Consider the following 72,089-nt stretch of genomic DNA (forward strand, 5'->3'; position numbering starts at 1 on the left):
AGCACTATATCTAGGGCATACCTAGCAATAAATTGCATCAGTGATTGATTTGAAATAGACAATCAAATCTTTGTCTACAGATGTATCTGGTATATGGTGTAATATATTAAGATGTGTTTTCAGTTTGGTTCGAATGTTATTGGGCTGTTACTGCTCTTTGACAGCTGTTCCTTTATACTTTGCCCTGCTTGAAAGCACCAATAATAAGACATTAAAAAGTAGGTCACTAATGTGGAGCAGTGATTTCTTCAACTCTTTCGTCCTTTGTCTGCAGACACATCTTGTGCTTGTTCTAAACTGTGACAAGTTGTTTTCGTTTTGTTTTGCAGAAAACAAATTGCTTTCATCCACACGCTTCCCTCCACAGATAGAACATACCGTAACTTTTGAAAACACAATAAAAGGAAGTGTAGAATGAAGACTGAAGTTTTATATCAAAACAAGACACCGTAAACATCTGCATTTATTTGAACATAACACGATCATTTTAAGAGTCAATGTTTGTGGGAAATTTAAGAACTTTCCATCAATGCATGGTTTTTGTTTTTTTAAAAAAAAACAAACACATTGGTATTAGTACTGTCATATTGCAAAATATATTCCTATAAAGCCACAAACATACTTGATACAAATCCTAGAACAATTTGAACTCGGTTCTAACATGAATTAATTGACCTGTAATAAGGGCACTGTTATTCAAATTTACTTCCAGCTATAAAATTATAGATGTCTTTTTCAAAATATACTATTGCACCGGACTCCTTTTAAAACCTATTTAGCATCCATATTGCAGAATACTGCATAAAACTGAAGAAGCCGATTCCCCCCACCCCAAAGCTTGCTTAAACTAATGCAGAAGCCAGATGGAGTTCATTAAATCTAGGCATACAGGGATTAAAAATAAATCCCCCAACGCATCCAGAAAAAAAGTTATTTTAGTACTTGGAAATGAAGAGTTTGAGCATCTTACTTTGAACTATCTACAAGTGAATTAACGTCACTCACTTCAGTGGCATCTGTCACTCACATACTCCCATTTACAAGCTGACAGAATTGCTCTTTATTTTAAAGTGAACATCAACCCGCACTTTTTTTTTCCAGTTAGAAAGGACTTTGTAACACCATTTAGTAATAAAGTCGTGGATAATCAAGAATCAGATTTGCTAAGTTACCTTCTAAAGTACTACATCTATACTGCCTGTTCCCTTAGCTTGTTCTTCTGACTATAAAGCACCATTCCCGCCCACCCAAAGAATATATATATCCATATCTCATTTTATTTAAAATATGATTCTATTTGTAGAATGGCAAAACGTTATGTATCACATTTATCTATGCCATTGTATTATTAGTACAAAAAATAAAACAATTCCAAAGTACATTTGCACAATCGAGGTTTCACAAAAATATGCACTTTTCTGAACTGTGTTACAATCAGTGGGTACAGTAGAGACAAACAGGCACCTCTGTTTTAAAAGTTTGTTTGACAACAAAAACGATCCTATGGTACCCAGAGCCTTGGGACGACTGTGACTAACAGAATACACTCGCACCTGAACAGCGTAACCAAACAAATTCTGCTAAGGCAAGCACAATTACATCAATTTGCAGGTGATGTGTATGTGTGTGTCTGTGTGTGTGTGTGCACGCGAGTGAGAAAGTTTACATCTTTGACTCTCCGTTACCAATGGTCTTTCAAGAACGTCGTCTTTTACACTTTGGAGAGGAGCCCTGACTCTGGAGCACTTGCCTTAATGAGGTTCTGGATTTCTTTGAATTTGGGGTGGTCTTTGTCAGCTATTAGCTGCAGCAATATAGCTTCACTAGTGGTAACGATAATCCCGGTGCGAGCTAGACGCTGAAAAAAAAAGCAAAAGAAGACAGCTGGGGTGAGTACAGTATACGCTGCGTACCTAGTGAGTAACTTTTCAACCACAATACCACTGCCTCTGCAATTTATTGTCACGGGTAAGGGGACTGGCAACTTAAGATGATAGAATATACGGAACTAGCTGGCCTAACGCGCAGAAGAAGAGAGCAAGAAGAACATTTATTTAAAGAGGAGTGGGGAATTTTTTGCCGAGTTTATGGAAAACGCTGGCAGCGTTAAATTCAAAAGTGTAACAAATACTTGAGCAATGTAAGATGGGAGAATAAAATGGTTATGGCAAAATATGCAGGAATGGTGGATAAAAGTGAATGAACCATGGAAGGGAAAGGAGGGAAGTCATCAAATGTACGGTACTATGCAAGATGCTTTTTCTGAGATGTAAAACTGAAAACTTAATAATAATAATAATAATAATAATAATAATAATAATAATAATAATACAATTTCTCGGCACAATATATTATGGTTTGTTATTTTAAAACAAGAGAAACATCCATTACCATTTGCAGGGGGAAATTTCTGTTCTCTTTCACTGCTATGTAGGTAGGCTGGATTAAAAATCCAAATGGCTAGGACTTTAAATCACTTATATGGAATAGTAATACACAGGGCTTTTTTTCCTGCTGGAATTCAGTTCCAGCATTTCTCAGGTGGGTGCCATTGCCATTATAAGATAACAAGGGAGGCATTCCTGGTGAGTTCTGGCACCTCTTTTTCTAGCAAAAGTGCACTGGTAATACAAAATTACCTATGTCCTTGGTGAAATTAAACAGGATTTAACAGCAGGAGGTCATATTCCATGTAACATATTAAATTTGACAGATCCTTATTAGAGGAATACCTATTTCCCTAATATCAATTTATTTTTGTCCTGTCACTCTTCTGAGACAATCAAGATATTTTAGCTGTTGGTGAGATAAAAATATGCATAATATATTAAAGAATTCTCGATGGAAACACTGAGATCAGACGCACACCTTTGCCAATGAAAAATAAGATTTGATTTAGCATGACAGGTTTGTCAAATGGCTGAAGTCGTGGTAAAGAAGTGGGTGAGAAATTATACAAAAAATGCTTAGATTCTAGAGAGATGCTATGCTACTCTGGAACAGCAAAAAAAAAGCCTTGTGGTTTCTTAAAAACTAACGTTTTTTATTATTACAGCATAATCTTTCATGGCTCAATCAGATGTGGTACCTGCATACTCCTAACTCTTAAACATTCCAAATATCAACACAAAAACACACACAAAAATGAGGAAGCACTAAATAATGCTTCCATTCAGAAAATGAGGCAGTAATTAAAAGAACAAAGAAACTTGCAAATGCAAACTTCAAAAACGTTTGGTCCAGGTGACATTTAAAACAAATAACGACACAAAGTCAAAGTTGGGAATTATCTTCTTTGAATATGCCCGGTTTACAAGACCATAAGAAATCATCCTAAATCCCCTATAAGAACATGACTGTTGTCCAGTATGTATTAGAAAAGTTGAGGGCAAATGGCTTTGCACTGAGAATTAGGCAGAAACATTTGTCATCACATATAAAAATTGCTCTCTGCAAGCGGGAGGATAAGAAATAAGTATTACTTAGTGCAGACTTATTTAAAATTAATGGACATAACTTAGTCATGTGGTCAGGGGAGCAATGCTTATGATGGAGAAACAACAATTTCCTCATTGAAAGAAAAGTTGGGGGGGGAGTTTGGCCTTTTGTTTTTGGTATAGCTGGACAGTTCAGTTCTAATAGTAAGATGGTTAAACAACATGTCTTAATAACATTTAGTTCCAATGATCTTTATTACAGCAGTTGAATGTTTTGTACCCAAACAGAAAATCATAAAAGTATTTATTAATACTTTTTGACAGCAGTCCGATAAATACTTATGTCTGAGTAACCCATTGAAAACAGCAGAATTACTTCTCGTTAACTGTGCATAGGATTGTACTCTAGGGATGATACAATGAAGAATCAGAGAGGGTTGATTATTTTAATGCTAGATAAAATCAGAGGATGAGTCAGTTGTGGTACGGAAAGGAATTTTTATAGTAACACTAATAGATCGGCAGTCGAGACAGAAAGTCTGGAAAAACACATCTATTGTAACCCAACCATCCTGCTATGGTAGAATTCCCTAAATCAAAAACCATTCTTGATGGGATACTAATGGACTTCCCCTCACAAACCTCCAAAAACAATTTCTTATTGAGCTTTTTCCATTGTTGGTCCGGTCTTAATATTAAAGCTTAGTAGTTAAAAACAGTAGTGTACAAAACGATCAGCCAAAAGCTTAGATAAATAAAAGAGGCTTTACAAGTTTCCTGAATGCAGGTAAAGAGGGAAACTCCTAGATATCCCCAAACTGCATGACTTGGACAAAATAAGCAAGACATATGGATCTTATCGGATTTTCTACCATTTTTGGTTACAATATGGTTCCCACTTCTCTTCCATGTAGGATGAATCCTAAAGTCTATCAGAAAGTTAGTGGTTATGCCCGTCTTGTAACAATTAAAGAGATCCATCTCATATACATTCGCATCTCAAAGTAGTTACCTCTAGGGCAAACATTCTGTCCATCATACTTCTTGAAGATGTTGCATCGGCCACAATGTGAACTTCGAGACCTCTGCCTACCAATTCCAGAGCTGTCTGTTGGATGCAGACATGAGTCTTGGAGAAAAACAAAAATTAACTTCATCAACCATCACATAGACAGAATATCAACGACTTCAGGACAAGCTAGCTGCTTGTGTATTTGTTTTCCACACAGTTAGACAAAATGTTCCGAATATAAGTGTATATAAGTGATTAGAGCAAGTTCAGCAAGCTGTATTTACAGATAGCATGTAACCTATTTGTTCTATTATGGAATAACTTACTGGTTTTCATACAGCTGTTCGTCTCTATGTATATAAATATTTTATAGGATTATTGCCTTGACACTAATAAATACGAAAACGTCACTTTTATCTAAATAAAAATACTTCTGCAAAAAGTCTATAGGCAAGTTATGAATGCAGTACTTACTTCTACCCCAAATAAAACAACACTGCGAACTCCAGGGATCTCTGCTATTGCAGACTCAACTTCAGGCAATACCATAGAAAACTTTGTTTTTGGTAAGACAAGTTTAGCTGCAGTCAAATCTATTTCTTGCACTGTGCTTCCAAGACCTTTAGGATACTGTTCCGTTACAATAACTGGGATTCCTAAAATTCGTGCACCTTGAAGCTGCAAATGGAAAAAGCCCACACAAGAATTAAACTTTTGTTTAAGCAATAAAGTAGTCCATAACAATAAAAACTATACAGCAGCAGCAGCTGAAAACATTAGAAACCAGGTATGTTATACTAAGAAACCAAGTAAACTTACTAATCGTTGGCCTACGCTGATGATATCTCCAAAATACTTGATAGCAGGTCTAAATCTCTCTTGCATATCACAACAGAAAAACACAGTGCTTGAAGGTGTGAGGTTGCCCAATGTAGTTAACTGAAATAAAGGAAAAATCAGAAATCACAGGTCAAGCAAGTCCTATTTGAGGGGAAATATTTTACATTGGCTAGGAGCCAAATACCCACTTTAGGTGAGCCCAAAGGGCTAGGTGTGTCCAGCAGGATATTGGACTTTTTTTTCTTTGAACAGCATGCCCCCATGTCATATAGTCAACTCACAAATCCTCCGTTTCAAAACCAAGATGTAACAGCAGTAGGAAAAAGAAAAATCAAAAGCTCCTTCAAGTGTGTTGAACTGGTTACACAATTCTTTGGATCCCAGTCATTATCTGCTGTAATAGCTCTGGCATGCAGTCTCCCAGTACCTGAAGACATGTGCAATCTAAACACATTTCAAGATAAAGGTAACAGGCATCGACACAGATTTGTAAATACAGCAACACCGAACATGACGTATTGCAAATATTATACTTGATAAATTAAAAGCTTAATTTAAAAAAAACAACTAAGTAAAAAACAGCATTCTAAAGTGAATCGCACTAGGTTCTTCCCCTATTATGTGATCCCAACTTCACTATTTACAATCAGACTACTAGGGCTGGAAAATTGTTCCCCATTCTAAGCTGTGTCAACCCACCACTTTTGCCCCAGGCAGACTGAACCCTTTCTTAAAGTTGCTCTTTTGAAGAGACACAGACACACACACCCTTCACCATAATGAAAGTCCCCCCTCCAAAAAAAATCACAAAAAGTTTAAATGCAAAAAACTGGCACTCGATGCAGAAGGCTTCTCTCCGAAAATCTACAGAACAAGTTTTTCATTTCCCCGAAGCTAGCACAGGACACAGAACTGAAGGAGGGCGGAGATAGAACTCTAAAACCATCTTCACCATCCTATAAAGCACTGTGAGTCTTTATCCTTACTAATGTCACTCTGAATACAGGAAGAACCTCTGATGACCTTTACTAATACAACCATGTTAACCCCTATGCATAATTCTGCAACTCACACTTTCTAACGTATGTCTATTTAAGGAGAAGGGTTGCAGCTCAGTAGTAGAACTCACATTTTGTGTGCGGAAGGTCAACCTTCAGCAGTTTCTGGAAAGACTCCAGTCTCGAACCCTGGAGATCTACAGTTAGTCAATACCCAACTAGGTAAACCAATTGTCCGAGTCGGTGTAAAGACAGCTTCTTTTGTTTCTAAAACATAGGATGAAATCCAGGGAACTGTGAGCAATATTCTGCTCATGCAATGGGGCTTTCCCAGCTCTTCCATCTCACTGCAGTCCCTTGCACCTTCCCAGGGGCTGCAGTTAGAAGAAATCAAAACTCACCTCCCTTATGTTAGTGGAAGTGGCTCTCCGGACTGCACTCGTAATTTTTCAACAGTGTGAGTAACTACTTGAGAATTATTTTATGTCCGTGATAAGCATACGTAAAGTTACTTAAAAGATGAAAGTTTAAGCTGGAGCTGACTCACCATCATTAAATGCAGTGTGGCTTAACTTTGTAGCATCCTTCCAAGTACCCTTTTTGTGCGCACTGGCACAGTTCGTACATCACATTTAGCTAAACTTTAGAAGAAACTATGGTTTGACATAGACATAAGACAGCATCTTAAAAAGTAGAGACATCACCTTGCCAACAAAGGTGCGTATAGTAAAAGCTATGATTTTCCCAGTAGTGATGTATGGAAGTGAGAGCTGGACCATAAAGAAGGCTGATCACTGAAGAATTGATGCTTTTGCATTGTGGTGCTGGAGGAGACTCATGAAAGTCCCATGGACTGCAAGAAGATCACACCTATCCATTCTTAAGAAAATCAGCCCTGAGTGCTCACCGGAAGGACAGATCCTGAAGCTGAGGCTCCAATACCTTGGCCACCTCATGAGGAAAGAAGACTCCCTGGAAAAGACCCTGATGTTGGGAAACATCTAGGGCACAAGGAGAAGGGGACGAAGGAGGACAAGATGGTTGGACAGTGTTCTCAAAGCTACCAGCATGAGTTTGACCAAACTGCAGGAGGCAGTGGAAGATAGAAGTGCCTGGCGTGCTCTGGTCCATGGGGTCATGAAGAGTCGGACACAACTAAACAACAACAACATGGTTTGACATAAATGAGAAGCAAGCTAGTGCTTGCAGCTCAAAGGTTCTCTGGCACTGCTTCCCCCTGTTCCTATTGCACTGCAGACAAAGCAAGCCAGCATGACTTCTTGCGATGTCAAAACACAGGTTTGTGGCTTATTTCCCTCAAACAAACCATAAGCAACAGGCCCAGAACAAACCTTGTGGTTTGTCTGAAGAGAAAAACTACAAGCCTCAGTTCAAAGGACAAGTCAGACAGAGTAGCAGCAGTAGCACTCTGAGAACTTGCTTCAAACTACGGTTTTAATCTGAACAGGGCTAATGTGTGCTATCAAGGTAAGGACAGCAAACCACAACAAATGTTTAGCATGGTCTCCTGCACTCAGTCTGTTCGGCATCTTTCAATTCAGCCTCCCTTTCATGAGCAGCAGCACACTATTGATTGTTACTGGGACTTAAAGCTTGCAGCCGTGACAGGATGAGAATGCCTAAATACTGATAAAAATTGGCTAGGGACAAGTAGAGAAAATGAGCGCTTGCACCTCTATTTTGACCAACTTTGTGGGATAGTTAAGTGCAAGTGATCAGAAGCAATATGTTTAAACTAGTCTGTTTTTTAAATAATACAGTGCCTGACTCTGCACAAGATCAGGCTGTTATTGTTCCTCAAAACACGTTCCCTAACTGACAAAGAGGCATTACTGAATGTACAGTTTGTACTTGTGTGCTGTGGCGGTGGATGAAAGTTCCCTGCATTCTCCTGAGGTTACATGCCCTTACACACTTGCTTTCTGGAGACGTATTCTGCACTCAGCTATGTTTCCAAGTGGATGCTTTGCGTACATTTTTTATATAACTAGTCTCACATACCTAGTTCAAATTGAATGCATTACCAAATGCCCTTTTCTAAATCTGCAAACTCTTACTTTAATCTTGGACTGAGAATACTTTCCTTGCCAGCTTCAGGATAACATCAGTCCAAAAGAAGGCTCTCCTTCGTATTGAGTCCATTTCTGGCTTTCTGGGGCAGGAGGGCACTTCATCCCTGGATTATCAGATGGGTGAGGTGAAAGGCACTCCCAATTCTCAGTTGGGGTTAGATGAGAAGCCCTTACCCTCATCAAAATTGAGTAAGCTGAAGTTGAGACGTGTCAGGAAAGTCATGCTCCACCTGCCAACATTATTCTCCTGCCTTCTGGAGGTGGGAAGAATCCAATTTTTCCTCCCATCTTCAGGGGATTTCTTGCTACTCTGGCCAGTATTTTAAATGAGGAGATGGAAGCAAGCCCCACTGAAATCACTGGGTGGCACGGTCTTAAAATTAAAAATGCTTTGAACCAGATTACCTGCTGGGCTGTGCAATAGAGCCCCCCCCTTCACATCTCACCTGAGCCACAAACACCTTACATGGCTCTAGGAGGAAAGCCCTCCTCTCTTTTTTGCCTGTGCTACCCAAGCACATACCAACATTTCTCTGATGAAAATAGGGAAGTCCTATTCCATGATGATGATAATAATAGTAATTAATATATTTATAGCCCGCCCATCTGACTGGGTTGCCCCAGCCACTCTGGGAAGCTTCCAACTTATGTATAAACAAACATTAAACATTTTAAAAACTTCCCTATACAAGGCTGCCTTCAGATGTCTTCTAAAGGTTGTCTAGTTACTTATCTCCTTGGCGTGGAGGGGTCACATAACTTCATACCCTCCAACATTTCTCTAATGAAAATAGGGATATCCTACCATACCCGCCAATGAAAATAGGGACGTCCTAAGGAAAAGCGAGACCTTCCGGGATAAAACCAGAAACCAGGACGGCTTCTGTAAATCCGGGACCGTCCCTGGAAAATGGGGACACTTTTAGGGTCTGCAAGCAACTGGCATTGGCCTACCCTCCAAGGTTGGTTGTAAGGATCACTACAAATGGGCATTGCCAGGATTTCTGTTCTGTGGGGGGGACCTATGTGACGGGTCAGTTAGTTATTTCCAGTGCTTTTTTCTGGGGGGGGGGGTAAGCATACCCCTAAACATTTTGTGAATTTAAGATCGGCCTCAACGAGGGGCAGTATTTCAATATCAATAGGCAGTGGCATAGCATGGGGGTGCAGGGGGGGCCGGCCGCACCGGGTGCAACATCTGGGGGTTAGGGTTAGAGGGCACAAATCCACGGGTTAGGGGGCGCAAATCCACGGGTTAAGGTAAAGGTAAAGGTACCCCTGCCCGTACGGGCCAGTCTTGACAGACTCTGGGGTTGTGCGCCCATCTCACTTAAGAGGCCAGGGGCCAGCGCTGTCCGGAGACACTTCCGGGTCACATGGCCAGTGTGACATCGCTGCTCTGGCGAGCCAGAGCCGCACACGGAAACGCCGTTTACCTTCCCGCTGGTAAGCGGTCCCTATTTATCTATTTGCACCCGGAGGTGCTTTCGAACTGCTAGGTTGGCAGGCGCTGGGACCGAGCAGCGGGAGCGCACCCCACTGCAGGGATTCGAACCACCGACCTTTCAATCGGCAAGTCCTAGGCGCTGAGGCTTTAACCCACAGCGCCACCTGCGTCCCAATCCACGGGTTAGGGGGTGCAAATTACTTGCCTTGCCCCGGGTACTGACAACCCACGCTACGCCACTGTCAATAGGAAATGAGAGTACTCCTAAACATTTTTTAAGGGAAAAAGCACTGAGTATTTCTATTGTTTTGATGGGGGGGCAGCTGCCCCCCTCTGCTACGCCCATGTCGCTACCTTCTTCAGACCTGCACCTGGCAGCTGTTTTTATAAGAGAAAAGGAATGAGAGAGAGAGAGATTTATGCTTTTCTCTCTGGGCAGGAGGCAGACCTGGAGTTTGTCCCGCGTGTTTGGGCGGCAGGGAACCAGCAAGCTGCCAGCCGGGAGAGTTCACCTCCTCCTCCTTCTGCAAACAAGAGAGGATAGTGGGGGCGCAGGGATCTCCCCCTTTCCGGGACGGGGAAAGTGAGCAGGGGAGACCCACAAGGCGCCCAACCCCGCGCCCCCCACCCACCGCGCAAAGAAACGGGTCTGGGTGCGCCAGGCTCGCCCACCTGTATCTGCAGCGGCACCAGGCGCACTTTGCAGCGCTCGCCCACCAGGAAGCCCTTGGGCAGGTCGATGTACTGGCTCCACTCGTCGGAGAAGAGCTGCACCACGAACTTGCGGTGCATGTCCAGCTGGTCGCCGTAGAGGCTCAGGAACTTCTGGATCAGCACCTCGTAGCCCGAGCCGTGCGGCACCGTCGAAGGCCTGGCGAACACCGAGAAGCAGAACAGCACCGGCACCGAGCCGGGAGACGAGCCGCCGCCGCCGGAGCCTTGCACCAAGGGCGGCTGCTGCTGCTCCGCCGCCGCCATGTTCGCGGGCAGCCGCTCCAGTTCCGCGCCTCCGCTGCTCCTCCTCCTGCTGCTGCTGCTGCTGCTGATACCGGTGCCGCCTCCCGGCCAGACGGGGCGCGCCGGCGGCTCCCAATCGCGGCTCCTGCTCCTCCTCCTCCTCACCATGGGAGCCAGCCCTGCCTTGGCTCGCCCGGCCGGGGCGGAGCGCGCAGGTGGCCGCCGCGCTTCGCTTCCCCTCGAGCCTGCCGCGCCCGCCCTCAGGCCGCGTCCCCGTTATCGCCTCGCCCGGGAGCCGCTCCGTCGTCTCCTTCGCCCCCCACGCAATCCACGCGCGTTGTGCTGGCTGGCGCGGAAGGATACGGGCTTGCGCTGTGGAGAGTGGCGGGGGGCATCTGAGGTGGCCAGTGACGGCGCTTAGAGGCGGTGGCCGCGGGGAAGCAGGGCTATGGCGGCTGCTGCTACTGCTGCCTCAGCCGCCTGGCAGTCTGAGGGGGAATTCGGGATGGGGTGGAAATGCCCCTTCCCTCGTTTCCTCTGCTCTTGTGGTTTCCATCTGCCGGCGAATTGTACCACGACAAGCAAATGCCAGCACCACCCGCGCCAAAGAGAGAGAGAGAGAGGCTGTGCCACTTTGGGGTTTTGGCCAGTCAAGTGTTTTCAACATTTCCCTGATGAAAATAGGAACGCCTTATTCCAGATGTTTTGGGGGTCCATGGCTCCCCTGCCAGTGCTGGGTTTATGTATAAGCTAAACAAGCTATAGCTTAGGAGGGCCCCCCAAAAAAAAATTAAAGGGGAAAAAACTGGATGTACATTTCAAAAATCTAAGATAAAAAACAAATAGAATAAAACCTACATACAGCAACAGTGTTTTGTGTTGTGTGGGCTCCAATGATGTAAGTCATGGGCCCTGCCTGCTAGCCTGCTCCCTAAAATATCACAGGTTTGCTCATTTCTGTATATAAGGGTGCCTACATTCTGCATGTGCGAATGGCTTTAGATACCTAATAGGTCCATAAATTACCATATAGCATATTGTTATGTACTGAAGTTCTCACCCTGGGCCAGCCGGGGGATACCGTAGATAATTTTCATTCAGGTCCACATATGCAAATAAGGGGTTGAAAGTGACGTTCAGTGATAGGATAGTTACAGAAAGTGGTTACAGTTGCATTGTACTGGAGCTCTATATAAGCAGGCTGGCTGAACCCTTCAGTTCAGGTCTGGGCTGTGAATAAACAAAAGCTGTTTGACGAATCCGTGTGTCGTCTGATATGTTCACCCACAACTTAACACATATTCAACACAAAAAAAACAGTGGCAATTTGTTATTGACAAGGGACAGTTGGATATACAGGGTGAGTTTTTTAAAAGAGGCCCCGTGGAACATGTGTACTCTGTATCCAAGGGGCCTCTTTTAAAGGGCCCCATTACCTTCAGTAGCTTAGGGCCTCATCAAACCTAAATCCGGCCCTGCCCTTGACCAACTGCATTCTTTCTGTGGCACCCCTGTGGGGCAGTTATGCTACCCCTTGCCTACAGAGCGGGCAGCCTCTCGCCCTTTTCCAAACACCCTCCCTTGGGAAGGGTTCCCTCAGCCTCCTCTCCTTGGGAGTCCTCTGGGCAGCCGCTGCCAGCGCTCCTGGTCTCTGAGCTGCCCTTCCTGCCCCAAAGAGAGGTGCTGTCTTGCACTGCCCCACAGGGGCATGGGAAGCACCCCCTGGACAGCCCCAGAGGCACCATTCGCCTGGGGAGCTTGTAGCCAGGGCTGCTGTGGAAGCCTATGGGAGGCAGAGATGCAAGAGGGCATTAAAGGAGGGAGGGAAGGAAAGAAGGGCAGAGGCCTGACCAAAATTCAAGGCACCCCAGGGGCCACAGCACACTGGTTGAAAACCACTGTCCAGATTCCATTATTATTATTATTATTATTATTATTATTATTATTATTATTACCCTGCCCATCTGACTGGGTTGCCCCAGCTACTCTGGATCGCTTCCAATATACATAAAACATAACAAAACATCAAACATTGAAATTTCCATATACAGTTCAGATGTCTTCTAATGGTTGTCTAGTCACTTATCTCCCTGGCTTGTGAGCCAAATAATTCCATGTCCTTCGTTTCTCTGAGGAAAATAGGGACGTCCTAAGGAAAAGAGGTCAAATCAGAAACTGGGGTGGCTTCTGTAAATTGGACTGTCCCTGAAAAATAGGGACACGGAGAGTCTGAAATACACCATTTTTTTTCAGTGGCCAGCTTAATTACTCAACAAGGCTTATCCTAATGCTGATTGAGTTCATGACTGCAGCCAATAATTTAATGCTGTTATGACAGAAGCTCCTGAAGTGGTCAGCTGTATGAGCTAGTCATTAACCAACTTGAATCAATTCCAGTTCCTTAATTAAAATATGATAGTGTCAATCCTATTTAGCTCATTTGATTTAATCAGTCTTAATTTGCCATGTGTTACTTTTAAAGACTACTGTAGTAATTTAGCATTCAGGATGGCATAGTAATGACCAGCATGTTACAGCTTTATTGTACATCTATTGCAATTCCTAATTGCAAATATAGTGTAATGTATTTTGTTGCTCCCCCCCCCCAACTTTTCTAGCTATGATGCTAAAATTTTGGATTCGATGCAATGTATTGTGTCAGTGCAACAAGAAGTCTGGAATGACTCAAGAAGGGCTTGGTTAAACATAATGTACTGCAGAGGCAGTCTAGGGCTGTGGCAATATGATGTATGATCCAATCCATGCTAACCAGCCCAGGACACTCTTTGCACTTGTGCTGTGCTATTTTCACAAGGGATGTTTAACTCAGGATCAACTTACCTGGAGTTAATAACCAATGACTCATACATCACACAAGATTGGCACTTCCCATGTTCGCTGGGGACAGCTTTCCACAAAACAGAAATAAATGTGGGATACAGGATGGTGAACGAGATGAATCTTTTGTCTGTTCCATCGGGATTCATGTTTTTGATTTTGACAGCAGTTGAACTGGGAGCAAATGAGCCTCTACAATATTTAGGACAGATAGTCAACCAGCCCAGAAAAGGCCAAGAAAGAGCAGTTCTAGAAGTGTTTAATATGGGAATACCTATCTCTTATTGAGCACCCTATTTCCAGGTCAAGGTGGGTGGTAGAAGCGATTGCAGACATTGCCCAGCATTAATTCAATAACATGAGTACCTATTTGACCAAACAGACTTGCTCCTCTGCAAATGCTGATATAGCAGCACAAACATGGATATGTATGTTCTTGAGAAAAGGCTTGCTTGCATCATTCATCTCAATTGATCTCTATTTTTCCATTGAATACATGTACTAAATATTTTTTGCAGCAGAATATTTTTATCCAGCCTTCCTTCCTCTTGGAGTTTAGTTTCTTTTTTAATCAGTCTTTTCTACAAGTCAATTAAATTGTAGCCATTGAGTTTAAACCAGCTTAGTTTCATTGTGTCTGGTCTGACATCTTAGTGGATAACATACTGAAGGCTGCTTCAAACATACGTAAGTCTCCTACAAGTATATTTTTTGTATAGCAAAGTACATATACATTATGCTGTGAAGGTACATCTCTCTCTCTCCTTCCTCCCCCGCTTTCATATGTGATGGTGTCCACACAGGACATGTGTTATCCCTTATCTGTCTTGTGAGAAGCAACCCTGACAAAATTTTGTTCCTTTGTCCAAGAAAAACTTATGCAATCTTGCTGAGGTATTCTTTTCAAAAACAGTCTTGCCTCCTTTTTTCCTTCCTTCTACACATTCATGTCTAGATTCAGAGTTATTTGCTATTTTCTGCTTTAGTACTGCTGAACCACTGTGACCTACTCTTCTTCCTTCCATCATTCAATGTCAGCCAAGGTCTGAATTGATATCCTCATTTTGTCTATAGTCTCTGGAGACCTGTCAAGAGCTTCCTCAACAAGCTGAGCTCTGCTCAACAAGATTTTCTTCCACCCAGTTTCTTTAGTGTCCTGAATTTTGAATGATAGATAAAGCAGTGAGTGCTGTTGAGCTTATTTCCCCAATTATTGTATATTCTATGTATTGTATCTGTTTCAAGCCTGTAAGTTACCTTACATTTGCCCTGCTAGCTCCACTGAACTTTTTAAACCATGTGAACTTGTCAACTTGTTCTACATACTTTCCACTGAATGGTACTTCTGCACACTTTTCCTCTTTAATTTCAGCCACTGTATTACCAGCTTTTATTATGAGACCACAGCTGTATTATCCTCTCCATCCAGGTAGGTATATTATTGTGATGGGAGCACCATTAGGTTCTTAAAATTAACATTGCCTTCTGTGCCCCAAGATGTGGCAGCTGGGCCTTGGTAGATTCTATACATTTTGTTTAATTGATTACCGCATTCATTACTTTGAATTGTATACCACCTTGGGAGTTCAATCTGAACTTGCAGAGCCACTGGCTGCAGGAGATTTGAATGGTGTGGAAGTGTTCCTTTGCTAGCAGAGAAAAGTGCTGCTGGGAAGGCAGATCTGTGGCGGATCTCAGCACACCCATGGAAAGCTTAGTGGGTGTAGATCTACCACCGGTGGTTTCTACTAGCAGCAGGCCCTGAAACAAAACATGTTGATATCTGTTGAGTCCAATACCCCTTCATTCCCCCATCTACTGTTGGCAGAATGCTTCTGAATACAGTCGTACCTTGATTTTCGAACAGCTTAGCTCTCAAACGTTTTGGCTCTCGAAGGCCGCAAACCCAGAAGTGACTGTTCCAGTTTGTGAACTATTTTTGGAAGCCGAATGTCCGATGAGGCTTCCATGGCTTCCGATTGCCTGGCAGGAACTTCCTGCAGCCACTCAGAAGCCGCGCTTTGGTTTCCGAATGTTTTGGAAATCGAATGGACTTCCGGAACAGATTCTGTTCTACAGGTGAAACTCGGAAAATTAGAATATCGTGGAAAAGTTCACTTATTTCAGTAATTCAACTTAAAAGGTGAAACTATGTATGAGATAGACTCATGACATGCAAAGCGTGAAATTTTTAAAATGTAATGCTGGTGGTCAACAAAAGAGGTTTAAAGACTCTCTCCATGCAATTCTTTAAAAATGTAGTATAAATACCAATGACTGGGAAACACTGGCCTGCGAGCGCTCCAATTGGAGAACAGCCTTTACCAAGGGAACATGCACAACCTCTCTATAGTTTCTAATTTGACTGAAGTGGTACAGAAATCAAAATTGTTCCTGAAATAATGTGTTTTGCTAAATCTGGCCTTATCTTTAAATTTTGTGAATCACTTTAGGCAAAAAGCAAAATGTATTATTATTTTTTGAACATGGAAATAGAAAAGGGAAGCACAGTTCTTAATTTGACAGCAGGCTTCTTGCCTCTAGAAATATATTATATAATTGGGAGCAGGAGGGTAATTGCTTTAGGGATTTTGTGTAGAAAGCTGAGTTGCTGGCTCATATCAGACTCCTGAGCTTGAATAACTTTTTAATACATATTCCTGCCTAACACATTAGCAAAAAGAAAAACTCTCATGCATGCAATTGGTGTATTTCTGAAACAGCTTGCCTATTTAGTGTTAGACATAAAGATCCACCACGCTGATTGTTTCTGCAATTATTTGGGTTTTGATTCATTCATCTTCAACTACTTTGCATTTCTTATCATTTGAATTGATCTAAAGGAGTTTCATCAGTTCGTTTTTTGGGAGGGGATTGTAGTATAGTAACAAAGGGAAAGAATAGAATGTGAGAGCTAAGCTTGTATTCAGTTAAGAGTCTTCGCTTTCAAACTGCTTAAAACTGAAAAAGCAACACAGTTAATTCAGGCCCATTGCCATTTTTGTAAAGTATGGAAATCCTAACAAAAACACATTTATATAAATAGATTGGAACTGAAAAAAATGAAAATGAAGCATTAACAGAAGCGATTGTTACAAATGTGCTTTATATCTGATGATCGTATTTTATTTGTACAATTCTTACTTGTACTAAATGGAAATCAGATTATCTTCTAGCTTTTCCTTATAGCCATAATGAAATGAATGGGGGAAATCCATTAAAACTGAACCACTGAACAGCCTGCAGATGGGCAGCAGGATGTAACTGTTTAAATAAAACAGTGTAGGCATGATCCAGTCAAACATAAAGTCCCATGCTTAACTATCTTCCACCAGAGTCAACACGACTCTTAACTTTGGCTAGATAGTTCCACAAGTATTTTCTTCGCACCTTGGGAATAAAACAACACATCATGGAGATATAAACTGGTATGCTGATATGCATAATATACAATTACCATTAAGAATAGAAAATATTTGTAGAAATGTATTATTATTTGACTCAGTCATTATTGAATAATAACTTGAGTCTCATTTTTATGGACTGAAAGTCTAGAGTTCTCCCAACCAGCAGGTCCACTGTTCCATAACATGATATTTCAGGGAAAGTTTACACATCATTAAAGAGGGGCATATTTTCCTCATAACTAATCTGGAAGCTTCTCTGCTCAGAATTTGGTGGGAATTTCCCATATATTCCTGAGCCACAAAATTGTAAACATACCGTAAGTAAGAGCTGGACCATAAAGAAGGCTGATCGCCGAAGAATTGATGCTTCTGAATTCTGGTGCTGGAGGAGACTCTTGAGAGTCCCACGGACTGCAAAAAGATCCAGCCTCTCTATTCTGATGGAAATCAGCCCTGAGTGCTCACTGGAAGGACAGATCCTGAAGCTGAGGCTCCAATACTTTAGCCACTTCATGAGAAGAGAAGACTCCCTGGAAAAGACCCTGATGCTGGGAAAGATGGAGGGCACAAGGAGAAGGGGGCAACAGAGGATGAGATGGTTGGACAGTGTTCTCGAAGCTACCAGCATGAGTTTGACCCAACTGCGTGAGGCAGTGGAAGACAGGAGTGCCTGGCGTGCTCTGGTCCAGGGGGTCATGAAGAGTCAGACACGACTGAACAGTTCAACAACAACAACAACCATAAGTGCATGATTAAAACTGAAACAAAAATACTTTACGTTTTAAAAATTCTGGTCCTTTATTATTTATGAAAGCAGCATATTAATACATTTTGTATAATAAAAAAAAATCACAGGAACACAGGAAGCCTCATACCAAGCTGGACCATTTGTCCATCTTTGTCCCATACCACCTACTCTGACCGACAGCATCCTTTCTCAAGCAGAGAGCAGGAACATCATCCTTTTAACCGGAGGTGCCAGGGAATAAACATCAGGCCTCCTGCCTGAAAAACATGTACTCTACAACTGAGCTATGCTCCCACTCCTTTATGTTCTACCTTTATTGTTTATTAAAAAAACACACCAGTTAATGTGTTTGTAAAATGAGAAAGGAACTTGCTTTTAATAAAGTCAAGAAAAAGAGCATTTACAGAATTGGTATTTTAGTTTAAGATCTCAGAGATCCATTGTTCATCACTTACAAGGAGTTAATGGGCACTTCTGATTCAACAGCACAGGGCCAAGGGTACGAGGCGTTTCTATTGCCTCTCATGCTCTGAAGAGCTTACAAAGCAATCATTGTAGAATGGTAGGAAGGGAAATGCAGTATACTTCTTTTTAAAAGGTGCTGAAGTTTGTGCACGGGTGTCTTCTTACTGTCTGTGATTGCTAGTTCTACACCGCACTCAGGGATTTTGGCCTGGATCCTAATTTTTGTTCTGTGAATGAAGCTAGATGTTCCCAGCAGCCCCTTTCCTCTTAAACCCTCTCTATCCTCTGAATCTCTGCTCCTGAGGACTGGGGGGAAACAGCCAAAACAGAATGGCATATGGCAGGTGGGGATGGCAAACAGCAAGAAAGGGAGGCTGCGTGGGCAGAAGAGCCTCTTTACTCACACAGAAATCCTTTGGATCTATGCCTTAGTTCAGGGGTAGGCAACCTAAGACCCGGGGGTCAGATGCGGCCCAATCACCTTCTCAATCCGGCCCCCAGATGGTCTGGGAATCAGTGTGTTTTTACATGAGTAGAATGTGTCCTTTTATTTAAAATGCATCTCTTGGTTATTTGTGGGGCATAGGAATTCGTTCATTCCCCCCGCCCCCCCAAAAATATAGTCCGGCCCACCACATAGTCTGAGGGACTATGCCCCACGGCTGAAAAAGTTTACTGACCCCTGCCCTAGTTTCTAGGGCAATAGAAATTTAAAGGTACAGAAAGTGGATCAGATAGCTAGTTTCTACAAGAATGGGATTGTGTGCCAGGTGGAGTGTCATGATGCATAGGAGGGAAATTTTTCAATCATTCGTTGTGCGCTGCCATGAGTCTGGCACAGAAGAATGGGACTTAAAAATGTATTAAAATAAATAAGAAGTATTGCTTTACAACTAGGAACACCTTCAAGCGAGGGCTGCTTTACAAATGGCAATTCTCTTAGGGGGAATGGTTTTGGTTTTTTTAATGAACACCTGTTGCGCACATGTAAAAAAGTTCTTGTGCAAGACATCTCCACAAAAGACATCTGCACAACCTTCTCGTATTATTGCAGACAAAGGTATTCTTCCTGTATATTTGCATAGGAAGAGAAATCAACATGTTATCTTTGTTTCATGCTCAAAAACAGAACACTAACAGCACAATCCTATGTGTGTCTAGTCTGAGGTAAGTACCTACAGGACTGCAATTTAATTTATTCAGTTTTTTGAAATAAAAGCATTCAGAAGAGTTCTGTACAGAAAGGGACTACCATCTGGTACTAAGTTTTTAAACAAAGAATACTACTGTGGTTCAGTGGCCATTAAGATTAGAAAACATTAAAATAAGGAGGATGTGAATAATTTCTGTTTCAGTAAAATAAATAATGTTGCAGTCCTGCGTGTCAGAAGTAATAGCACAATACTGAATATGTCTACTCGGAAGAATGTCCCACTGTATTCAGTAGTGGCTTGGCCCCAGGTGTACAGAATTGCAGCACTAATTATCACAGAGGTATGGTTTTTGCAGAGTTAACAAATCTTTTCAACTGTTTATTGTTTTTAAAAAATAAATGTTTATAGGCATAACTTGGATATATGGTAAGTTCCGTTCCAGACCACTGCAATAAAGCGAATATTGCAAAAAAAGGGAGTCACACTGTTATGTACTGAAGTTCTCACCCTGGGCCAGCAGGGGGATACTGTAGATAGTTCAGGTCCACATATGCAAATAAGGGATCAAAAGTGACATTCAGTGATTGGATAGTTACAGAAAATGGTTACTGTTGTGTTCTAGTGGAGCTCTATATAAGCAGGCTGGCTGAACCCTTCAGTTCAGTTCTGTTCTGGCCTGTGAATAAACAAGAGCTGTTTGAAGAATCGCTGTGTCGTCTGATATGTTCACCCACAACTTAACTTTTGTTTTGTTTCTCAGTGCATATGAGTGTTATGTTTACACTATTAAGCAAAGACTCCCTGGCTGCAGGGGCGGGAGGGGAAAAACCTGGCTCCAGCCCTGGCCAGCTCCATTCTCGAGAAGAGAGGCAATAGTAAGAAGGCCTCCTTTCCCTGGCTAGGCTTCTTGCAGCTGCACTGACATCCTCACAATGATAAATGTCTGTAAAGCACAATAAAGCACGGTGCAATAAAAAGAGGTATCCCTGTGTAGTTAGGAGGTGACCATTAGGAACAACGACCATCTACTGCTAATAGTGACCAGTTTTTGTCCAGCAGAGGGAGATTATACTATAAAATATGCAGCGTAAGACAGCGAAAGATAATTTCACTGTAGCTTTGTTATTCTCTCAATGTCATTTGTTTATGTTGACCATAAACAACATTTAATTAGGAGATATTTATATGAAAACTATAAAATACTGAACCAATGATAGTCTAAGGCTAGCCTTGGAGTAAATCTTACTGAATTCGATAGGACTTACTTCTGAGTAGACATGCCTAGGATTGCACTATAAGAGGTAGATTAGTATGCACTGATGGTCAAAACAGAGAAAGATTAATAAAGCATAATCCCTCCCTAATATTTACTGTAAAATTCAACAGTGTACATCTCTTCACCAGGAGACCATACAGAATATAGCTGACAAACATGTTTAAAGTTTTGTCTTGTCTTGTGCAGTAGCTTGTAAAATCCTTATTAATAAACACTAAAGTTTCACTTGTCCAGATAAGATTCTATCGTGCAGTTCTTTAGTTAATAAAACGTAAGACTTCTTACAACTGTCCAAAAAATATAGTGGGTCACTGATTTCAGATGGATTAAATCCTTCCTGGACCAGCTGAAATTTTTGTTGCTTGAAAGTTCCTGTGACTTCCATTACTTCCTAGAGGCAAAAGAGAAGATTTTTAGTTTGTTTACTGTAAACAAAACAGGCTCACCAAGAGATGTGTTTCATCTTCATTTGGGAGGGAGATGAATATCTTCAGAGTCTGAGGCTACCTTTGAATGACTCATGAAACCATGGTGCAGCATGATGAATCACAATGACCTTGGGTTGCTTATAAGGCCAAGAATCTGGGAGGTTTTGCCTCTGCTTTTAGTTATCCACAATTTGCCATATCCTCCAAACCTGGAATTCTGATTAACACCAACTGTAGTCAGTTTCCACAAACTAGTTCCATAACCCTCGGTTTGAATTTGACATGTCTGAAATTAACAGTTAATGTTAATGACATATATATTTTTAATGCCCCATGACTTTACAAACCAGAAGCAAAACTAAATGCTTCTTTAACTCCTGAGCCACAATGCTGGAGGAGAGAAAGGGAGCACATGATTGCAAGGTTTGTTCTTGCTCATGTACATCACAAGAAACCATGGTTTAACATGAAATGCAAAATGCAGGTTCATTAACTTGGTTCACACAAGAAGGAAATCCAAACTATGGCTTACTGAGACCACGTGAAAGTCTGAGCTATGAGTTGTAGTCAGTAACAAACCTTGACCACAGCTTGTGACTAGTGAGGAAATAAATCCTGGGAGGCTGCACATTTGAACTGTCTCGGTAAGCTATAGTTTGGCACATTGTGTTGTGTGAACTAACTTAATGTCAAGCATGGAGTTCTGAAGCTTGTGTATGGAATCTTTGAAGCAGAATTTATAAAAGTAGCTTTATAATGTACCCATATGCTTGATACAAAGGGTTTTAGCTGCCCACATAAATTTCCTCTGACTCATACAACTGTCACAGAAATCAAAGATAGAAAAGGCAGTGAGGCTCATCTCTATACTGACACGTGGCTTATTAATTCAATTTTTAAAAATCCTTTGCCCAACCAAAAGATGTTCTGCAAAAGCCAGTAAGGACAACTAGAAGAAGAAGAGTTTGGATTTGATATCCCGCCTTTCACTCCCTTTAAGGAGTCTCAAAGCGGCTAACATTCTCCTTTCCCTTCCTCCCCCACAACAGACACTCTGTGAGGTGAGTGGGGCTGAGAGACTTCAAAGAAGTGTGACTAGCCCAAGGTCACCCAGCAGCTGCATGTGGAGGAGCGGAGACGCGAACCACATTCCCCAGATTACGAGCCTGCCGTTCTTAACCACTACACCACACTGGCTCTCAAACTAGGTATATCTACCAAGGCATGTGGTCATATATAATTCCCCTGATCTTATTTTTCTGCTCTTTCTCTTTTTCCTGTTGCACTGTGTGAGGAAATACACAGAGATGCATTTGCTCAGTTCAAAAGCAATTCTTAACGGTCTTCCTATTAGAAGCACAGCAAAGCTAAAGTCTTGCAGGATTCAGTTCTTAGTATGTATCTTTCAGTCTCACCCAAGAGCAGCCTTTATTACCTCCCAGTACCCCTCCCTACCAGATATTGATGCAGGCAAGGACCCCCCCAGTTCCCCTGGCTCACAATATTCCTATTTACAAAATCCAGTTATGAAACGTGGTGGCCAACAGATGTAAGCTGAGACTGTATTTATTTTATGGATAGCCAACACAGTGCATTCCATACATTGTCGGATGACAACTCACTCCTCCCCATTGGCCATCCTGGCTGGGGTTGGTGGGAGTTGGAGTCCAACAACATCATCCAGAGGGCACCATGTTGGCCAGCCTTGACCCAACACTACAAACAACTGTCTAACTGACTTCACTTTTCAAAGGGTCACTAGCAACCTGGTGCCCCCCTCCAATGTTGCTGGAACTACTGACCATTGGCAATGCTGGCTGAGGCTGATGGGTATTTTAGGTCAAAGGATCTGGTGGGCACCAGCTGTGTGTGTGTGGGGGGGTGAGTCTGCTATTATGTAATTCCTAATATGCTCTGTTCTAGATGCGGAATCTCTGCATTCCAACATTATTTCTTTTCCCAGTTGAAATTTCATTTTGTTATTCCTGATTCATGTTTCTAATCCCACTAATCCCTTTATATTATCTTTCCTGGGGTACACAACTCTTTCCAATTTAGCATAATCTGTAGTTTTCATTAGTGTGCTATCTAATTCCAACTTGTTAATGGAAATGGTAAAGAGGACTAAATGTACAACTGATTTCTGAAATACCCATTAGGTAGCTTTCTCTGAAGTCATCACTTAGTGTTCAGTATGTGTGGCTTAGTAGATCGCTGAGCTGATTTCCTGCTAATGATTAAGAGGCTTGGAGACATGCCTACGGTGCTTTGTATATTATTACCTGGAGTCTTATAAAGAGTGGACAGGCATAGCTGGGCAGATACATCACCACATGTTGATAAAGTTGTTCCAGATCTAAAGACTTATTAGGCTTTAAGATGACAGAGGCCATTCCTGCTTTTCCTTCATAACCTGTAGCGGATTATTAATGTTATATTCATTAAAATTCAAAAATGCCCAGCTATCAAATGATATAGTCAGTGCTTCTGATATTACACCATAGTATTGCTTTTGGATAAATGAAGAAAACACCATAATAATTCATGGTTCTGGTCGCACATCACCCCCCTGTTTGTCTGAGCTTCTTTCCATAACTGTTTAAGCCCAGCTTCTGCTGGGGAGGGTGGGACATAAATAAATTTTATTATTATTATTAAACCAGAAAGTTGTATGGGTCACTTAAATCTGTGCTTGCTATAGTGAAGCATATCTGGTTCAGATTCCAAGCTAGCATCACAAGGACAGACTTGCGTTAATAGAGTGCACAGTCTGTTGTTTCTTTTTCCATAAGAGCCCTTCTAAATGCCTATTCTAGTTTTCAGTATTTGGAGCTAAAAAAATGCATTTTATATTAAATGGATGCTCCAGAGCTTGAGGAAGAAAAGGGAAAAAAATGAACAAGAATTGTTTTACTAATACTGCAGGGAGATGGTATTCTTGCTGGTGCATGGAATTTGTTTCCAAACATTTTAAATAGTTATGTGAGTGCTCCTATAGGAATAGTAAAGTTGAGAGCATTCAGGCTTCAGCAGTTGACACAGTGACTCCTACCCACGGGAAACAACTGGGGTTTCTCTATGGTATTTTCGATAGCTTACGGCAATGAGGCAACAGAGATGGCATTAAAGCGAAGGAGCATAAGACTTGATTGTGACTTCATAGGTTAGAGCTATGTGAATATCAGACCTGTAGCAAAGGCAGCAGTTAAGAAACTGTACTTCTCTTTCATTCTGTAGTGCTCTGTTAGATGCTTAGCATAAAACAATGCTAATTTCAAATGCAACTCCCCCCTCTGCAAAACTGTCATAATGATCCCAAATACATGTAGTGGTACCTCTGGATGTGAACGGGATCTGTTCTGGAGTCCCCTTCGCATCCTGAATAGAACGTAAGATGCAACTGCGCATGCAAGGGTCGCGTTTTGCTGTTTCCGCGCATACGTGTGATGTCATTTTGAGCGTCTGTGAATGCGACGAAACCCGGAAGTAATGCGCTCCGTTACTTCCGGGTCGCCACGGAGCATAACTTGAAAACGCTCAACCTGAAGCACATTTAACCCAAAGTATGACTGTATTGTAAGCTTCATTCATTTTAAGTTTTCTAGGCAAATATTTCCCCTGCTGATTAACAGAATTAAAAATCTGCAAATTACGGTAAGTTATTTACATTTTAGCTAGCTCTCTGTGTTGTTTAGTTTTTGTTTAGTTTTATGCATGCAACATTCAATGCATGTGTGAACATTTTCTTTCGTCCTCCATCCCAAAATAAGGCCATATCACAAACTACTTGAGGCTAAAATACTATATGCACATTTAATGTGGCTCACTTCTGAGTAAACATGCATACAGGATTGCATTGATAAAAACTGGTTTCCCGGCATAGGAAATTTTCTCTTTTGAAAATAGAAACAAAGCCTCTGTATGGAAGTCTGGCACACTTAGGAGGCAATATGAACCTCATTGGAGCATAGTCACCAGCACATCATATACAGACCTATTACTGATGCTGGCCAGGGTGGAAGGTGGGATGGCTGGAAAAATGCTGTTTTGCTGCTACATGATGACAGCAATGGTGAAGCTGCATCCCCAAATGCCCCATTTCCATTTAGAGGAGTTCCACTTTGGGGTTTTCCTTATTGGTGGGTCAGCCTCACTGTCAGTGAAACCCCTTTGGCAGATCTAGGTGGGTTCGGTTGAGGAATGTGTACACCTCGTCAAAAAACCCTCCAGCAGAGCTGACTGGGAATTTAGATAAGTGTCACTTCTCTGGATCATATCGTAAGCTTGTTTGTTACACATTGATGTAAGGTAAAAGTGAAGGGACCCCTGACCATTAGGTCCAGTCGTGACCGACTCTGGGGTTGCGGCGCTCATCTCGCTTTATTGGCCGAGGGAGCCAGTGTACAGCTTCCAAGTCATGTGGCCAGCATGGCTAAGCCGCTTCTGGAGAACCAGAGCAGCGCACGGAAACGCCGTTTACCTTCCCGCCGGAGTGGTACCTATTTATCTACTTGCACTTTGGCGTGCTTTCGAACTGCTAGGTTGGCAGGAGCAGGGCCCAAGCAACGGGAGCTCACCCCGTTGCAAGGATTCGAACCGCCAACCTTCTGATCGGCAAGTCCTAGGCTCTGTGGTTTAACCCACTTTCAAATTTCATTATTTACTTCATTTTTTAAAAAGCTTCCTTCCTAACGAATATCCCTTCAATATTAGCAGATGCCATTTGCATCGACACTATTTACGAAGTAAAATGCGGAATATTTTCCTTACCTTGTACAGAAACCCCATACACGTTGGCTTCCTGTATGAAATCCAACATACCGATGACATCAGAAACCTCGGTAGTGGCAACGTTTTCCCCTTTCCATCTAAAATGAAAAGTGTGCAGCTAAATATGCATGGTACCTCATGATAGCTTGCAATTCTGCTTTTTTAATTTTAACTATGCAGAAAAATACCACGCTTGCATTTCTTTTAAGGACTGTTCCCTGCAAAACAGGAATATTGCACTTCATTTGGGATTTTGACAGTATCTGCTCATTACTGATAAACTATGATTTATCATCACTTCCAGGCATATGCACTCCCTTCTAATTGGAAACAGATGGGGGGGGGATTGAGAGCTGAGCATTCATGTTCAAACCCTAAACTGTGGTTAATAACTATGGATTATTGAAATAAATTTTGCTTATTTTTTAAAAAAGTTGGCTTGTTTCAGTAAACCATAGTTTCCTGGCCCACAATTGATCTGGTCCAGACATAATGCTTAACTGTAGTTAGCTAAAAATGGAAGTGAAAGCTTACAATCTCCCAGAGAAGGAGAGAGAATGAGTCTGTGGGATGGCGGCTTGCCCAGGCTTTTGTGAAAGTAACAAAAAAACCACAGTTGTAGCCAATGTCAGCCCTACTCAAAGTAAACCCATTGAAATCAAAGGACAAGTTATTTTTTAATTGTTCTACACTGAGTAGGACAAATACCACCATTTATCATTACCAATACACCTTTTGACTTCAATATCTTGAGGAATTAAACTTACAAAGGTTAGCTGTGAATTTAATTGTTAGAAAAATCAACCTGTAAACTTAAAGCAAAGCATATTATTAGAGCATACAGGTAGTGTAGTAGGCAAATATATTCCCTGCTTCTTACGATTAGCTATTTCCAAGGATTTTTATTTTTAGGTAAAATATTCCCCCCGCTCAGTGAAAATGTTTGTAGTCAGATGTAGGGTGCACTGGGCATAGAACAAAAGTAAGTGTAAGCAGAACTATCTGTACACACACACACACACACACACACACACACACACACTGAGATGGTTTAAGTTTTAATAGTAGCTGTACCTGAATGTATCTCCTGTCCTGTCCCAAAAATAAAGGAAGTTATCTTGATCTTGAAATATCAGGTCCCCTGTATTGAAATAAAAATCTTCCTTCTTAAACACGCCACACAGTAATTTCTTTTCTGTGTCTCTCTTATTTCCAGCATAGCCAAAGAATGGATTCTTTGAGTGTACTTTGGATATTAAGAGGCCAGGCTCACCTGCGTGTAAAATTGTGGAGAAGAAGACAGATGAAAGTTAGCTCGGCACAATCTGTAATTATTTACCAAGCTGTCTAAAGCTATTAAAAGGACAGAAGGCCTCTTGAGTATCATAGCAAAAAGTGTTTGTGTGTATGCGAGTTTCTCTTGCATTGCCTCTCTTGTCAATCCAAAGTGATCACAAAATGCTGACCAAAGAAGCATGTTGGTTCACTCTAAAAGAAAACATAAAGGCAGCTTTATTCTAAATTATTATACTATGGGCAAGCAGGTTTAAGAAAGTATTAAACGAAGTGATTCATAAGGACCAAGCAGGCTTTCTCCCTGGCAGACATCTATTTGACAACACAAGAAACATCATTGACATTTTGGAATTTTTACAGACTAACTCAAATACAAGAGCGGTGTTGATCTTTATTGATGCGGAGAAAGCCTTTGACAACATTTCTTGGATGTTTATGAAGAAAAATTTGGAAAGGATGGGAGTAGGGCGGGGGTTTGAAAATGGAATAGAAGCAATTTATTCAGAACAAAAAGCTAAATTGATAGTAAACAACGTGGTGACAGAGGAGTTCAAAATTGAAAAAGGGACACGACAGGGGTGCCCTCTATCTCCTCTGCTGTTTATTTCAGTCCTGGAGGTGCTATTGAACATGATTAGAAATGACCGGTTGGCACAGGGAATTGTGGTCGGAGAGAAACAATATAAACTGAAAGCATTTGCAGATGACTTGGTATTAACATTACAGGAGCCAGCCTCTAGTACTAAAAGAGCGTTAGAATTAATTTCAGACTTTGGTCGGGTGGCGGGATTCAAGCTGAATAAACAAAAAACTAAAGTTTTAGCAAAAAACTTGACAACTACTGAAATAGAGGAGTTCAGAAAAGAAACAGAACTAAATGTGGTTAAAAAAGTAAAGTACTTAGGGGTGTACCTGACCTCCAAAAATTTGAATTTGTTTAAGGACAATTATGAGAAATGTTGGTCAGAGATCAAGAGAGACTTGGAAACATGGTCAAGACTGAAACTTTCCTTGTTGGGCAGAATAGCTGCTATAAAGATGAATGTATTGCCGAAAATGCTATTTTTGTTTCAAGCCCTCCAGATCGTGGATAAGGTGGAATGTTTTGGAAAATGGCAGAGGGATATATCTAAATTTGTCTGGCAGGGCAAAAAGCCCCGAATAAAGTTTAAAATACTAACAGATGCGAAAGAAAGAGGGGGGTTTGCCCTGCCGGACTTGAAGTTATATTATGAATCTGCAGCCCTCTGCTGGTTGAAGGATTGGATTTTGTTGGAGAACACCGATGTCCTTGACCTGGAGGGATTTGATAATGCTTTTGGGTGGCATGCATATTTGTGGTATGACAAGGTTAAAGTTCATAAATTGTTCAAAAACCATATTGTCAGAAGGGCAATTTTTATGGTCTGGTCAAAATATAAAGACTTATTGGAGAGTAAAACTCCGAGGTGGCTCTCACCGATGGAGGCCAAAGCACGTAAAAGACTCAATATGGAGGCCCACTGGCCTAAATATTGGGAAATAATTGAAAAAATTGGAGATAAATGGAGGTTGCAGAGTATGGAAAAGTTAAAAAACAAGGTGCGAGATTGGTTGCATTATGCCCAAATTCAGGAAGTTTTTAAAGCGGACAAAAAAGTGGGTTTTCAGGAGGAAAAATCGAAACTAGAGACAGAGTTGCTTGAGCCAAAATCTAAGCTAATTTCGAGAATGTACAACTTGCTGCTTAAATGGAATACACAGGATGAGATTGTTAAATCCTCCATGATAAAGTGGGCGCAGGACTTGGGGCATAACATTATGTTTGAAGACTGGGAAAGGTTATGGAACACCGGAATGAAATTCACGGCATGTACTGCCTTGAAGGAAAATATTATGAAAATGACATACCGGTGGTACATGACCCCAGTCAAGCTTGCAAAGATATATCACCTGTCTGATAATAAATGTTGGAAATGTAAAGAAGAGGAAGGGACATTTCTACACCTCTGGTGGACCTGCCCGAAGGTGAAGGCCTTCTGGGAGATGATACATAATGAACTAAAAAAGGTGCTTAGATTCACCGTACCCAAGAAACCGGAGGCCTTCCTCCTGGGCATGGTAGACCAGAGGGTGGCCAAGAAAGATAGAACTTTCTTTATGTACGCTACTATAGCAGCAAGGATCTTGATGGCAAAGCACTGGAAGACACAAAACCTACCCACACTGGAAGAATGGCAGACGCAGCTGATGGACTATATGGAACTGGCTGAAATGACTGGCAGAATTCGAGACTCGGGAGAAGAAGAAACGGAGGAAGTCTGGGGAAAATTTAAGGACTATTTGAAAAAGCATTATAAGTTGTATGAATGTTAAAAAATGCTCCTTTCTAGGAAAGTACAGCTTCAGTATCGGTAAATTTTTGAATTGGTAAATAAGGCACAACAAGACAGAAGTGGTGTAATGAAATAATTTTATTGTGTTGAAACTAAAAATTAATGGATTTGGATTGAAATGTTTAGAGACCAGATATCACGATAAAATGGAAGATATATTATTATGTTTAAAATAAGTCAACAAATTGCTGAGGTTTTGGATTTACAGAGAATGCAGTGATCGGAAGATGGGGGGAGTCCATTAGATTTATGGAAATATGTATTTGCAATTTGAATGTTGAATATTACAAACCTAATAAAAATTATATTAAAAATAAATAAATAAATAAATTATTATACTATGGCCATGATAAATCAAAAGCAGACTGTAGTCAGCATACAAACTCAAGACTTCTCAAGAAGGAAAATATGATGCCACCCATGTACAGAATCCAACTGGACTAGAAGTTAAATCTCACTTTAACACTGGTGATGGGATAACATTCTCCACCAGACCAGAGTGCCACAGACTAACTTCGGGAGCAGAGAGAATGCTATTTTGGAGGACTCTGGGAGAATGGTTCTGTCACCTGGCATTTAACAACTGAAGCAGGTGCTTCGTTCTGCCTACTGGTAGGGCAGGCCATGCCAGAACTTTCACATCCAGATGTTCTGCAATTTGATAACTATGTCTCTGATACATTTGGGCCAAAAAAAGGGGGGGGGGATATTTGGAGAGAAGTAGAACTTAAGAGGGACTGCTTATCTCTAAGCCAATGTGGTTTTAAGGCCGCATTTGGGTTGAAAAAATAATAATTTTGGGCCATTTAGAAAAACTGAAGGCTCTTTCCACATACAGGAGTTTGAACCTCGACATTTCAACACCCAAATTTCAGGGCCTGTGCATTATGCATGCTACCTTGGTCTTCACATACCTGAGTATGCACTTGCAGTGGTTATTTTTTTTGGGGGGGGGGGAGGAAATAGGACAGAGTGTATATTATAGACATGGATTTCCCAAGATCAGGTTGCGTATATTAAGCAAAATCAACACACGAAAGGGAAATTCCAATCTAGCCAAAAAAAACCAGTCTAGTTTTTCTAGCAAAAATGTCAAGTGGAAGCTTTAGGAGATTGCTTTCCTGTGGCCTCATTATTTTCCTTAAATATGGATTAAAGAAGAAATAACAAAGAATCCCAAATAAACTGAAACAATATGAGCTATAAGCTTGTTAGAATAAAATAATTGTAAATATGTAAATAACATACAAATAAAGAGAAACAAAATTGTTTCACAATCTGGCCACCAGATGACAGCAGTGGCTTGGCGTTATTTGATCCTTAGCTATGCATTTTAAAATTTTGGAGACTTTTCTAGCAAGTACAATAGCAAGTATGAATAAAGAGTAAGGCTTTATATCAGAGCAACTGTTAAGAATTTGCATCGCTGACAGCATGGAAACTGTGACAGGCTGGGCAAAGTACTCAACACTAGGGTCTCATAAGCACATTCAGTTGTGATGCCATCTTCGCTGGAAGTAAACTCATGTAACACAGTGGTTGTAATATAACTGAGTTACACATGGACTCCACTAATGCTTTTCTAGTTTATTAAGTTCAACAAGCAACGTGACCAAAACATTTTACCAGAACTCCACAGTGTTTTTCTGATATTTCAAATCTGTCAATTTCTGTCTCCTTGTGCTACGAAGCAGGACTTTTTCCGTCTCCTTGTGCTACGGAGCAGTATTTTTCCATCTATAAGACGCCCCCATGTATAAGACCCCCACCTATTTTTGGGGACTCAATTTTAAGAAGATGAGGGGAGATGGCCCAAAGTTGGCCCTCCATGCAGCTGTGGGCAGAAAACACTCCCTAGACTGTTTCCCACACACAGCGGCATCGGGTGGAAGTTGTGATCCTGTCAACTGGCTAGTTGGCGAGTGCGCCACTTCTCCCCCCCCCCCCATTGCCACTATCCATGTATAGGACAACCTCAGTTTTTTGACATGATTTTTGAGTCAAAAAACCTCGTCTAATACACGGAAAAATAGGGTACAGAGGTGCCTCGGGTTACAGACGCTTCAGGTTACACACGCTTCAGGTTACAGACTTCACTAACCCAGAAATAGTTAGCGGGTTAAGAACTTTGCTTCAGGATGAGAATAGAAATTGTTCTCTGGCGGCGCGGCAGCAGCAGGAGGCCCCATTAGCCAAAGTGGTGCTTCAGGTTAAAAACAGTTCCAGGTTAAGAACGGACCTCCGGAACGAATTAAGTACTTAACCCAAGGTACCACTGTATATAATTGTGTTGTAATGTCTATGTGCATCTCTGTGTACAAACATGCCCTACACCTTTAGCAAAATCTGCCTTATAATATTTAGGTTTTTCTCAGCAATCCTTAAAAATTCAAGCTAAGATTCTCAGCATCCTGAATGATACAGCTTGGTCCAGGGATTCACAGTACAACAATGGCCAAGGTGGTTTCTCTCGATACGACTACGGAACAGTGACTATGCCTGTTAAGAAACTGCAGTCCTATTAAAGTTTGTGTTCTTGTTTTCATTTCAATTAGGCATCCAATACCTCTGGAGTATCTATTGCCATCAAAATTCAGGATAAAATCCTTACCTTTCTTAACCCTTTCACACCATCCGTGTTTGTTTCTGATTGGCTCTCCTTTTTGCAAATCATACTTGATTAAGTCGAAAGGGAAAAAGAGCTTAAAGTAGAAAGAAAAAATGGGCTCAGTAATGTTTAGACAGTGACATCTTGTGGCAACATTCAATAATGTACATTAAATGAGTTGTGTGATCTACTTAATGATTGTACATACCTAAAAGTAAGCTTTTATAAAGATGCAGCAAATACAATTTAATTGTAATATTCATATTGTAAACTAATCAGAGTGCTTTTGTTATTGTCTGTATATTTGTAAATAAATAAACATGGGGAATATGTAAAACCTTGGGCAATAATGCTGTAAAATGAAGTAATTTCATATACCACTTTCAAAAGTTCTAATGTGCTTACCAAGTTATACAAAATGCATTTCAAAACTTTCTCAAATGTCAGATTGTGAAATTCAAAAAATGTTAGAGGTAAATCAGGGGTGGGAAACCTGTGAGCCTTCAAACATTGCTGAACTACAAACCCGATCATTAGATCATAGCTGTCAACTTTTCCCTTTTCTTGTGAGGAATCCTATTCGGAATAAGGGAATTTCCCTTAAAAAAGGGAAACGTTGACAGCTATGCAATTAGACATGCTGGTTCAGTCTGATAAAGAGTTCAACAACATCTGGAGTGCTGCAGATTAGTCACCCCTGGAGTAAAGGAATAGATAAAATTGTGGGAGTCAAAATATAGATTCACTAGCTATAGAAAGCTGCATTCTCATGTTACATTTGCATGTGTTTCTAGACAACAAAGTGAAGAGGCTCTTCAGAATATTACAAATTATAAATAGTCAATGAGTCAAAGTATTCCTTCAATGACCACCTGTTGGCTTGCTTCCCTTCTAGCTCAACAGGAAGGCCACTTTCAACCTACACAATTACATACACTATGAAAAGGGAGTCACCTTACAGTATCAATGACATACAATAAGATACATATGAGTAAGTTTCAGATATAACATGCAACTTTGGATCCATGTTAATTTGCAGAATATATCGAAAAATGTCCTGTTTCACAACTCATGCTCGATTAAAACAAAACTAAATAAAAAAATGTTCTTCCATTTGCAGAAGAGGATGTGTATTTTCCCCCTCACAAATGGAATCCTAACAACTGTTACAGAACTTCCCTCTCATAAAGGTAAAGGTAAAGGGACCCCTGACCATTAGGTCCAGTCACGGACGACTCTGGGGTTGTGGCGCTCATCTCGCTTTACTGGCCAAGAGAGCCGGCGTTTGTCTGCAGACAGCTTCCAGGTCATGTGGCCAGCATGACAAAGCCGCTTCTGGCAAACCAGAGCAGCACACGGAAATGCCGTTTACCTTCCCGGTGAAGCGGTACCTATTTATCTACTTGCACTTTGACGTGCTTTCGAACTCCTAGGTTGGCAGGAGCAGGGACCAAGCAACAGGAGCTCACCCCGTCGCAGGGATTCGAAGCACTGACCTTCTGATCGGCAAGCCCTAGGTTCTGTGGTTTAGACCCGCGTCCCTCAAGAGTTACATAAATTATGTTAAATAAAATGATCTTGTCATGAATCTTTTTTTCTTTTTCACAATGAAAATCCAGTTAGGAATCAAGCTTCAGGAACATGTTTCAGATAACACAAAACTGTAGGATCACAGACATAAAACATGCTTTTCCAGATGTAAAAGCATAAACATTTCCTAATTGTTTTGCTGTTACTAAGTGGAAAAGTACCCCCCGCACAACACTGAAAACTTTTGGCTACCCACTTCCATTTAATAGTTGCTGTCCAGAAAGTTGAAGCTTGTACTTCGTTATCCAACACCATCAAAAGAGGTTCTTCTGTGGTTGTGTGTGTGTGTGGAGGATCAAATGGAGAACAGCTTGGATAACACTTTAACAACTGTAACTCATCATGGCCTTCAGATGCTAGCACCACATTTTTTAAAAAAACTGAAGCTGAAGTCAATTCCTCCACAGCCAGACCCTCTTTCACCAGTGTCAGAACAGGGAAGAAGAGGATTGTTATCAAGGAAATTATATCTTCCAACCAACAGCACACAGCAGCTTGAGCGCTGAACAAATGTAGTTCTCCTGAAGCGGATATACCATCTGGGAAAAGACACCTGGAGTCTCTCATTGGATTTTCCCATTAACAAGGCTTTGAAGAATGACCTACTTGATATCTTTGAATACAGCGAGTTACTGGACTGGTTGGCATGTAGTGCTAAGGTAAACCATGGCTTAGAGTAGGGGTGGGAAATCTCTGCCCAGAGAGTCAAGATCAGACCACCAGGGGTTCAATTTAGCCCACAAGGCCATTTCTCCTAAAACATGCCTACTTGCCCATTAGCTGACATCACTGGTGATATCAGTTGATTGGCAGGAGGACAAATTCTGCATTGATTATGCACAGCTTGTTTTGGTTTATAGTTTACAGTTTGCCTCCAACCTCCAAGAGGCCAGCCCTTTAGATATTTGAAGATGGCTATCATAATGCCTCTTGGTCTCCCCTTTTCTAGATGCAGCCCTTTTGTATAAGGCTTGGTTCTAAGACCCGTTATTATCTTGGTAGCCCAGGCTGGAAAGGGGTTAGTTCAACCCCCGGTTTGCTAGTAAAACTGAATTGCTGTGTCGTAAAATATGATGCAGGTCCAAAAAGTGTGTCACCAACATGAAAAGTTTGGAAAGCTCTGCCCATCTGAACAAAATAATTTAACATTTCTTTAAGCTGAAAAACTAACATTTTGGAAACAATGTAAATAAAAAAGGAAAAGAACTTTTTCTTGCATTATCCACAGGATGAGGTAAAACTGCATTGTTTTATTTGGTTGAAATATAATACTTATTAGAAACTCAAGAAGCTCAAGACCCAAATGATACAGCTGTCACTGAAGTCTTTTAAGTAACCCCTGCTACTAATAATGTTCAACAGACAACAAAATCAAATAACTAATATTTTAATTCATAGAAAGCCTCAGCTGGCATAAATTAATACTCCCAGATGGGAACTGACTAACCCACTAATTGAAAAACTAAGGAAATAATTATTCCTGTTTCTGCTTTAGTTGACGGGAAAAGGAAATGTAGCATGACTAAACTATGCTACCAGGATATTTGAAGAAAAGCAGAAGAGTTGCGCCACTGGCCTTGGGAAAGAGAAATGTTTATTCTTGGGCCCAATTTTTCTCAATTTCTGGTGTTCTGGTGCTCATCTAACCAAAACTGCACCATCTATAAACAATAGGAGGGTTACGAAGCAGCATGGTAAACATCTAGAAAGTATGTATTCACTCAGAAGTAAGGCCCCCGTTGAGATCATGGGAACACACTCCCAGGTTAGTGGATTTAGAATAGCAGCTGAAGGGGAGAATGTCTCAAAACCAGTCTAATGCAAACTGAGCATGCTCAGTGGCCACTGAATGATGACTAACTGGGGCGGAGGGCAAATGGAAAACTAGAGCAGAGAGAAAGAATGGAATGGAGTAGACAGCAGCACTCCACACTGCAACATTTCATTGTAGATCTCACTTGTGTTTTCACAGTACACAGGAACTGTTGTTGTTGTTGTTGTTGTTTAGTCGTTTAGCCGTGTCCGGCTCTTCATGACCCCATGGACCAGAGCACGCCAGGCACTTCTGTCTTCCACTGCCACCCACAGATTGGTCAAACTCGGGCTGGTAGCTTCGAGAACACTATCCAACCATCTCGTCCTCTGTCGTCCCCTTCTCCTTGTGCCCTCCATCTTTCCCAATATCAGGGTCTTTTCCACGGAGTCTTCTCTTCCCCTTCATGGATCACTGCCTTGCCATGGCGAAGCGGCTTGAATAACTCAGAGAAGCTATGAAGTATGCCGAGCAGGAAACCCAAGATGAACAGGTCATAGTGGAGAGTTTTGACCAAATGTGATCCACCTGGAGGAGGAACCGGCAAGCCACTCCAGTATCCCTGCCAAGAAAACTCCATGGACAAAGACACAGGAACTACTATAGTTTAAAGCCACAGCCATTTCTGTGGTTTGGAACAGATGAGCTCCCTTAAGACCAAACTGGTTAAGGTAGGTCAAAGGGTTCTGGAGCGACATACACACAGAACTAAAAATAATGTTAAAGGTAAATTTCCCTAAAAAACCAGAAGCGTTTCTTTTGGGTATTACTGGCATTGACATTCCCAAGGGCATGAGAAAATTCTTTTTATACACAACGGCGGCTGCGAGAGTGCTCATTGCGACATATTGGAAAAATGACCAACTCCCTACCAGAGTCGAATGGTTACTCAAATTGACAGAATACGCAGAATTAGCCTCCCTTTTGGAAATAATCAGAGATAAACCCAGACAAGAGTTCATTCTAGAATGGGATAATTTCAAAAATTATTTGAAAAATAGCTGTAACTTAAACACGGTAGTTGCCTTTGAATGATTTCTGTAAGTAATATATACAATGGAAAATGATATTGAAATAGAAAAGAGAATTTTTATAAATTAATAATTACAAATCAAAGCAAAATGTTTAATATAAAGGAAACATGGAGAGGACAGGTCATGGGTTTGTGTAGACAGCACATAGTTAAAATTGCATGTATCATTTGTGATATTTTTATTGGATTGATGATAGTGAAGATAACTAGGTGTTGTATATATATGGAAAATGAATAATAAAGCTTGAATAAAGACTGGAAAAAAGACTAAACTGGTTAACTTATATCAAGAGAAAGAGCAATACATTAATTTAATGTGAGGGGGGAAATATTGCTTCTTTTTTAAGAATGTAGAGAATTTAAATATTATGAATAATGTATGAGTTCTTATTTCAGCAAAAGTCTGGCAGCCTTATAAACTCTCAAGATTATTTTTTTTAAATCACAAAAATACAGACGTTTTAGAAGTGATCTTGCACGTACTGGATTTAACGGGAATGAGTTGTCAACAATATGAGTTGGCTGCTACAATCCTTAGTTCAGAAATAATCTATTTCACTATTTAGCTTGTAATGCAATGTACAGGACTCTTCAGTACAAGTAAAAAATCACTGAACAAGCATGATTGTCCAGAATGCAGACTTCTCAAATTTCATTGTCAAGCTCTTAGACCATGTTTCTCAAGCCCTGCAATTACTTATCCCTTTTGGACTTACAAAGCTTGTCACTTACTACACAACAATACCCATTAACTGGGAAGAGATCCAAAATGAAAACTAGATGAGTAACTGTTCAAAAGACTTGTAGCACTCAAGGAAGTCAAGACACTCAGAATGCTGAGCATGTTGCTGATTCAATCGGTATCTTCTTTTCAATTCCTTTGTGAGAAGGGGGAACGCACAAAAAGTACTAAGAGCCTTCCATTGGCCCAACATCCTTTGAGTGTGCAGTCTTTCTTGCTTCACAAAAATGAGACACTTTGTAAAAGAGGCCCCAGGAACTTTAATCCTTATGTTTTATCCACAACTAAAGTCATTCCAATATTAAGCCATTTCAGGGTGTATAAAAATCAATATGTTCAATGAAAGACTCTTTGATTATATGATTGCTCCCTTTGAATGGAAGCAGGGGTCTAATTTTCTTCAATTCCTGCTTCCCTTTGCAACTCCCTGTTGTTGTTGTTGTTTAGTCGTTTAGTCATGTCCGACTCTTCGTGACCCCATGGACCAGAGCACGCCAGGCACTTCTGTCTTCCGCTGCCTCCCACAGTTTAGTCAAACTCATGCTGGTAGCTTCGAGAACACTGTCCAACCATCTTGTCCTCTGTCGTCCCCTTCTCCTTGTGCCCTCCATATTTCCCAGGGTCTTTTCCAGGGAGTCTTATCTTCTCATGAGGTGGCCAAAGTATTGGAGTCTCAGCTTCAGGATCTGTCCTTCCAGTGAGCACTCAGGGCTGATTTCCTTCAGAATGGATAGGTTTGATCTTCTTTCAGTCCATGGGACTCTCAAGAGTCTCCTCCAGCACCATAACTCAAAAGCATCAATTCTTCGGCGATCAGCCTTCTTTATGGTCCAGCTCTAACTTCCATACATCACTATTGGGAAAACCATAGCTTTAACTATACGGACCTTCCCTGTGCAGTCCCACAAATCTGCTCCAGAGTTTGGGGAAACCCTCCAAAACAGTATGGTGAAATGAGAACTGAACAGGAAATGGGAGGAAATCATCTCCTTGTTTTCATAGAAACATCTGCTGGACCAAGGAACCTTCTGTTAATGGATTCAGACTTCTCATAGTTAATTTTTAACTCATCAGGGCAAGGTTGTGTCACCCACCTTAGATAGCTTCTCCAGAAGAATACCATAGGTGATGGAATCAAATGTTGCTGAGAGTTCAAGGAGAAGCAAGATAGTATGTTGTGTGAGGGAGGGAATATTGACTTCAACATGTGATGTTATTTCTCGTTTGGTTGGCAATGCAAAATGACCATTCACTGGCCACCATCTGAATGATAGATGGTGGGAACACCCACCCATTGGTATTATTACCTTAGCTTTTTGTTCTGATACTGTTGTACTTTCCACTTCACTGCTGGGAGTGCAGAGGATTAAAACTATGGTACATTGGCATCGGTCCGGGCATAGTAGCTGTTAGCACAGCAGAACCACATTATTGCTCTGTTAGTCATGATCACACAAAAATAAGTGGATTTTTGAAAGAGTTTTACAATGAGTTGTTGTAAGTTGGGGTTGTTTACTGCTTGCTATGCTAATGCATGCACTGACAACTCTCTGTTCTTAGTATTCATACATCAACACAAAGGGAGCTTTCTATACACTGATCTAAATGTATCCCTATCCCACAGGAGTCATGCTACTGGAGGGTTTCATTTTATTAAAGCTAAATGACAGCAAGCCCTGAGAAGAATTTCAGTGATTTATGAGCAGAATCCCAGTTGCCTACAGACATGGACAAAGTATTCAGTGATCCCCAAACCAAGTTTTTCAGTGAAGCATCACTAGCAAACATTTTTTTAAAAAATCCACCTCCCCAAAAAAGGAATTTAGAAAGGGAAGGGGAGTAAATATTTAGATCTGTTTCATGGTTAAAATCATAAAGCAAAGATTCAAACAACTGCATATATCATAGGTAAAGGTAAAGGGACCCCTGACCATTAGGTCCAGTCGCTGACAACTCTGGGGTTGCAGCACTCATCTCGCTTTACTGGCCGAGGGAGCCGGCGTACAGCTTCCGGGTCATGTGGCCAGCATGACTAAGCCGCTTCTGGCAAACCAGAGCAGCGCATGGAAACGCTGTTTACCTTCCTGTTTACCTATTTATCTACTTGCACTTTGACGTGTTTTCAGGGACCAAGCAATGGGAGCTCACCCCGTCGTAGGGATTTGAACCGCAGACCTTCTGATCGGGAAGCCCTAGGCTCTGAGGTTTAACCCACTGCGACACCCACGTCCCTGCATATATCATATCTGACCAAAATAACACAATTAATAACTAGATTATGGATTTAGGGCTTGATAGAGAGCTAGGTTTAAAGCTTGATTTTGTATGAACAGCAGCTTCCCACCGAGTGATTCAGATTCTGAAGTTGCTATAAAAAGTTGCTGCTGTGCTATAAGAGTCATGTTAATCTGGCATTCCTTCACACAGTATATCCATGTAAATAGTCACCTTATAAAAGAAATTAGTTCGACCCACAGATCCAATTTTGCCCGTGTGATTCATGAAGCAAATGTTTCCTTCCGTTGCACCATAAAATTCACATATCTTGATGTCACCAAATCGGTGTAAAAATTCCTTCCAGATATCTGTTCTTACTCCGTTCCCAACTGCTAGGCGAACTTTGTGATTCCTCTCTCCCTCTTTCTGAAAGACATTTTAAAAACACACATAGACATCCTTAAGATGAACCCATCACATTTTAACCTACAGCAGATTCCAAGCTCGCATTTAAAAAGAAAATTAAAATCCAGCCCCCGTCTTGAGTTTCTCTACAGATCATAAACCAGCTGCAGTGTGACCCTTCATAAAAATCACAACCAATTCCTTGGAGGGCGGTCCTGGTATGGGATGGCTCCTTGTAGAGTTGGAAGGGACCCAAAGGTCATCTAATCTAACCCCCTGCAATGCAGGAATCACAACTAAATCATCTATGATGGATGGCCATCCAACCTCTGCTTAAAAACATCAAACGAAGGAGAGTCTCCCACCTTCTAAGGGAGTCCATTCTATCACCCTATACCTAAGGCTAGAGGCAGACAATAGGAGTATATATGTGTGTGTGTGTGTGTGTGTGTGTGTGTGTGTGTGCATTTGTGTGTGTTGAAGTTAGTATGGTGAAAACACCATTCACAATGCTATGTACAGTCATACCTTGTGTTACGTTAGGTTGATGTTGTGTCTTTTCGGCTTGTGAACACGGCAAACCTGGAAGTGTATACTTCTGGGTTTCGCCGCGCCCGCATGCGCAGAAGCGTTCTATGCGCTTCGCACATGCGCAGAAGTGCTCTATCACGCTCTGCACTTGCACAGAAGCACCAGTCTAGTTGTGGACTTTTCGGGGTTTGAATGACACCCCGGAACAGATCGTGTCCGCAACTAGAGGTACCACTATATACTTATTCCGCTTTTTAGTTTCTCAGGTTTTTATAGTGTTTGAGAACCTGCAAAAACTCTTGGATTAGAGATGATATCAAGACCAAAAAGAAGTATATATACATCACTAACAATGTAACCTCTGTTTGAACCACAATCAGTTCTTAGGAACAGCCTATATGTTTATGTAGTTAACAACTCATCAACATTTTTAATGTGGTTTTTTTATCTGCAGAATTTACACTGCATTTGGCTATGACAAATGGCCATAAGTGACAACCAGCTTTTGCATTTTTAATCATCACCACCCCAACCTAGCTAGTTAGCTTTAAATAAGGGCTTATCCACATTTACCTTTTGCTGCACTCTTTCCAGGCACAGGTTCACGCTTTAACGCTCTTGCTTTCTTTTCTTTTTTGGCCTGAGCTCTCCCTGTGAAAACCCACTCTTTAAAGCTGAATAGGAGCAAACGTCAATTTGGGTTTTCTGCGGATTGACCTTTGCTCCGATTGAACTTTAAACAGCCAGGCAAAAAGGAAGTGTACACATGCCCTAAGTCCCGCTGTGAGCAATGAGATTATAGTTAGTTGTTTCATTGGTTTCAATAAAGATTTATGCTGCAATTCTAAACACGCTTACATGGCAGAATGACACTTATATGGCAGAAAGCCCTGTAGAGAACAATCAGACTTGTTTTTATGCAGACTGTGCAAAGAATTGCATTCCTAGCCACAATTCCCTTTAGCTGGATCAGGGCAACCATTTTTAAAATGTGCAGAAAAGTCATTTAAATCATGTTGCTTTTTTGTTTATGCTGCTTATTTTCCTCCAAGCAGTCAACTAAAATAGACTTGATTTGAGCACCTACCTTCAAAGGAATCTGATTCCTTGCTAATTTCAAATTGGCATGTCATCTGCACCACTGCAGCTAGCCTTTGCTGAGGTCACTGAATTCTCTGTTATTGAAATGCAAATCCTGGTAACACCAGACTAAAAACAACAACAAAGACTTTTATTGTGACCTTTTTGTTCAGTGATGAAAAAAGACCAGTAGAGAAACCCGCTCAATTCAGACTGAATGGTTTATTCATACCCCTACAGAAACCGAAACTCTCTAGTAGCTAGTTTGATATGCAGGTAAACTCTGTTTCCATTTATCCTTTTCATTAACAAAAGAAAGCTTTGTTTATTGTAGATATCCCACACAAGGAGACAGATTAATTCAAAGCTGCTATGGCATTGTTTGCAACCTTAATGGTTTGCAAAAGCACAGTTGCTGTCACAAGTCCGTGCAAAGTAACTAAACCAATTCAACACATCTCAAGGCAGAAAATACTTTTGAGGCGACAGCCAGGGCCAGGGGCCAGCATTTGGGATTAAGAATGTAGAGTAAGGAAACAGACCTCTAGAGGCAAGTGCAAAGTTGCAAACACTGGAAATACCCTGAGGACATCATGGAAACCTTATACAAATCTGAGAGCTATTAAGTGAGCTTAACAAGAGTTAAGCAAGTTATACATAAATATCATATCAATCAACTTTAGAAACTTTTTTTTAGAGCAGCTTGGTTTTATTGTTTATGTGAATGCACTGTTACTGCAGTAGTTTGTCATTATTACTTTCACCCTAATATCCCATGGTGGGTTACAACAATTAAAATACACTATTAGACCAATTGTATGCTTTGGGCAAGATTCATCTAAAGCAGGGGTCAGCAAACTTTTTCAGCAGAGGGCCGGTCCACAGTCCCTCAGACCTTGTGGGGGGGGGCACACTATATTTTGGAAAAAAAATTAATGAACGAATTCCTATGCCCCACAAATAACCCAGAGATACATTTTAAATAAAAGCTCACATTCTACTCATGTAAAAACACCCGATTCCCAGACCGTCCGGGGGCCGGATTGAGAAGGTGATTGGGCCACATCCACATAGTTTGCCTACCCATGATCTAAAGAACACCGTCAGCGGGAAGCCCTGCACTCGGACTTCCACTTGTGCAATGAGGCTTTCTCCCTCTCATGTGTGCCCCCTGGAATTGGCTCAGGGGGGAGAACCCTCAGACCAGCATGTGGGGAACGGGGGGGGGGGCTGTTGTTCCATCTGGCAACTAATAGGCTTGCGTAGACAGAACATTTGTAATAGCATGACGTTGAATTCTATCTACCTTCGTTGTTTTAAATTATACTAGTTTCTTTCTTTCTACTCTGTTAGCTGCCTTGGCAACATAATGTTGAAAGTGTGGGATGTGTTGTGTAAATAAATAAATAACACAACATATTGTTGTTCTTTCTCCTTCAGCAGTTATGATGGCCCTAATAAGAGGGAGGCAGCTATTACAAACACAAACACACACACACACACACACACACAAAAGAAAACTGGCCTTGAACCAAAGCTTTAGCACTCCCAACGAGACCTTGTTTTATTTTCTCCACAAACCACATCTCTTCAATCTGTCAATTGCTATTCTCAGTTCTACACTGAAAAATATACAACCTAAATCAGGCAGGACTCATACCAGGATGTCAACAATCCAATCTAATCCACATCTTTCTGAATATAATAGCATAGTAAAAAGAATGGGAACCTACTGATGCTGATTAACACTAGGTGCACATAAGGAATTTGTCTGGCTGGAGTGGCTGCGCCTTCAAATATTTTTTTGCAATTCTTCATCTGTGATATGAATTTGTAGGTGCTATTACACATTTATATAGGACAGTGGTGAGAACCAACAATTTATATTTCTCTTGCTTTGAACTTCCCTATTGTTCTCTCTTGATTTATCTTTTACAGATTTATCTTCTTAAGTTTTTACTTACTTACTTACTTCTTAGATTTATAAACCCCTCTACATTAACAGATCTCAGAGGAATTTTTTTGTTTTGACTATGGCAGACCAACACGGCTACCTATCTGTAACTAGATCTCAGAGCCGTTCACAATATAAGATGACAGACAACACATTTTTCGGATGTTTGTGCATGACATGGCAGTAATGCTGTCAGTGCCAATACAGGCATTTCCATAAGTAACTAAGGAATTGCCATTTTGTGAGGAAGTTGTGGAGCCAGAAACTAACCATGAGAAGTCTGAATCACTCTGCTTAAATATTGGCCCCAAAGTGCAAATGCATATCATGCATGTCATGGAGACTGCATCTAACTCTGCTTTCACGTGTAATGTCTTTTTCCGTGTATAACAAAACCCCATGTATAAGACGACCCCTATTTTTGGGAGTCCAAAATTAAGAAATTTTAAAATTAAGGAAGTTGTTGAGCTTTTGGGAGGAAATCACAAAAACAGTTGTTGAGCTTCTTTTGTAATTTTGCTGAGCTGTTTTTCGATGACCAACCCCTTGCCAACTGTTCCCTGCTACCAACAAGGCTCCAGCCCTCGTTTATTTACCATATTAACCCAAGTATAAGACAACCACCAATTTATCACTAAATTTTTATAAAAAGGTTGTCTTATACATGGAAAAATACTGTCCTTTAGAAGCAGGTAGATTTCTTTTAGAAGCAAGGAGGCAGGCTATCCTTTCAAAGAGATGCTTGCCTCATAATATATTTGGCTGGGATCCTTGGCTCAAGAGAGATTTATGCATGCTTAGCATGACTGAAATTCTTGCAGCACCCATTTTTCCTTACTAAAAAATATGTTGACTATCTTGCAATCTTGGGGACAATTCCAACGCTGTTTACCCAGGCTAGATACCCAGATAGCAGGAGTGTTCTAACTCATTCAAAATTGTTAAAGTAAATCGCAACCATTAATGGAAGTCAGAGCTTTGTGCTCTGAGGTTTTCTGCCGCATATGTTTTAAGCATAGTTTTAATAATTTCATGATGGTATCTGACTGTGTTTTGTATTGTTTAAAATTGTCTTTCGTAAACTGCTCTAGGGTCTCATTAGTTGAAGAGTGGGATATAGATAAAACTAACATATAAATATATTATTTTAATTGGACTTACCACAGGCTGCTTGCAAAGGTAACGACACAGTTCCCCAATGTATTGAATAACTGTAATGTTGTACTTTTTGCAATCAGTCCAGAACTGGCTAGCTGAAAACTTCTTTCTTAAAACGCATGTCGCACCTTGGGGGGAAAAAAACAAAACCACAGTTTCAGGATTAACGTTTGGCTGACACTATGCACAATACCTACTGGATAATCTTATTTAGGTCTAACATCCTTAAGAACAGATTTGAATTTAATTGATACACACTTGGTTTAATTTAAAAAACAATCTATGTACATGTTGCAATACATTGGGGCAGGGAACCTCAAAGTCTTGGGGGCAGAAAGCAGATCCCCATACCTCTCTGCCTGGCCCTCGGACTCTCCTCAGGCCACACCTCTTAGTGTCTCTGCTTTGCACACTATTTTTGAATGATGGGAATGGGTCTTTGAACTCTGATCATGTGTCCTGCTTGTCTGGATGGATGACAGTGGGGTGAAAGATTGTGTATAAAAACTAGGCTCCTGTAGAAAGGTAAAGTTGACATTTGTTGCCTCACCCACTTTCGCCTCTTTCTCCACCTACCACTGGTATGTGGCCTCAAACGGCTTAGAAGGGACTATGGCCTCAGGCTGAGATGGACCCCACCCCTAAAACACACTGTGCCCTTGCATGAAGGCTGAACTGGGCCCAGTGACTCCGTTCTGTTGCCAGAGCAGAAGTGTGTTAGTCTGTTGTAGCAACAGATTTATTATGGCACAAGCCTCTTCAAACACTTAATTGGATGCATAAACAATAAATCTATCCTTCTCTTGGGTGTTTTCACACTGCTGGCAGGCCACGATTGGGGCCGGTCCTTGATATCAGAGGAGCAGGGTGAACTGGGCTGTGCATTTTGAGCCTTTTATGGTTGGTGGGTTGCATCTCAGGAGCTGACAGTGCTAGCTAGGCCTGTGCACAGCACCCTGTCCCCCACAACCAGATTGATCACCATGCCTGAACAACATGTTCCATGTGCCCTTGAGGTAATTGATTCTACCACAACATTTATAATGCTAAATATCCCTTAAACTAGGATAGGCTACCCTACTGGCATGGCCAGATCCAATAAATAATAATAATAATAATAATAATAATAATAATAATAATAATAATAATAATAATATATTATTTATACCCTGCCCATCTGGCTGGGTTGCTCCAGCCACTCTGGGCAGCTCCCAACAGAATATTATTATTAATAATAAAAAGCGATAAAACATCAAACTTTAAAAACGTCCCTAAAAAGGCTGCCTTCAGATGTCTTCTAAAAGTCAGGTACTTGCATATTTCCTTGACAAATGATGGGAGGGTGTTCCACAGGGCGGGCACCACTACTGAGAAGGCCCTCTCCCTGGTTCCCTGCAGTCTCACTTCTCGCAGTGAAGGAAACTGCCAGAAGGCCCTCAGAGCTGGACCCCAGTGTTTGGGCTGAATGATGGGGGTGGAGATGCTCCTTCAGGTATACTGTGCTCCCAGGCTGCGCTCCTGGTCCTTCAGGGGCACAGTTACCCCGTTCAGGAACTAGGGACAGGCAGACTGCAACCATGCAAAACGTATTTCTGATCTTAGCAGTTATATATCAAGCTGTGCTCAGGGCCAGGCCATATTGCCTGATGCCCTTCTGGGAAGTACTGGTAAATTTCCCTTTAGGTGAAAATGCCTGTTTACACAGAAACGTGCAGAATGCTAAATGAACCCAGAAGGGATGTTTAATTTGTTTGCTGCTCCTTACAGTTTGGATGCCCTGCTTATCCAACCGCACCAAAACTGAAACTTTTTTGTGCATCCAGGAGTCCTCTACGTATCAGAAAGTTACTACATGGTATTAGTGTGAACTTTCATCCATTTTATGCAGAGGAAAAACCAAGACCCAGCTTTTCAGAGTAATTCGTTTGGCTGATTGGGAAAAAGTGAAAGTGCAGTAAGTCCCCTCCCCCTTTTTTTTAACAGAAGATGCTTTCATCTCTGTCTTTTTCCCAGTGGATCACGGAAAGAAATTATGCTTATCACCATATGATCTGTAGCCAGTACAGAACATAAAGCTCTCAACAACATAAAGCTATCCTCAGAGACCTGTAATGGAAATTCTAAGAGAGCAGCATGTATCAGGTGGAAGAGGATATTCTCCAGAGCTTCTTACAGCTGCCCTTTCCCATAACCCAGGGCTCTGACTCTCCATCCTTATAGCACTGGGCCCTTTTAAAAGTAGCTCTGCTCACAAGCAATGGGACTCAACTGCTCAGAGAAAGCAGCAGTCCTATTTAAGGTTCAGTGTAGGGTTCCTGGTTGTCATAGGGATATTAAGGCCTGCATTGACTGACCTGCAGCTCTACGCTTCATTTGGATCTATCCAGATGATACCTGTACTGGTTGCCTTTTTGGAACTTGACCTCTGCTTTGCTTGACCTTGCTTTGATGGAACCTAACCTGTGATGGAACCTAACCTGTAACTTTGCATTCCTACAATATGCTAAGCACGCACCCGAAACATAGAATAGAAGCTGTCCCCTGGCTAGGACAGAATGCACCCCCTGCACATAATTCTGTAATAATCAAGGGAATTACTGAGCTTCTCTAAACTGGTACCACTGCAAAATGGCAGAATGAGATTTGAAATGTGACTTAAAGCAACTACAAGGCACACCCTATTAATGTGATTATTGATTGAGGGTCTTTTCTTAGCTTATTCTAACTATTTCAGTGTAGAAGTTGATCATTCATCTCCTTTAGAAACACTTGTACACGCTTTCCATAAGCATGACTAAAGACTGTCGACATGCAGAGGGCCGGGAGGCCAACTGGCAAGCCCCAGCTGTGCCATCTCCTTCCATTGGCCCGTGCTCAGATGTAAATCAGCGACTAGGGCACGCTATTAGCAGAGTGTACTGTGCACACAGAATAGGCGTGAGGCTTGTGAAATCATTCTACAGCTACAGTTTTATTAAACATAAATCAGGACAAAGAAACATGTCGTCTCTCTCGTGTCGTCTCAGAGACAACAGCAAAAGCAAAAGCTATACACAAATGGAAGTTCCCAGCAACCTGTGCTGGAATGTAAACAGACATGTGACATGCAACAATCTCATGCCTGTTCCTTAAGGTGGAATGGAAATGTCAGCTTGCCTTACCCAGTTCAATGCATCCACCTATGCCAAGTAGAGCGGCTGCACTGTGGTAAAGAGGGAGAGTAATATAAATTATGTCATCAGGAGTAGCACCAAATGCCCATAATCCAGCAGCTCCTTTTAGAACTTGCAGATGACTGATAATTGCAGCCTTTGGTAAACCTGAAATAAAGAAATAAAATATATGCAAACATATTTTTTTCTTTCAAAGGAAGTAAACACGGCTTAATTACAAAATCAATGGCTACTTTTTGCACTCCAGGGTGAAATTTTCATCTATATGCTAAAATAGGTTATGTAATTTGCACAAATTGTTCTGGGATATTACTAAGTAACATCCAAAATAAATAAACAAACCAGTTGCTCCTGCTGAAGCCCATTCACTATGTATTCTGTGAAAAGATTAAAATAACAGGCAAGTCAATGCATTAAGAAAACATATTATTTTGAAATGGGATATTGAAATTTGATGTAAAATTATTTTATTGTTTGAAGAAAAATGAAAAAAAATTTTTTTTAAAAAGAAAACTTATTTCAAAACCAGTAGCTAGTTTATGGAAGCTATATACTCCCTGCTACCCAGGTATATAAAACAAAAAGCTCCATCAATGATTCCCCCCCCCCCTCAGAAACTATTACAGCTTTTTACAGATTGGACATCCTGATGTTCTTTCACCTATGGCACTTTCCTGATCTAAATTCAGGCATCACATCTTGAAGCTATAGGCATCAAAGGCGTTACAGGTGTGAATTAGATTAGGGAAATAGCTTGGTTGGTGGAGGGAGGGGAACAAACTGTTAACCAGCTCCCTTTCCCCTCAGCTTCATTTGAATGAAAGAAAAAAAAAAGTTTGGTGATCCAATCTCCGATATTCTATCACACATATAGTTGTAATAATTAGATAGCCTAATTATTTCCTTGGAAGAGAGCTTCTCTTCTGGTCACACTACCTTCTTTGCTTGAATTATAAAAGTTGCAAATTTTTAGGCAAATGATGCTATTGCAAATTCTATATGTAACTAAGTAAGTTAATTTTTATTTATACTTTGCCCTCCCCAGCCAAGACCGGGCTCAGGGCGGCTAACATCAAATGTCAAATACATTAAAACACAATCAAACAACTGATTAAAATACAGCTTAAAAATTAGAATCAGGATCAAATTAAATGACTGCCCATGAAATCACAACCATAGGGGTCGGGAACCTCAAAGTATTCATCAGGGCCAACTATCTATGTTGGTCCCACATGAGCTGATAAAAGGGCCAGAGGTAACTTACAGGGTCCCATAGAGGGGGGTCAAACTGGGCCTGGACCGAAGGCCTGGCAGAACAGCTCCGTCTTGCAGGCCCTGGTCTCCTGCGACAGAGTGTATATATGCAGCATGAATTAAACTGACTTATGCTTTAACCTGATCCTGGAAGATGTGAGAGGTTGTTGTTTTTTCCATTTCAACATTCTGCATGTGCTACTGCATTCATTTCAATAGGGACCATGCACACAAGTGTGGCTTCAAATGTATGTAAAATTAAGATCTAAGCACTTGACACTTGGTTTCAATAACACAAGTTAAAAGGGGGGTGGGGAATGTGTGCTACATCATTGATCGGGAAATATTATGGGTAACGGAGATAAGACATGTTCTGCAAGCATCAGAGAAGAAAACGAAAAGGCATCTATAACATTGGTATATGACACAGACACACAAATTAGCCTTTGCTGTTAATTAAAATGTAAGGAAAGTATGGCAAATAGGGCCTTTTAAATAACATTTAATACAAAAATAATCGTAAAATTTAACAAATGACAATAATACTATGAGTGGAACATTTGTTTTTAATCAGCTATATAATGTTGCTTTTCATGTCCTCCGATAAGGAGTGTTTCGAAACAAGCACATAAAGATCTTAGCTTCTTAGCATCTGTACCAATGGCAACAAACCTGGCCATCTGCTTGAAAACTGAAGGGCTAGTTAGTAACTTAATCCTATTTTCTTTCTCCACAATGACCTGTAAGCTCAGCAAGCTTGGACAGGAAACATTTCATAACAGATGTATAACAACATGCTAAGAAAAGAGATTATAAAGCTCACGAAGCCAAATTCCAAAGCTACGTCACATGATCAGAAAATATGCTGCTATTTGTTCCAATGTTCAAAGTAGAATTAGTAGGTGCTGGATATTGTTTTGCAATATTAAAAGGTAAAACAAAAAGTAGTTATTTCTTAAATGAGTAGGTTTAATGTCCTGGCCATCTGGAAAAACTGAAAAGCTTACTACGTGCTATATAGGTTTATGGGGTCAGAAGTATACAGTAGGCAGCTGGCCTTAAAAAAGAAAGAAAGAAAAGTTTTAACTGTTTTCCAAGCCAAGAGCTTTTCGAGGTGGGGCCCTCCCATACAGTATCAGCGTAGATTTATAGTGTGTTTGCACTAGGTTAATCATTAAAAAACAACAACACCACAATCACTTCTGACTGTGTATTGAAAACCCTTATAGAATGTTGTACCTGTTGTTCCAGAGGTAAAAATGTAGAGGTGAGGATCTTTCAAGTTATTAGCAACACAGAGGTTAGCTGGTACAGGGTCATCAGAGGCAACTTCCAGCTTGTCCAAAATGGTATCAACATGTGGCAATGTGGATTCTTTCGCCATCACCCAAATCCTGATATCTTCTTGGAGGCTAGGAAGAATTTCCTCTAAGGTTCCAAGCATATCTAAAAAATAATATTGCAACATATTAAATACAATACTGGATTCAATAAATAGATATCAGTAGTGAAATATCTGTCAGGATCGGAGACTGGGGCAGGAAGCAGGCCAGGTATGTGTCCCAGATTACAATCTTCAAGAGAACCCAAAAGGAGCCACTGAGAACAAAATATACTATCACCTTGAAAGCACCATTCTGCTTTTCATTTCTTCACTGCACTAGGGTATGAGAAAGACATGATGATTAGCTTTACGCAACACTAATCCAAAGTTTGACAAAAGGGTAACTAAGCTATGCCTTCCCCTAGATGTTGTCTGACTACCTGACCATTAGCTATGCTGGCTGGGGCTGGTGGGATCCAACAACTTTAGCAGGGCCACAAGTCAGCTAGTCCTGGCTTAGCATTATGAGGGAAAACACATGAAGAAGAGTTTGGATTTGGAGTTGATATCCCGCTTTATCACTACCCTAAGGAGTCTCAAAGCAGCTAACAATCTGCTTTCCCTTCCTCCTCCACCTGTGAGGTGAGTGAGGCTGAGAGACTTCAGAGAAGTGTGACTAGCCCAAGGTCACCCAGCAGCTGCATGTGGAGGAGTGGAGATGCGAACCCGGTTCACCAGATTACGAGTCTACCACTCTTAACCACTACACCACACATGCACATGCATGCATCCCTGCTTCTCCTCTGATGTGGCTGTGAAGAGGCCAGAGGATTCTCCTTGGCAGATCTTAAATATAAGCTCGATTTGTACTGGGAGAGGTGGTTTGCTAGGTGGCTTCTCCCAAGTGGCTTAGGCTTTAAATGTTAACAAAACCCTGAACATGCCTTAATGTCTAATTAAGATGTGCCACATCTTTCAAAACAGGCACAGTACCTCTACAGCTGGGTGTCCAACTAAGCACTCTAGCAGCTGCATTTTCAGCTGGCTGCAGCTTGCAAACCAGATGCAAGGGTAGCCCCACGTACAGCACATTACTGTAGTCTAATTGGGAGGTTACCAATGTATGGACCATCTATGCAAAGCTCTCAGTGTATAGAACTGGTTGTAGATGGAACACCAACCAAAGCTGGTAATGGGTGCTTTGAGCCACTGAGGCCACCTGGGCCTCTAATGAAGGCAATGAATCTAGGAGAAGCCCCAAATTACACACCTGCTCCTTCATATGGAGTACAACCTGATCTAGAACTTGTACAAAACTCAATTTCCAGACATGACCACTATCTTGTCAAGATTAAGTTGCAGTTTATTAAGAATGTGTTGTCCCTCCCGATTCAGATGTTACGGAGAAATAGAGCTTGCCACCGTCAGCATGCCAGTGTCATCTTGACCCGTTGCTTTTAATGACACTCCCAGCGGCTTCATATGGACATTAGATAGTACTGTGGACAAAATTATGCCCTATGGCACACCACAGAGGGTCAAGGCACAGTAATATAAAAGCATTTTCTGGAATTAATCCTGTAAGCAGAACTAAACCTACCATAAAATAGGGCACTCATCCTGTGACTCGGGGACATCCCAGGAGGATACCACGATCAACAGTATCAAAACCTTATGGAAGTACGTAGAGTTCACAAAGAATTGGCAGATTACAGCTGCTCCCATTGTCCTGACAGAATAGCATTTCAATGATGCCTAGTGATTATGTTTCCGTATCTTCTTACATCACTTCCTAAAGTACAGTACTTTTCAAAGCAAGTTAATTTTGTTAAATAAAACCCATTTCCCCTGATTCTAAACACACATTAGTTTCTCCATACTTTTTAAGAATGAATTTCATCAATGCAAGAACTTACTCCCATCAATCTTTAATTTAAGACAGCTGCATTCATCTGGTAATATGCAGGCTAATAGAACTTTCAGAAGACTTTTAAAGCAAAATATTAAACTGAAACATGCTAAAAGAATAAACAATCCAAGTACAACTCCAGATGTCATTCATTTCTACTTCAATTTCAGCATAATTTTTTATGTGGAGATTCAACAATATTTACCGAACTGTTCCTTAAAAGACAAATTGAATTATCTAGTGATTTTTTAAAAATGCATACATTTTCTCCTGTTCTTAATAACTATCTCATAGAACAGCGAGTCATGCACCACATAAGCAGGACAAAACAAGACACAAGTCTATTTACCATATGCAACAAATGACACATGGAATTTGTACAATGTTAACAAGGAATTAGCTACCATGCAAGACCACTTAGTCTTGTGTTAAGTGGTCAAAGAGACAATGATCAGGATTCTTGAAATACAATTAATCTTTCAGAGAGTTTTTACTGGTGACATTTTACAGAAATTTTTAGCATCAACTAAAGTTAAATTTAAAAATTATGTTATTCACGTGTCTTCTATATGATGATCCATATGTATAGGCCTATATGTATCAGCTGTTTCAGGAAAGCATGTTATACATGCTCAGGACCACAGTGCCCCAAGGACCACCTCTCCTCATATGAACCAACCTGGACCCTGCAATCATCATCTGAGGCCTTTCTCATCTGCCATTCCATCTGAGGTCAGGGGGGCAGCAACACAAGAACAGGCCTTTCCGGTGATAGCTCCCTGTTTGTGGAATGCTCTCCCAAGGAGGCTCGCCTGGTGCCTTCATTACATGTCTTTCGGCGCCAGGTGAAAACGTTTTTCTTCAACGAGGCATTTGGCTGATTAATATTCTATGGCTTTTTAAATGTGTTTGTAAAGGTAAAGGGACCCCTGACTATTAGGTCCAGTCGTGGCCGACTCTGGGGTTGTGGCACTCATCTTGCTTTATTGGCCGAGGGAGCCAGCATACAGCTTCCGGGTCATGTGGCCAGCATGACTAAGCCGCTTCTGGCGAACCAGAGCAGCGCACGGAAACGCCGTTTACCTTCCCACCGGAGCGGTACCTATTTATCTACTTGCACTGCGTGCTTTTGAACTGCTAGGTTGGCAGGAGCAGGGACTCAGCAACGGGAGCTCACCCCGTCGCGGGGATTAAAACCACCGACTTTCTGATCGGCAAGTCCTAGGCTCTGTGGTTTAACCCACAGCGCCACCTGCGTGTTTCTGGGAGGGGTTTATTGGTTTGTTTTTGTTTTATTATGTATTTTGTATTCTTAATTTGTATTTATCTGTGTGAACCGCCCTAGGATCTTCCGATGAAGGATGGTATGCAAATTTAATAAATAATAATAAAGTAATTCTCAAATACTTATGCCTGTCAATGGAAATCAGCATATACTGTTTTCAATAATCAAGATCCTTATTGATCACTGTATTCTTTCCCACTTGGTAATTCTGCATCAGGGAGAGGCTTTCATGTTGGAAGGCAAGTATGCTGGGAGTCTGCAAACCTTCTAGGAAGCTTTCTTTAAGAGGCTGGGTGATGGGAGATAATTTGGACACTGAAACTTTTACAGCACCATGGAAGGGTTTATTATTTATTTGTAGTCTGCCTTTCTCACAAGAGTTTCAGAGTAGCATACGATAACATTATAAATAATAACTGATAAACATGTAAAACAAAACAAATCAAAGAGCATCATAAAATTAAGTTAAAATCACAGTATAGAGGGGTTAACAATTGCACGCATGTGGGGATAGCTGACACTACAAGGCACCATCCTCTGCATTCTGCTGTCCATGCAACCATGCATAGGGAGACCGTAACTGCTGTCTTCAAATATCTGAAGGGTGGTCATACGGAAGATGAGGCAAATTTGTTCCCTGCTGTTCCAGAGAACAGAACTAGACTCAGTGGGTGGGAACTGCATGAAAGCAGAATACAGCTAAACATCAGGAGATGCTTCCTAACGCTAAGAGCTGTTCATCAGTAGAACAGGTTAGTATTAACTCTCCTTCACCAGAGGTATTTAAGCAGATCTAACCCACTGAGCTCTTGGGCTTGCAGTTTGAATCTGCATGACAGTGGTGCGCTCCCGTTGCTCTGTCCCAGCTTCTGCCAACCTAGCAGCTCAAAAGCACACCAGTGCAAGTAGATAAATAGGTACTGCTGCAGCGGGAAGGTAAATGGCATTTTCGTGCACTCTGGAACTCATCATGGTGTCCCGTTGCGCCAGAAGCTGTTTAGTCATGCTGGCCACATGACCTGGAAAGCTGTCTGTGCACAAACGTGGGTTCCCTCGGCCTGAAAGCGAGATGAACGCTGCACCCCATAGTCGCCTTTGACTGAACTTAACCATCCAGGGGTCCTTTACCTTTTTACAGCATTGAACAGGGGAGGTTCAATTACATTAAAGGGAGAGAAATTTCTGTATTGCAGGGGGTTGGACTAGAAGACCCTTTGGGTTCCTTCAGCTCTACAATTCTATAATTCTATGAGTCTATATCCACAGTGCCTCCCAATTCTACTATTTCACCCTGCAGTCACACTTCTATAAATGCCCCTCTTCATCCGCATTACCTTTGCAAACCCAGGTTTGGAACTGCCAAAGACACATTTGCTGACTTAACATGTCTTTTATTTAATAACATCTGTATACCACCTAATTGTAAACAAAGCCTCTGGCTTATATTGAAGGTAGTGCTAAGGTTCCATAAGTGCAAGGAGTTTCCTTGAGGGATGGAAGCTTATCCTCTGTCCTCCCTCTGTATGCCCCTAAAATCTGTTCTGGATTGCCCCCCCCCCCCAGACCCTTTAGAACAGATCTAGGAATGGGATGGGATGCAGGGAACAGGAGAGGAAGTAATTCCCATTTTGCTAGCAGGAATCCTTGTGCTGGCTCCTGCTAGCACAATAGGTTAGCTGAATATAGCTTTCCATATTGGAGCCATAACGAATAGAATAAACTACCACTTGCTGGCTCATGCCGGTATTCAACAAGACATGTAAGAATAATCAATCCTACAGATTCCTACACACACAAAATGCTTATGTCCCTGTGGAGATGGCAGTACCGAATCAGTGGTGCATTCCCTTCTGGCTAGCACTCTTTATAAAGACTTGAGGAATGAGATTATCACCCCTCTCTTGTTGTCCATTCCAGGTCACCCAGCCACTGCCACAGTGTCCTCCTGGCAGATCAAGAGTAGCAGATGACAGCAAAGGTTTCAAGGTTTTTAGCTGGGGCACTTAGAATAAGGTCCACTATTTGACTGCTGATTCAGGACCCGGAAGTGTGTTTTGTATAATCGACTTTTTATTTCTGTTCTTTGTATATTGCATTGCTGTTTTGTTGCTATGGCCAACGGCTGATGCAAATAAAGAGTCATTCATTCACTCATTCATTCAAGACTTCTAAATTGGCTGCTAAAGCTCAACTGAGACCAAGTAATGTTGAGAATCTGCCCCAAACCCTTAAGATATGAAGAAAATCGCTGTGCATGCTGCATGCAACTTCTAGCAAAACATGGGACCTCTTTGTTGCTAAAGCACCTTGTCCTTGTGATTACAATTTAGAACACCCTCACCTACCGCTGTAAGTTTATATATTCAGAATAGTGCCAAAGCTTTTTCAGGACTCGTGTGTGTGTGTGTGTTTGTTTGCATGCTTGTATGTAGCATACAGTCTCCACGCACATGCAAAACTAGACTATCAAGGGGAAGGCTTTACGCTATCAAACCATTTTCTATGCTCATATACCTTTCTACTCTAAGAAGTATTCAAATACGCAATCACTGATCTGCATGCAGCCTGAGTTGGTATCACAGGAACAAACTCGGAGAGGCTAAGATCCATTCCCCCCATACCAATATTTGAGGGGGCAGGACTCCTGCAAAGTTGACAGACATTGCCATTCATATGGCATGCATACAGCATGTCATGCAATTGATTATGTGGGGCAGAGCTTAACTCCCGCCCCTCCTTCAATATTTTATTCAAGTGGGCATCCCTGGTTGACATAACCACCCCCCTCTCCAGATTCTCTAGAATAAACATGGGTGTAGCCAGGATTTTTGTTAGGGGTGGCAGAACCGATGTGATTGGTCAGTTGATTAATGAGAAGGAATAAACTATAGGGCACGTTAAGGAGGGAGAATGAAGTGCACTAGGATAAAGGGGCGTGCAATATGCAAATATCAGGTGCAGCGTTAGAAACAGATATGAAAGCTAGGAGCTAAATGGCGCCTTAAACTTAGGTTATGGGCGCAACAACGGAATGTCTAGGCGCACTTTTTTAAGAACAAGAATACAAAGCTGAAAATGAATGAACCAAACCTAATTTTTTTGTTCATTTTTCACATGGTCGATCCCACTCTCCTAATATTCTTCAGAAGGTCTCTTGTTTTTGTTTTTTTAATTATTTCGACAACGTAATAATCATAAATAAGAATAAAATGTGCACACCACCACCAAGGCCATTCCATTGTAACTATCCAACCTCCCCAAATTTCAACACCACTTGTGATGGTTTGACCCCTTTCCGTTTTTACAGTACAAATTCTACAGACACCCTCCGTATCTCCTCAAAATAATTTCTCCTGCATAGTCCCCATCTTACCTTAATGGCACATGCTAATTTATCATTAATAGCTATATTCCACACCACTTTATACCGTCCTTCCATTTTATATTCTACTTTCCCCTTCCACTTCCTAGCTATAATGATTCATGCAGCTGTCAATAAATTTGTGAGGAAGTCCTTCACAGCCTGTGAACAGAGGGTGACTTCTCCAGTCTTCAGAGAGCAGCTGGAAGTGGGGAGGCAGAAAAAGCTCCTCCTCTCCTTCCGCTCTGCAGTTTTAATCAGAAATCTCAGGGGCAGTGCTGCTCCCAGAAACTACTCTCGCTAAGGAAATTCCCTGTCGCCAAAGGCGCCTAGAACAAGGGGGGAGTTTCGAACACGGATCAGGCGCGTACTTTACCTGCTCCGACCACCAGCATCTTGGGCGCGCAGCTGGCGATGCAGTGCAGGAGGGACCTGGCGCGGACGTTGCAGTTGAGGAAAGCCACCACGCAGCCCAGCTTGGCCAGCCCAAACCAGGCGTGGATGAAGTCGGGCTCGTTGCTCATGAGCAGAGCCACGGTGTCGCCCCTCGCCAGCGCCCCTTCCTCGAGGAAAAGCCGCGCCACCCGGTTGCTCCTCCGGTCCACCTCCCGGTAGGTGTGCACCTGCTCCTCGTAGATGAGGAAGGGCTTGTCGGGCTGCCGGCGGGCCAGCGCCCCGAAGCGCTCCAGCGCGGTGGAAACGCTGCCGCGCAGCCTGTAGACCTCGACCCTCAAGCCATAGCGCGCCACTTTCAGCAAGTACTTCAGGTCGGCCCAGAAGTAAGGGAAGAAGAGCTTCTGGAGGAAGTGCAAGGAGACCAGACCGGCCGCCACTGCCGTCGCCCAAGAGGGAAACATGAGCTCGGAAGCCGGGGCGAAAAACGACGACGGCGGCGCGCGGATTGGAAAGTCTTTTTTTCGGGAGACCAAACAGGCGGACAAACAAGCGCACGCCGCCCGCCTGGCCAAGGGAGCGGGGAGGAGCCAGTCGCCCGGGCAGCCTCGTAAAGGAGCCGAGGGCGCTCGAAGGAGATGAAGACGCAGCGGCTCTCCTCTTGAAGGGGCTTCGGGCCCCGCACCTGCCCCTGAGGAAGCGGAGGGTCCTCGTTCCCTCAGCGGACTTGAGCGAGCGGCAGCGACTTCCCCCGGCCGTCCCAGGAAAGCGCCGCCGGCGAAGGCGTGGAGAGGCTGTTGCGCGCGCGCCTCCTTCGTCGTCTTCCCCTTCACGCCCTCAGCCCTTGCATAAGGCGTCGACTCCGCCCCTTCGCCCGAGGCGGCGGAAAAAGCGAGCGGACCGCTGCCCCTTTCTCGCCTCACCATGCGGCGGGAGCAGAGGTGCCAACTTGCGCGCCTGCGTAGGATCCAAAGTCCCTTCGCCCCATAAAGTATCTGAGGGGCCGCCCTCCCCAAAAGTTCATGGGCATTGCCGTTCCAATGGTGTGCGCCATCAATGATGTGGGGCGGGGCTTACCTGGCCCCCCAAATTTTATTCCAGTTGATACCCCTGCCTGTGACATTACACGCGCATAAGGTCACCCTTCCACCATGCCATGCCACCCCATCTGTTCATGACACTGTTGCCACCACCACCCTGCGGGACCCCACTGCTTGTTAGGATATAGTTCCATTCCACCTTTAGACCAGGCATGTGGAGTCCTTGTATGTCACTGTCTGTTTACTTCCAGCGCAGTCTGCTGGGAACTTCTGTACAGTGGTACCTCGGGTTACATATGCTTCAGGTTACACACTCCACTAACCTAGAAATAGTGCTTCAGGTTAAGAACTTTGCTTCAGGATAAGAACAGAAATCGGGCTCCGGCGGTGTGGCGGCAGCAAGAGGCCCCATTAGCTAAAGTGGTGCTTCAGGTTAAGAACAGTTTCAGGTTAAGTAAGGACCTCTGGAACGAATTAAGTACTTAACCCGAGGTACCACTGTATGTAGCTTTTGCTATACTGTTTTTTGCTTGGACACGAAGGGAAGCAGACATGTTTTTCCTGTTGAATAAAGGTAAAGGTAAAGAGACCTCTGACCATTAGGTCCAGTCGTGACCGACTCTGGGGTTGCGGCGCTCATCTCACTTTATTAGCCAAGGGAGCCGACGTACAGCTTCCGGGTCATGTGGCCAGCATGACTAAGCCACTTCTGGCGAACCAGAGCAGTGCATGGAAACGCCGTTTACCTTCCCACCAGAGCGGTACCTATTTATCTACTTGAACTTTGACGTGCTTTCAAACTGCTGGGTTGGCAGGAGCAGGGACCGAGCAATGGGACCTCACCCCGTCACGGGGATTTGAACCACTCAACTTCTGATCGTCAAGTCCTAGGCTCTGTGGTTTAACCCACAGCGCCACCCAACGCTTGTAAATATGCTTACATATGCCTCTGTCCACCACTTCCATTGTGAAGAGTTATTCACTCTGCTGATTAGAGCGTGCTCAGTTTCTGAAGGCTTCTGAGGCTTGAGTCGCTGATTGATGCTGTTCCGAGAATGGAAGTTCACCTGGCTGCCGGCCGGTAGCTGGAGCCAGCTGGGGGCCTGCCGTCTTCCCGGACACATCCCAACACTGCTCACCTCCCTGCCCCTCGTACAACCTCACCGCTCACTGCCGCTACCCACATCGGTCCACTGCTGCCACACGACCCTGACGCTCGCCTCCCTAACGCATCTGCCGGACCACGTGGCTCTGCCTTACCTTCACCAGCTGAGATCTTTCTCTGCCCGCTCTACTGCCAAGGAGTGCCACAGCGAGACCTGGCAGGCTGCTGCCGCCTCCCACCACGAGGATTGCCAAGCCACTGCCACCACATTGCGCAAAGCCTGCCACACTGCTGGCTTACTTGCTAGCCTGCCAACACCGACGCGCTTCTGGAAGCGGGCGCTCCTCCTGTCCACCGCCCGGTAGGTGTGAATCTGCCCTTTGCTGATGCTTTTGGCCGAGCTTCACAAAGCACTCCATTGTGGCATGAACCCTGCCCCGTGGCCTGTAGACCTCCCCGGTCATCACTTTCAGTGAGTACTTCAGGTCGGCCTGGAAGTAAGGGAGGAAGAGCTGCTGAACCACCCTTACCTTCACTGGCTGAGCTCTTTCTCCACCTGGCGGGTCCGGCGTTCCTGCCGCCACCTCCTGCCGTGGCGAGTCCTGCCAGGCCGCTGCCAGTGCTGTGAAGCTTGACAGGCTGCTGGCAGGCCTACTAGGCCGACAATAAGCAACCTAGCAGGCCAGACAGCAGCCTGGCAGTCCTCGTGGCAGCACTGGCGGCCTGGCATGCCTCGGAAGCAGCATTTCGGATGGAGGCTCCTGTGGGATGCAGGAGAGGATATATTGTTTAACTATAACCTTTCCAACTTGTGTAAACAAGTTCACAATTTAGCAGAGTAACATTTTCCTTTTTAAACTCACAGCGGATGCATTTGCTCAGGCTCACTAAAGCCTCTATAATAACTTTTCTGGTATTTCCCCCATATTCCCTCATAAAAGATAAGACACAACACAGACTTCTATAAAAGTATAAAAAGAGTTTACTCACATTCTGTTCACAGTCGGAACCCAGAAGGCAGACTTAGCTTAGAAAAGTAACATACACCTGGAAACTATCCCATAAAGAGACAGTCCCTTTGTCCTCTCTTGGGTGGAGGCCAAGAGAGCATCTTTGGCTAAGCAGATGTTGCTTCTTCGATGCATATAGTCAAAAAGAGAGAGATGGCTGTCCTGCCCTGTGCTTTTGTTGTTACCTGCACAGGTGAGGCCACACCCACCTCTATTCACATGCAGAGGAAGTCTGTCCCAGCTTAAAAGGAAACAGGAAGTTTACCTGCTGGCTGGACAAACATTCCTCCCCATTTGTAAACATGTTCATACTAGGAATGTTGTACTTGACTGCTCTTTGTGTTTCACATCCCACATCTCCATGCTAGGCCCTCAGTATTGGGGGGGGGGGCTGAGCACCCTGCTACAAAATATTGAGGGGACTGAATACACGTCCGCTCATAGGAGTTTGTGCCCCTGGTTGAGAGGCAGAGGGACTGGTCCAAAGTCACCCACTGAACTTCAGGGCTGAGCAGAGATTTGAACCCTGGTCTCCTAGGTCCTTGTCTGGCCACTACACTGCACTGGCTCTTCACATATGAACAACAGTAACAAGTAACACATTCCAGGCTAAACTATGTTTCTAGCGTAACTTGCAAAATTTCCTTGCTCCTTTCACAAATGTGATAGTGGTTCCACTCCATAATATAATGTGAGACAAAAGACACAAAGACACAAAAGGGGCCTGTGTAATCCCTGTAACAGTAAAGGTAAAGGGACCCCTGACCATTAGGTCCAGTCGTGACCTACTCTGGGGTTGCAGCACTCATCTCGCTTTACTGGCTGAGGGAGCCGGCATATGGCTTCCGGGTCATGTGGCCAGCATGACTAAGCCACTTCTGGCAAACCAGAGCAGTACACGGAAACGCCATTTACCTTCCCGCCAGAGCGCTACCTATTTATCTACTTGCACTTTGACATGGTTTCGAACTGCTAGGTTGTCACCCTGAGGGGGTGATAAAAAGCACACCACTTACCACGGGGCCTGGCCTGCAGTGCGCTCGAGCCACGCATCTCTCCTGGGAGTGAGGCGGTGGCTTGGGGCCCCGAGCTGCCCAAAACGGCAATGTGGGGCTTGCGTCCTCCAGGCGGACACCATGGGTGGATCGCCACGGCAACCCCCTGGGCAGATCGCCCTGCCTCCGTGGGCGGCTTGCCCCGCCCCCGGCGCTCTGTGTGCCAGAGCGGCTAGCTACGCCCCTGCCTAGGCATCACAAAAGTATCACTTGTGAATAGATTCTTTCTTAAATTTCCGATTTACAGTCCGTCTTTGAGTAAGATCACTGCATTGCCGCTTTCATGCTACATTTTTCCTGAAGAAGTCCAGTACAATGTGTGAATTGACCATAAGTTACATATTTTTCCACCCTCCAGGCAGAAATGAAAAGCAGCCAATTGGGTAATGAAATTAAGCGGTTTGGTGAGTTCATTGAATAACAAGGGAGCAGCCCAGGGTAGTTGAGTGGAACTTGAAAAAACAGCTAATTCATACAAAACCTCTTACATATACAGGTCTGGGAGCTGCTGGCTACATTGTCACACACTGCAGTTTAATATGGTTGGTTGTGATGATGCATGTGATTTTTTTGTGAATATTTATTATACCATCTGACTATCATCAGCTAAATTACCCATTTATCTGATAAAACAGGCTGACCTTCTGTTGCATATTGGACAGGTTCCAATATAATGTTTTACAGTTAGATCATTCATAGATAGCATATAGGACAGTGTTTCAACATTGCCATATTTTCTTGAAAGCAACTGTAATTAAATTCCATACCACTTCTGTATAAGTTAGTTTAAGATCCACATGACAATTATTTGTGTATTAGCGGGTCTGATAGTCATTGCAAGAATAACTTGTTACAGTTTTTCTAAAAAGTTCACTTACTTTTTGAAGATGACTTTAAATGGCATGGTGGTTTGTACTGTATATCGTTTGCAGTTTGTTCTGCGAAATGTAGGTTTATAGTTTTTTTAGGTGGGGGGATGACTACACATTATGAAAATGCACCTTGGTCAAGTGTTGAATATAAATATTATTTCCCTCCTTAAATAATACAATTTCATGCAAGTCATGCTGCAAATATACTATTTTTCAGCTGCCTGTTTTGAGGTGTATAGAAGGCGTCTGATTATTGAGCAGTCAGGGGCCTCACACTTGAAAAATCCTTTTATCCTCTTCTTATTGTTTAAGCTTCAGATGAAAGAGGGCTCAGAAACAATTAAGCAGATTTTGTTTGTCCATTCAGGACATGTCTTGCATTGTGTAATCGTGTCCCAGTTCTTTGAACTTAAGAAGTATAAATGATAAGGATTGCTTTTTTTGTAGATTATAGTTTTATCTGTAATTCAAAGCCTTAAATGAATATATAAGGAAGTTAAAAATGTTAGATGTTTGTGAAGGTAGCAACATTGCTACCTGTTGACACTGCTGTTTATAGAGCTGGCATTTGTTTGGTTCTGAACTAACTAAGGGTAGAAACATCAGGTTTCAAAATGCTTATAACAGGTATAGAGAAAATAGGTCACAATGAACCATGGGAGCAGAGATTAAATCAATGGGTACCAATGGGATAATTTTTCCTACAGTCAATAGCTGGAAGGGGGGGGGGATTCCATGATCTGCAGGAAGGTTGTGATGAAAATCATCATCCAACAATTATTACTATTATTTCTTAAAACATGACATAGTTTCTAATAAAGCATTTAGGGTCACGAATAAGAGAAATTTCATTTCCGCCACATCAATATAACTTAAATGTAGTCAGCAACATGAATAGGATGGTCACCTCAGCAATTGTGCAGTGCCTGAACCCATGATAAAATAAACAGTCGCAACATCACAGTTCACAGATGCAAGTGTATATATTTTTCCTACACAGAAATTATCACTGTGCAGGAAAAATATTATGGGGAAAGTGGTCAGAATCAAAACAAAAGTTTACACAAATATGAAATGGGGTGGGGGGTGGGATCAGATAATGGCTTTAACTTTTCATTTTTGATTTGCATAAGTTCAAATCTAAAAACGAAAGTTACATTAACAAGAAGGTAAAATGTGATGAATTTAATGTGAATAATGTTAAATATCAAAAAATGTATTTCTAATGTTCCAATATCCAACCACAGGTTTAACTGAGAGTGTTAGAAAACATTTCAGTTAGGAGAATCATAAATGTACATTTTTGCAAGTTCAAATTATTAAAATCTTAGATTCCTCCCCCCTATTCAGTTCATATTAGTTTTAGAAGTGGCATTTTGATTCAAGTACTTCCTGACTTCATTAAACCCAAGGCTGCAATCCTAACCAAACATTTTCAGGATAAAGTTCCATTGAACTCAGTGGGATTTTACCTCTGAGTATACATGCTTAGGGGGACACGGGTGGTGCTGTGGGTTAAACCACAGAGCCTAGGACTTGCCGATCAGAAGGTCGGCAGTTCGAATCCCCGCGACGGGGTGAGCACGTCAAAGTGCAAGTAGATAAATAGGTACCGCTCCAGCGGGAAGGTAAACGGTGTTTCTGTGTGCTGCTCTGGTTCGCCAGAAGCAGCTTAGTCATGCTGGACACATGACCCGGAAGCTATACGCCGGCTCCCTCGGCCAATAAAGCGAGATGAGCGCTGTAACCCCAGAGTCGGCCATGACTGGACCTAATGGTCAGGGGTCCCTTTACCTTTACCTTTATACATACTTAGGATTGTTCTGTAGGTTATGTTTAGAGGTAGGACAAGTCTGTGTTTTCTTATGCTGAGAGGGAGATAATGCCACCACGAAGCCAATGGCTAACTCTTTTGCCAGTTGCCATGTTCTCTGGCCCCCATCCTTCACGAACCTTCCTCTACACTGAAGAAGGAGAAGAGGCACCACCTAAGGAACCATCACCCCTCATTTCAATACCTTTCAGGCCATAGAATATTATTTTTCACAACATCTCAGACACAGAGAGCCCTGGGACCTCTGTCTTTACTGCCTTGACGCTAGAGCCTGCAGTACCCCTTAAGAAACAGATCCTTGGTGGGGGTAGGGTTATCAGCAGATCCAGAGCAGGGAGGCCACAGGAGGCCCCAGCATGCTGCTGAGACAACAGCTCTCCTTGGGTGAGTTACTGCCAGTCTTTGCCACAGAGATCTGTCCAGGGTTCTGAAAGATCTTGCCCCTTGCAACCCTGCACTTTCATCTTGACTGCTGAATGTGACCCTTGCTTCAGCCCAGCATGCCTTAGCATCCCTGAGCCAAGCTCGGACAGGACACCAAGGACTCATTGGAAAGAGTTTGGGCACAGAGCAGCAGACAGGCACCAGACTCATACTTCAGCCGGTTGCCAGTCATAGATGTCAGGAGTTGCAGGGGGAACACTAGCCAGGCAGAATGGTCGATATTTTGCAAGAGGGGTTCCTAGATTTGAATCCAGGGCCTGGTATAGCTCCCTCTCAACTCAGGCACACCTAAGCCAATTCAGAAAGACCAAATGCCAACCAGTTCTTTTGGCCCACCATTCCCTTTCCCTTTCAGTTCCTCGCTGTAGTTTAATAAAACTGTTTTTTAATATTGGGTAATAGTGTTTTGATAGTAACATTGGGTCTTAATTGTTGTAACCTGCCCTTGGATCTTAGGGTGAAGATCAGGCAATGAATGAATGAAATATTTGCCCTTAACTTGGGTTTTCTAATCTACATGGTATCCTCCAGATTATGCTGAACTGCAGCTCTTATCATCCCTGACCATTGCCCATGCTAGGTGGTACTTATGGAAGTTGTAGTCCAACACACTGAATACCCCTGTCTGAGCTGAAGAATACACTTCAGATAAGCATATCGGTAAACAGAGACTGTGGGTGCATTTGGGTTAGCCAGGAGCAATTTGGGCACATTGGAAACACAGGAAATTGCCTTATGCTGAGTCAGCCTCTTGGTCTATCTAGCTCTCACTGGTGCCAACTCCAGGGGGCCCGGGCACCCACTGCCATCACGCACTGCCCACCATTGCCACAAAGTTGGTGGCTATGATTGCCTCCTATGGGACTGAGTTCTGTACTTTAATCTGTGCTGAATCTTCCAACATTCAATTTCATTGGAAGTTCTAATCTTATGAGAAAGAACAGATCTTGGATTGGCAACTCATACCAGATCAGTGGCGGATTCCTCCTACTGTCTGTACCCTATTGCTTAGGAAAATCCTAGTTGTTTCCTCATCTTGTTTGCCAGACAGAGAAATTTGCAAACAGCTGTGGGTTTGCTAAACTTCTATATAGGCTCTATTTGTTTGACACATTTTTGTAGTTTCTGGATCTGGGTGGATGAGAATTTTATCTGCTGGTATCTTTTAATTCTTGCTTCATCACAAGGGAATGAGAGGCAACAAAGATAACATAAACAATAGGCCTAGTGTATGCAATTATGAGGGATCAGCGTTACATTATGAATAAACAGCTACATTTTTGTTTGCCAAAGGATCTTTCCTGCCAAGGAATTTGACTTGGATTTGGTATAACAACTGTGTTTATATTCTTCATAAATTGTCATGGTCCACGGTGTCTTTTATGACAAGAGTAATTAAGGCTGGATTCCTGTCAAGTGAAAAATCCTGGGTACAACAACCAAAGTTTTGAAAAATGGACACAAACCCTTAAGCACTAAAAATGCATTTATTTGTTTTTGTAGCTGTTTTTTTTTTAATTTCACAATGTGTTTTATGCATAGGAACTCCTATTCCAGCTTCCCTACGATGGTTGCTGTTTCCCAGAGCCAGGAAGGAATTTCCCTGCTTTGCAGGTTTTGCCTTCCCCGTAGCAGCTGTCACAACTTTGGCGGTTTTAGGCCTTTAGGTATTCTTTAGTCCATCAACGGAACAGAGGGGGAGCGTGGTTACGCACCCCTCATGCGGTGATGTTAGCAGGACCCCATTAGAGGGGTTTTCACAGGGAGTCACTAGCCGTGAGTGTTCAGGGTATGGTCAAACTCACAGAACTGAACTCAATTTCATTGTTCTGTATGGGACAATGGCAATAAATATAAAGATATCGTGTCGAGTGGGGGGCCAGCTGTGTAAGCGTCCATTTTGCAGTGTCCCCCCATATTTCCTGCCTTGCTTCTGCTCAGCCTCAGTCCCCAATTGGGGGCTGAGAGGGACACCTGCCTAATGCCTAAAGATGCACACCAAATTACAATAGAATTAAACTGAAGTTGGGAAGAAGGGAGTGTCTCTTCCAACCACTGGCTGTTGATACAATAGAACAGGTGATCAAACTAGGTCATACTGAGGAGCAGACCTACTGAAATCAATCAATTCAGGCCTGGGAATTTCTATGAGTCTACTCTGTGTCTGGAGAACATTGCATATTACCCAGAGCAGCGAAACTTTGTCTATTGTGGCCAGTGATGAGGGATGTTGAGAGCTGTACTCCAGAAACATCTGGAGGGTTGCAGGTTTCCCACCTAAGGGTCAAGGCTTTTCCCTCAAAATGAAGGAGGGCAGGAGCTGGCCAGAGGCAAAAATGCCAACCCACAGAAGCGGCCCTTCCACTGATAGTCATTATTGTTATATAGTCTGGCATCTGTCTGGCAGAACCTCCTAGGCTGCACTAGGAAGTTTCCCTTGGTGCAGCCTGCCCTAGTGAGCCCCACTTGTGAAGAAACAATTTGGATCTCACTTTGAAACCATGCCCTTCTCTACCCCACATATATGGCATTAGATGTGGGGCTAGTAGGCATGGTTTGGAGAAGATGGCCTTGAGCACTAAATTGGGGCATTATGGATCTTTTTCAGTTTTCCATTTTAGCCTTCTTGGGTCCCAATCGGGCAAAAGGTGTGAGATTTATAGCCTCAAACTGGGTATTACATCTTTTAAGATATTTCATAAATATGAAAGTTATTGGCCAACGTGGTCAACCATTTTTCCAGGGTCATAGGCTATCAAAATAAAACTTTGTTTCTTCACTTAATTTTTTTAACCCTTGGCCCATTGCCTAATATTTCCATAGAAGCTCACAGTCCTTTATCTAGGCCATTGAGATAGTATACTAAGAGCAGGGCTTTTTTTCCAGCCAGAACTCACTCCGGAGCTCAGTTCTAGCACATCTCAGGTGGGTGCCATTGTCATTACTGTATAAGAAAACAAGGGAGGCATTTATGAGTTCCGGCACCTCTTTTTGTAGAAAAATAGCACTGACTAAAAGTATTTTCATTATTTGTGAAAGCCAGTTAGAGTAACTTAGGCTTAAAATGAAGCAAGGTCATTTTTTATATTGTGTGTATGTGTACACTAGAGACAGGGAATGAATGAATAAATCTTTATTTGCATCAGCCATCGGCCATAGAAATAAAACAACAATACAATATACAAAGAATAGAAATAAAAAGTCAATTATATAAAATACATTTTAGGGTTTTGAATCAGGGAATGTTTTCACCCAGTGTGCATTACCCCCAATTCAGTGAAGTCATCACCTGCAACTGCTGTCTCAAATGTGCACACCTCAGCTTAACAGTGGGTTACATTTTCAAATGGGTTGGAATCCTAAAACAGCAGCACTACAGGATAAACCTGGATTGCAGCTAATGTTATGTGTATTTGGCTTCAAACACCAGCAGTAAACAGCAATGTGTACACTGTGTCAGATGTCTGGACTTAGACAAGCTTTTTTGGGGGGAAAGCTCAACAACTCTGGGGCTTGTCTAAAAAAAAGCTCAACATTTTTGGAGTGTCCTGGTTTTTGCTTTTTGAAATGTGGCAACCCTAACAGTGAGCAACTGTTCCCTGAAGCTCAAAAGCTTCCCTTCTCTTTGATCAACAACAAGTTTTCAATTATACAGCCCATGTTTCACTTTGTAGCAAGAGTGGGTCTTTTTTTTAAATATCTAATTTCAAAATAAAAATGAAGTTTTTAAATACTGCCACCCTGTGGTGGTTGGGAAACTTAACACAACTTTCAGTTCAAGTTCCACAGTATGCCATATTTATTCCAAAATTTCAGAGCAGTTCCTAATTAGGAGTGATTCTGTCTTGCTGGTGTCAGCACATTTTACATTTTTTGGCCCAAAGAATCCACACCTGTGTACAATAAAAACTACAACAGATTCTTTATAAACTTGCCCAACTTGCTTGCAACCACCCAGGCCTTTTGCTCCCACAAAAGTTTCAAAGATGCCATTTCATAATTTTGCATTTCTACTTAAAAGCCTGTTTCCGAATGTATTAGCAACTGTTCTGTCACCAATTACCTTTTGTATCCATCTTTAATCGAAATAGTCCATCCCAATATTCTCTTAAATATTATATTCATAAAGATAGGTGCTGTTTACTTCTTAAGCAGAGGCAGGGAACCTCAGACCCAAGGACTGGATGTGGCCTTCAAGACATGCCCCCTGCAGGGCATGCCCGCCTCCCCAGGGCTCACACATCCTATCACCAAACAACACCTATGGACCCTGCTCTGTGCCCTCTTAGTGCTTTTGCTTGGCTGGAAGGCTTTCTCAGTTTGTGCATGCTTGCATGGAAAATACTGAGGGTATCAGTGGGGCAGGCGGGCCAGAAACCTCTTACTTTTCCATGGCTCAAATGTAGCCAATTGCTGAAAACTAAGGATCACAAAGGTCCGTATAGTTAAAGCTACGGTTTTCCCAGTAGTGATGTATGGAAGTGAGAGCTGGAAGATCTCGGTTTTCCCAGTAGTAATGTATGGAAGTGAGAAGGCTGATCACCGAAGAATTGATGCTTTTGAATTATGGTGCTGGAGGAGACTCTTGAGAGTCCCATGAACTGCAAGAAGATCAAACCTCTCCATTCTGAAGGAAATCAGCCCTGAATGCTCACTGGAAGGACAGATCGTGAAGCTGAGGCTCCAATACTCTGGCCACCTCATGAGAAGAGAAGACTCCCTGGAAAAGACCCTGATGTTGGGAAAGATGGAGGGCACAAGGAGAAGGGGACGACAGAGGACGAGATGGTTGGACAGTGTTCTCGAAGCTACCAGCATGAGTTTGACCAAACTGCGGGAGGCAGTGGAAGACAGGAGTGCCTGGCGTGCTCTGGTCCATGGGGTCACGAAGAGTCAGACACGACTAAATGACTAAATAACAACAACAAGGATCACATCTGTTCTTCTGCCATTTTTTGCCTCTGTTCACATCCACTTTTGCACCTGACCTGGCATGTGGTCCCCAGATGGTTGCCATAAGGGAATATGGGTCCGGGCCTGAAAAAGACTTCCATCCTTAGTTTATTAACAATCTGAATGCACCTCTGTCCAGCCATTCCAACAAATGGTCTTCTGTTTTCCTATTAAGGTCTGGCTTTAGTTGCTTAGGGATAACCACTCTTGCGTTGCTCTGCTTAGCCATAAATGCAGTGAAAAAGGAGACCATTTATAAGGAGATGCTGTGCCGCCCTAATGAGAAGATTAGGAACACCTGTATTCCCTTCCTCCCCTCCAACCTGGCTTCTATATGTGACACCGTACCATAAATGGGCTTGTATGTGTAAATCTAGAATATGTTAACGCAGGCCTTTCCTTCTCCATTTCCTTGACTGCTGTGCTGAGTCTGCTAATATATTTGCCAATTAGCTCACTTGCACTGGCAGGGTTGTGTGATAAGGGCCATGCTGAGAGAGACCACCCAGGTGTTTCACTGGCTGCTGAACAGCTCTCCATCTGGCCAGCTGGTAATAGCTTTCCATCACTACTAACCTGCACCGAATTCAAGCATATTACTCAAAGCAGCTTTTGCTTTAGATGTCAACATTATTCTAATGTATTCGCTACTCTATAGAGAAACCTTAATGAGAAATTCCCCCTTAAATATGTTGCTTTAAGCTTTGTAATGAACTTTGCTCTCCCCACTTTATTGCCAATGAGCTCAGCCATAACACATCAGATCAGTGACCTTTAACCTTTAATTTTTACAATAGCAGATATAGACTTTACCCTGATCCTGGTGTGGACTTTGGTATTATGGCGCCCTGAACAAGGACAAAAATTGGTGTCCTAAATATTTATTTTGTGCACTCTCCCCTCTTGCCTTCCATTCTGTGCATGCTCTCAAATTCAACATGTCTTAATTGTGGCAGCTCAGCCATCCGTCTGACAGGGCCTATCTTTGAGTAGGTACCTGTACCCCTCAGCTCAGCACCCTATGCAGAAGAATCACCTGTACTGGCCTAAATCTGGTGCTGCCTGATCCAAATATTGTTGCATACAGATCTACTCAACAGCTGAAGCGCAACCTATCCAGGGATGATGAAGGGAAGTTTGTGGCATCAGTCTCCTTTTCCTCCCAAGGAGATGATAAATATAGATGGAGCAGATCAGTTCTACATTCACAATCCTGATGCAACACCGGCAAAGTCCAGCAATAATAATAATAATAATAATAATAATAATAATAATAATAATACTTCAGATAGGTTTTTTAAGTGTTCAAAGTGCTTCACAAGTATTATGTTGTAATCACTGCACCAATAGGTTGGATTATATTTAAGCTCAGATATTTTCTGTGCACTCATCCAGGATTCAAAGGTCTGCAATTTATTAATGCAGATGCACATTCGCTCAGTGCTCTATCACAGTTTTAATGCTGGAATCCTAGAATATCGTTCAAATGTGTTTCTAAAGTGGTTTGCCACTAGAGGGCATTGATGTGTTAAAATAAAATTAAAAACTGGCATGGTAATGGATATGGAAAAGCCCAATCTGCTTTATTAAGTGTTGCAGATTTCTGCATTTAGAACTCAGATTAACAAATGCAAGGGAATGCAAACTTTGGCAGCATTTTTTGGGGTGGGGTGGGGGTGGGTTATGGGTTGCATAATAAAATAAACAACAAAGAATCTTTGGGAATTGTGATGACGACCCTTAATTTTATTGTAGCATGTACATTCCTAGACTTTGTCAGATGGAGAGTTCTGTCTGGTGAAGGTTCATAAAGTCTACCGCACCATCATGGGTCAGTAGCTTTCACTGTCAAATATAAATTAATCCCCTCTGCACTACATCTCTTTTTGAGCTGCTTTTAATCTAACAAGTATGTGAGTATGTGGATACCTCTCCAAGAATTTGCAAGCATTCTAGTAATGCTTACTGCCATTTATTGCCACACTGGATCAGGCAGTCCCTGAGTGACCCTCACAAAGTTGCTTAGCTAATCCAAAAGGGTAGTTCCCTGAACTTCAGAAACAAAGCTTTCCAGTGGATGTTGAGTGGAAGCTTGCTCAGAAACCCAATCAAACTGGCACAATCAGACTGGATAACGTTTCCGGCCATGTCACCTTTGGCTAATTCAGGCATTGTTCAGTTTCCTTCATCCCATGGCTGGGCATCATTTTCGTCATGGCTCTTTGGTGTTTGCTTGAGGCTGGAACATTGGCACCCATAAAACAACTTCAAAAAATGCCAAACTCCTTTGCCTAATTTGCCATTTTTTTTTTATCAAGAAGATGTTAAAACGAATATCAAAACCCACAAATACCTGAGCCTTAAAGTTAATATTGCAGATGCTAATCGAGAGGCAAAACAATCAG

General features: G+C 42.2%; 2 protein-coding genes across 2 annotated transcripts; both read right to left on the bottom strand.

The window, feature by feature from the left end:
• Positions 1-555: 555 nt before the first annotated feature.
• Positions 556-11,378, bottom strand: ISOC1 (isochorismatase domain containing 1). Its single transcript, XM_081930738.1, has 5 exons — positions 10,500-11,378; positions 5,269-5,388; positions 4,924-5,127; positions 4,450-4,566; positions 556-1,858 (listed from the first exon to the last, which is right to left on the bottom strand). Exons 1-5 carry the CDS (start codon positions 10,950-10,952, stop codon positions 1,712-1,714), a joined length of 1,041 nt encoding a protein of 346 aa, XP_081786864.1. The 5' UTR covers positions 10,953-11,378; the 3' UTR covers positions 556-1,711.
• An 8,383-nt stretch (positions 11,379-19,761) lies between these two features.
• Positions 19,762-57,919, bottom strand: SLC27A6 (solute carrier family 27 member 6). The gene is made up of 10 exons (XM_081930602.1): positions 57,355-57,919; positions 50,339-50,545; positions 47,834-47,992; positions 44,676-44,800; positions 39,776-39,970; positions 32,153-32,243; positions 26,945-27,143; positions 25,871-25,968; positions 23,383-23,513; positions 19,762-21,063 (listed from the first exon to the last, which is right to left on the bottom strand). Exons 1-10 carry the CDS (start codon positions 57,833-57,835, stop codon positions 20,887-20,889), a joined length of 1,863 nt encoding a protein of 620 aa, XP_081786728.1. The 5' UTR covers positions 57,836-57,919; the 3' UTR covers positions 19,762-20,886.
• Between the last annotated feature and the right edge of the window lie 14,170 nt (positions 57,920-72,089).

The sequence above is a fragment of the Podarcis melisellensis genome, assembly GCF_964234715.1.
Source record: "Podarcis melisellensis genome assembly, chromosome: 11".
Taxonomy (NCBI): Eukaryota; Metazoa; Chordata; class Lepidosauria; order Squamata; family Lacertidae; genus Podarcis; species Podarcis melisellensis.

Excerpts from the sequence above, each read along its gene's own strand:
- SLC27A6 (XM_081930602.1), bottom strand. The coding sequence starts at position 57,835 with ATGTTTCCCTCTTGGGCGACGGCAGTGGCGGCCGGTCTGGTCTCCTTG. Across the intron at positions 27,144-32,152 it reads GTGTGAAAGGGTTAAGAAAG|GTGAGCCTGGCCTCTTAATA; the intron begins GTAAGGATTTTA and ends TTTTACACGCAG. Across the intron at positions 21,064-23,382 it reads CACTCTTTATAAGACTCCAG|GAAGTAATGGAAGTCACAGG; the intron begins GTAATAATATAC and ends TTTTGCCTCTAG.
- ISOC1 (XM_081930738.1), bottom strand. The coding sequence starts at position 10,952 with ATGGTGAGGAGGAGGAGGAGCAGGAGCCGCGATTGGGAGCCGCCGGCG. Across the intron at positions 4,567-4,923 it reads TTGTTTTATTTGGGGTAGAA|ACTCATGTCTGCATCCAACA; the intron begins GTAAGTACTGCA and ends TTTTTCTCCAAG. Across the intron at positions 1,859-4,449 it reads ACAGAATGTTTGCCCTAGAG|CGTCTAGCTCGCACCGGGAT; the intron begins GTAACTACTTTG and ends TTTTTTTTTCAG.